Raw genomic sequence first — 72089 nt, forward strand, 5'->3', positions numbered from 1 at the left:
GTTGGTGGCACTAGTATTTTTAGTGTTAATCCCAACCTGGATCATAACTAACTGTATATATCACCCAGCGGATCTGGGACCCCTTGGAGGAATTTGTGCGACACCTACAGTCACCAGCCCAGACATAGTATCAGAGACGCCTCAGAAAAGGAATAAAAGAGCCCTGTCCCATAGTTCACCCTCCTATGACACAACTTTGGTATATTGATGGGAGATTAGGCCCAGGAACTGTATTTATATGTGTGACTATTGGGGATCAGTGGGTTGGAACACGGGAGACAATTGTTAGTACAAACCTACTACTAGCAAGGATAAAAATAGGAAGACACTTATAAGCAGAATGACAACTGTTAAACATGTTCCCGAGCAATTTAGACTGACCATAAGAAATCCTAATCCAAAAGATAGTGGAACTTACGTTTTAGGTATCTGGTGGAGATCAGGGTACACTAGCTTCAGAAAGTCTTTTCAGCTAAGAGATATGTATGGCTCTTCTGAGTTGCCATCACAGGTACAAGAGACGAATCCTTTAAGGCCCCGTGGGCAGACTTTGGGAGAAATAGTAGCAATAGCAGATCCCACTTTTGAGCATACTATGGCCATAGAGACAATGTTCTCTGATGCAAACTTATGGTTATAATGGATGAGGTATAGTTCTAGCTAGCTCACATAACATGTCAGATTCTTATGTCTGTGGAGGAGCTAGGCCGCACCTAGGTACGGTGCCCCTTAACATCCCTGAGAATATAGAAACTTGTTTTACCAATACCTCTAGTAACCATTCTAACTATGAAACATGGAAAAAGGAATATCTCATTATAACTAAAGAGTCTAGGCCCACTGGATCTGTCACCATTTACTCAGGTAGCTACACATGTTATTCCAGACACAGTGGTGGGGGTAGATTTTTAGGAATTTTTACAGAGGGTTATTGCTCCACCTACAGGTCTACTGTTATAGAGAATCAAACAATGTCTTTGAGAGGCATATATTGGATATGTGGAGATATGAAAATTAGGACTAGGCTGCCCAGGAAATGGACAGGAGAATGTACCCTTGCTAAAGCAATAATGCTCCTACACATATTAACTAAAAATGACGAAAACACACATCAGCTTAAAGGGAACACTAGAACTACAGGGAAACAAAAGAGAGGCCCCCATGGGTAGTTTTGACCCACATGTTTATATAGATGCCATAGGTGTTCCAAGAGGGGTCCCAAATGAGTGTAAGGCCCTAGATCAGGTAGCGAATGGATTTGAATCATTGTTTCCCATAGTTACAATTAATAAAAATGTATATTGGATAAATGATATCTATTTTAATCGTTAGAGGTTTGTTAATTACACACGAGATGCCCTCCAGGGAATAGCAGAACAATTAGAGTCCACCTCACAAATGACTTTTCAGAATCGGGTAGCATTAGATATGATGCTTGCAGAGAAAGGAGGTGTCTGTCACATGATAGAGAAAATAGGTACATGCTGCACATACATCCCCATTAATACTGGTCCCAATGGAAAGATCACATTAGATATCCGAAAGCTAGAGAGTTTGTCGGTTGAGCTTAAGAAGAATTCAGGCCTTACCAATCCATGGGATGAGTTTTTCTTGGGATCAGGTATTTTTGGATGGTTAAAGGGATCGCTACCAGCATAGTCTTAGTGGTAGTTTTCATTTTATTTTTGTATGCATTTGTCAAGTGCGCTATGGTATGCTTAGCAAAATGTGTTACACCCACTCCTCATATGTATATGCAATACTTACAGACTAGACGTCATGAAAGGGATATCGCTTTATAAGGAAACATGTTCATGTTTTAAGAACAACTAGAAGCTACCTCTCTGATGACATTCCAGAATATAATGGCTCTGGATATGATCCTTGTGGAAAAAGGTGATAACTGTGTACATATTGAAAAAGTAGATGGATGTTGTACTTACATTCCTGATAGTGCTGGCCCCAGGGGTAAGGTCACTCTGGCCATTAAGAATTTTGGCATTGACAGCCCTTGGGATCAGTATTTCGGGTGATTTAATAGTTGGAAGCAAGCTATGGTATAGCTAGGAATTATTATTCTAATTGGTATCATCATGCTTTGTGTGGTACCCTGCTTTAAGAAAATGCTTAGCAAAGGTATAGACAATTTATTCATGTATAACGGTAATGTTGCAGGACTTGATCAAATCCCCTCTTGAAGTCACATAAAGGTTATGTAAAGCAATATGAGGATAAAAGAAAGAATCTTATCATTTAGGTGGGCAGGGTGGGTCCTTTTTGTATAACAAGGAGCCCAAGGACCAATGTCGCCCACCTCTGTTTTAATTACCAAGGAGACTGTTTGTCCCTTGATGACACCGTAAGCATAATAAGAGAAAATCATTGTAAATAAATTCATAATTTTCAAGAGGGGATTGAAAGAGAATTGAGCAAGAGTTCTTCTTTATTCGTTTAATTGAGCAAGAGTTCATCCATTTTGATATTAGAAGACATTTTGTGAACATTTAAATAATAGTGTGTGTCTCATGATATTTTGCTTAGAACAAGATAGAATTATTATTTAGAACTGTTGTCCTTCATTTGGCTCTTATCTTTTTGCTTCCTGAGAACAATAGCTGTACAGATCCTAGACACACAGCTAGTTTCTGGTGGGAACAAGGCAGAACTAATGCTTCTTGTGTCTACAAAAAGTCACACATGATACAATGTATATTTGTAGGAACATTTCAGGGGGACGTATCTCTATTTTCCTTGTCCTGTTGTTCTGGAAATATTATCATATAAGCTGTGTGAAAATAAACCTTTCGTCAGATGACTTTGAGCAACCGAACGCTGCATGTGTCTCTTTGTTCAGAGTAATCTCTGGGCCCGCTGGGACTTGTGGTGCAACCGGGGCAGGCAATCAGGCCTATACTTCACTGGGAGTGATTTAATGCCAACACTGACCTAGTGTCCTCTTCTTCCATCAAGGACCTTACCATCCGGACAGTTTTCCTGGTAGCCATCACATCGGCTAAAAGGGTCTCTGAGAAAGGTTCCCTCGGTTATAGGGAACCATTTCTAACTTTCTTCCTGAATCGGGTAGTTTTGATACCCATGCTGAATTCAAACCCGAAAGTTACCTCTGTATTTCACGAGAATCAAGAGATTGTTCTCCCTACTCTCTGATCTTCTGATGAGACTAGTCTTCATCCGCTGGATGTAGGTTAATCCTTGAGGATCTATCTTCAAGCGACAACATCGTTCAGGCAGTCAGACAACCTCTTTATTTTATTCCTGGGAAAAAATAGAGGAAAGCGTGCTTCATCCAGAACCATTGCATCATGGATCGTGGCAGCTATCCAACAGGCCTATAGGGCAGAGGGTTTGGCTCCTCCAGAGACGGTGACGGCCCATTCTACAAGGAGTATATCTACGTCCTGGGTGGCCTCGTGGCAAGTGGCTCCAGATGTGATCTGTAGAGCGGCTTCCTGGTCTTCGGTCAACACCTTTATGACCCACTATTGTGTGGAGCCTGCTTCATTATCTTCAGTTAATTTTGGTCTGACTGTTTTGTCTGCTAACAATATGAATTAAAGTTTCTTTGTTAAAGCATTCCCACCCTTGTGGCACGAGCTAGTTATTTCCCACACGTAGGCTGCCATGGAGACTGTCAGGAAAACAGAAAATTCCTATCAGATACTTACCTAATTTTCCTTTACTGATGGTCTCCATGGCAGCCGGAGTTCCCACCCTCTTGTCTTGGATTCAGCTAAAATTTGGAACACTGGCTGTACCGGCAAGCTAAAATTTATAGAGGGGGGTCATATACCATTGGAGAGGAGGCGGGGTTAACCCACACGTAGGCTGCCATGGAGACCATCAGGAAAGGAAAATTACGGTAAGTATCTGATAGGAATTTTCTGTTTTCCTTCTCTCCCCCTCTTCCCCCTTATTTTTTATCAAAATCGGTAGACATATCTTTTTGTATATGTGGAGATTGTACATGCATTCTTTCAGTTTTTTTACTTCTTTACTTCCCTACATTTAAGTACATGTATGAGTCCCCACATGTGCAGGAGAGCCATATATATATTTTCTATCCTATTACTCTTATTCTGATACATTTGTGTCTTATATATCCATAGATATATATTTTTAACTTTTTTATTGCTGTTATTGGTGTAGATACATAATATAATTTAATTCATAAATTCATTTTTTATCTGTAAGTTTTTACTTTTATTTTCATTATGTAGCCACTGAGCTTTTTTGTCTTCTCATTTTTGTGAATTGATTGTGTGGTATGACAATTTGATCCTTTGGCACCTCACCCTAGTGGTACTTATAGCTCAGCACATATCCCTGTATTATGCTTGATGAAGGAGCGCAGCGCTCATACTCAGAAACGCATGGCACTTCAGTGACGTCATTGACCTACGCTGCTTAGCCACCTGCGCCTTATGCCTCGGTCTGAGAATCTATCCACTGTGCGACCGGCTTCCTATTCACAGAGATCAGTGAGGTACTCTCTTCATGGCGCTACTAGCGGACGGACTTCACGTCTACTGACGATCCTCGGGATATCCATATCATAAGATGTGCCTGTTTATATCTGATAGCATGTGAGTTGCCAATCGCATGATTTCAATTAAAAGTGCTTATAATCCTACCCTTAAAAGCGCCTCACCTTCTTGTTTACCTGCAGCTTTGCTGGAATCTGGCTTTGATTCCGATATTGGTGGCAGCTCTCAGTGATTGGACTTTCTAGTGTACATTGTACAAACCGATTCCAAAAAAGTTGAGACACTGTACAAATTGTGAATAAAAACAGAATGCAATAATGTGGAAGTTTCAGATTTCAATATTTTATTTAGAATACAATATAGATGACATATCAAAAGTTTAAACTGAGAAAATGTATCATTTTAAGGGAAAAATAAATTGATTTTAAATTCATGGCATTAACACATCTCAAAAAAGTTGGGACGAGGACATGTTTACCACTGTGTGGCATCCCCTCTTCTTTTTATAATAGTCTGCAAACATCTGGTGACAAGGAGACAAGTTTCTCAAGTTTATGAATAGGAATGTTGTCCCATTCTTGTCTAATACAGGCTTCTAGTTGCTAAACTGTTTTAGGTCTTCTTTGTCACATCTTCCTCTTTATGATGCGCCAAATGTTTTCTATGGGTGAAAGATCTGGACTGCAGGCTGGCCATTTCAGTACCCGGACCCTCCTTCTACACAGCCATGATGTTGTAATTATAAAAGTATATTAGCGTTAATCACCAATAGTATCCGTGCAACGGAAAAATGTAAAATTAATCAACACCCAAAATGAATTATTAAAAGTGAATTAGATATAAGTGCAAACAAATTTATATATATGCATGTATGGATAACATGCATATATAATAGGTGTGATCTACCTAAATGGGAGCTGCAACAGAACCGTGAAAACATAAGGATAAAAGTGAATATACTAATGATGCACTCTAAACAAATATAATAAATGAACCATAAAAAAATTGCAAATATACAATGATAATAAATTAGGCAATGTGCAAACAACCTTCTCTGAGGTTATACAGGAGATATATTGATGACCTCCTGGTCCTCTGGGATGGTTCTGAAGATTCTCTCAGAGGATTCATTGAGAGGCTCAATCATAATGAGTATGGTCTTACTTTTACTGCCACCTGGAGTAGGCAGGAGGTACATTTCTTGGACCTAACTCTAGAAAAACATGGGAATATTATTAACACTAAGACCTTTTTTAAGGACACAGACAAAAACAGTTACATACCCGTAACAAGTTGTCATCATCCTCAATGGTTGGGAGCCATCCTGAAAGGGCAATTTATGTGCATTAGACACAATTGCAAAAAGGATGAAGACTATGTAATCCAGTCTGATTTACTTATTAATAAGTTTGCAGAAAAAGGGTATGATAGATGTGAAATACAAAAAGTAAGAGATAAGGTCAAGAAAATCCCAAGGAAAGATCTGTTAGGGGAAAAACCCAAAAGAGATAATAACAAGGGAGAATTAGCTATACTCACCAATTTTAATCGAAACTATAAACAAGTGGAGGCCATAATATGCAAACATTGGCCTATTCTTCAGAGGGATAGAACTCTCAAATATATACTTCCAGCCAAACCCCATTTTATATACCGAAACGTCCAGAACTTGATACACAATCTAGCTCCCAATGTTGCAGATCCCCCCAGAAAACAGGTTACCTTTTTAGATCATAAAGGATTTTATCCCTGCAAGAGGTGCAAGGTGTGTATAACCACTAGGAATTTTAAGAACTCAATGAAATTTAAATCTCACACTACTGGCCAAATGTACAATATAAAGAAGTTAATTTCTTGCCATTCCACTCACGTGACTTACTTGTTAACATGCCCATGTGGGCTTCAGTACATCAGGACATTAAAAAGGGCTTTCCCAAACACAGCTTATCCAATCATTTTCGGACCCATCATAATCGAGATCCGAGCTGTTTATCTGTTTGTGGCATTGATAAAATAGAGCCCCACTGGAGAGGTGGTAATCTGACTGAGCATATTTCGATGAATGAAACGGAATGGATTTACCGGTTAAATACCTTGCAACCTCTAGGCCTTAATCTAGATATTGATTTAAATTGTTTTATCTCCAATTATTGAATGTATATATTATCGCCTAATTTTTATCCATTATTATATATATTTTAATAAGGGGGTCTCCATTGCACTGCTAAAATTATTTAATTTTAATTGTAGGTCTATATTTATTTATATTTTAAATTTCTATTTATTAATTAATTTAATGTAAATATACAATTAATTAATTTTTATACATACGCTAACACCTTATTATTCCCATATATCTAATTCATAATATTAATTTATCTGCCATGATTTTAAATATTTATTTTTAAATAAGTTTAACATAATTAATAAAATTTATCATTTTTGGAGTAAAATAGCATATTTATTAAATAACCAATTTTTAATGCTGATTTTTTAACGGGTTTAGTTATTTATGTCATAATATTATGAACCTAATGGGTTAATTTTTTCTCATGATGTTTATTTATTCTGGTTCATTATTCCATTATATGGAATGTCTGTTATACTATATATATTGTTTACATGTATTTAATATTCCATTTGTTGTACAGAGCAATTTGTGAAATTCCATATGCTGCCAATCATTTTTTGCTCCGCCAGCACTCTATTTAATATATATAAAGCCTTAGCAGTTTTGCTGCCCGGATGTTCTAAATACGCAAAGTAAGGGCAATATTGTGCTCTCTTGCTATCTTTGCAAGGCTGCATAATTAGTTATTCATTGGTATTCTATTTCCGGAGGGCGTATGTAGTGTTTTGGCGGCGGCTGATTGGATGAGCAAGGAGGTTGATTATTATAAATACTAAGTGGAATGAATGCGATCACATGACCCTTTATGATTACAGCCTACGCGCTGACGAAACGCATCGGGACATTTTGATCGCAATCACGCAATTACGTCACTTCCGGGACCAGGCGGCACGCATACTGGAACGCGGAAGTGGCGTTTGCCTCTGATGTCCACGGCATGTGTCCTATTGAATGCTCGTATTGACCTGATACCATGTAAGTGTATCTATTTGTATCCCAATAAAACCTGTCAAAGCTTACTTCACTATATAAGCCCTTTTGTCATTTAATATGACTTTGAGGAGTACTGAGGTGGCTGAGGAGTATGGAGTTGGCTGTAAAGGTTCATCAGGTGGATACAGGTGGATGTCTCTGTCGGGTGTAGATACTCTTTGGAATTTGAATCTATACCCTGTATACTATCCCTGCTTACACTGACCCCCCTTAATTAAGGGGTCTGTGTTTTTTTGTAAGCATTTGTGCACACCGGGTGGTCCTACTTGGTGAAGGGATTGAAGATCAAGTGTTATTGGATTAGTTATCCCTCAGAGACTCTGTTATCAGCAATTTTGATTGATGGTCTATGGGACTATATTCACTATTATACTTAACTTGGATTATTCACCAATACTTATATTGTGGCATATTTTTTTATGTTTGCACATTGCCTAAATTATTATCACTGTATATTTGCAATTTTTTTATGGTTAATTTATTATATTTGTTTAGAGTGCATCATTAGGTGAGCGCAACCTTTTTTTTACTTTACAGTATATTCACTTTTATGATGTTGTAATTGATGCAGTATGTGGTCTGGCATTGTCATGTTGGAAAACGCAAGGTCTTCCCTGAAAGAGATGACGTCTGGATGGGAGCATATGTTGTTCTAGAACTTGCATATACCTTTCAGCAATGATGTTGCCTTTCTAGATGTGTAAGCTGCCCATGCCACACGCACTCATGCGACCCCATACCATCAGAGATGCAGGCTTCTGAACTAAGCGCTGATAACAACTTGGTTTGTCCTTGTCCTCTTTAGTCCGGATGACATGGCGTCCCAGTTTTCCAAAAAGAAATTAAAATTTTGATTCGTGTGACCACAGAACAGTTTTCCACTTTGCCACAGTCCATTTTAAATGAGCCTTGGCCCAGAGAAAACGCCTGTGCTTCTGGATCATGTTTATATATGGCTTCTTTTTTGGCCTATCGAGTTTTAGATGGCAACGGCGAATGGCATGGTGGATTCATTGTGTTCACCGACAATGTTTTCTGGAAGTATTCCTGAGCTCATGTTGTGATTTCCATTACAGTAGCATTCCTGTATGTAATGCTTTGCCGTCTAAGGGCCCAAAGATCACGGGCATCCAGTATGGTTTTCTGGCCTTGACCTTTACACACAGAGATTGTTCCAGATTCTCTGAATCTTTGGATGATATTATGTACTGTAGATGATGATAACTCCAAACTCTTTAAAATTTTTCTCTGAGAAACTCCTTTCTGATATTGCTCCACTATTTTTTTCCGCAGCATTGGGGGAATTGGTGATCCTCTGCCCATTGTGGGGATTTGCTCTGGTAGGTAGGCTTTGCGGGTGCAGTATAGAGGCAAAACAGATGGTTCTTCAAAGTAAATCAGGAGTGTTTTATTTACACTTCAGGAACACAAAAGTAACAGTCTTTCTTGGTGTTAACTCACACTCAACAAAAAGGAAAACTGACAGTCTTAAAGGCAGGTTTAAGCACAGCAACAAGTCCATTCACCTGTGTCTCTTTGGTGCTGTTCACACACAGCAATGGGTCAGTTCATCTGCTTGTAAGCTTTCCAGCCTCAACACTCACTTCCACAGCCTTCTGGTGCCTGGAGACAAATCTCAAACACCTGTTAGGCTGTCTGCCTTATAAACCCCAGGCAAGACCTGGCCTGGAGCTTGGGGAGCAGCCACCCACCCATACCTTAACTGCTCCCAATAAGAGCCGGCCCGGATTCGGCTTTGCAGCCACACTAAAATAGAAAAATGTCAAACAGCACTAGCTGCTGCTGACACAGAATTACCGGCTCTTATCTCACCGAGGCCAGGAACCTCGGTGACACGTATCTTCCGTCGACCACGGATCCATGTGCCCTGCCACATACCTCCCCCCTTTGTTCAACCCTCAGGGGGTGAACACATGTCATACAGTGTGCGCGAGACAGGGCATCCGCATTTCCCTGTAGGCGGCCTGCCCTGTGTTCCACTGAGAATTTGAAGTTCTGAAGGGACAGGAACCATCTGGTGACCCGAGCATTTCTCTCCTTGGCCTGGCTCATCCATTGGAGAGGGGAATGGTCGGTCACCAGAAGAAATTTCCTCCCCAACAGATAATAGCGAAGAGACTCGAGTGCCCATTTGATAGCCAGGCACTCTCTCTCCACTATACTGTATCGGGTCTCTGCTGTGGTGAGCTTCCGGCTGAGGTACACGACAGGATGTTCCTCCCCATTGACCTCCTGTGATAGTACAGCCCCTAGACCTACTTTCGAGGCATCGGTCTGTACTATAAATCCCTTCTTGAAGTTTGGGGTGACCAAGACTGGGGACCCACATAGTGCCGACTTCAAAGCGGAAAAGGCCTCTTCCGCCTTATCATTCCAGTGAACCATGATGGACTTTCGTCCTTTTAGTAGCCCTGTCAGTGGAGCAGCTAAGGTGGCAAAATGGGGAATGAACCTCATATAATATCCCAGCATTCCCAGGAATGATCTGACCTGCTTAGTGGTGACTGGTCGGGGCCAACTACGTATGGCTTCTATTTTGTTTATTTGGGGTTTGATGACTCCTCGCCCAACCACATACTCCAGGTATTTAGTCTCTTCTAATCCTATTGAACACTTTTTTTGGATTAGCGGTCAGCCCGGCCTTCCTAAGGGCATCCACTACCATCTGCACTTTAGGCAGATGACTTTCCCAATCCCGGCTGTGGATGACGACATCGTCCAGGTAAGCCGAGGCGTACTGACGATGAGGTCGCAACACTATGTCCATTAGTCTTTGGAAGGTGGCAGGGGCGCCATGCAGGCCAAAGGGTAACACCTTATAATGATATAGGCCCTGAGGAGTAACAAAAGCCGTTTTTTCCTTGGCAGACTCCGTTAAGGGTACTTGCCAGTACCCTTTGGTGAGGTCTAGCACTGAAAAATATCGGGCTTGGCCTAATTTCTCAATCAGCTCGTCTACTCGGGGCATAGGGTACGCGTCAAACTTGGAGACCTCGTTTAGCTTACGAAAATCGTTGCAGAACCGCAACGTCCCGTCTGGTTTGGGTACTAAGACTATAGGACTGGCCCACTCACTTTTAGACTCTTCAATAACATCGAGTTTTAACATGAGTTGTACTTCTTCCTCAATAGCATGTCGCCGAGCCTCGGGTACCCGATATGGCTTTACCCGGACCTTGACCCGGGGCTCAGTGACGATATCATGTAGGATTAGAGACGTACGTCCAGGGAGGTCAGAGAACACATCTGTGTTCCGACTAATGAACTCCCTGACTTCCTGGACCTGTTTGGAGGACAGGCTATCTGCAGCTTATACCGAGGTTACTGCTTCACAGGCTTCAAGAGGAGGGGCTGGACCCTTTTCACCTAGAAACCCTGGCTGGGGGCTGTTGTTCTCGGACAAGTCCCTATCTTTCCACGGCTTTAGTAAATTTACGTGGTACACCTGCTCCGGCTTCCGTCGCCCTGGCTGGTGTACTTTGTAATTTACTTCTCCTATCTTTTCGAGCACCTCATAGGGACCTTGCCACCTAGCTAGGAACTTGCTATCTACTGTTGGTACTAGTACCACTACCCGATCACCCGGGTTAAAGTTCCGGACCCTAGCCTGTCGATTGTAGATCCGACTCTGGGCTCGTTGGGCTGCCTCCATGTGTTCCCGGACCAAGGGCATCACCTTTTCCATCCGTTCCTGCATCTGGGTGACATAGTCAACAACACTTTTGTAGGGGGTGGGTTGTTGTTCCCAGGCCTCTTTGGCTATATCCAACAACCCGCGAGGATGCCTACCATATAACAGTTCGAAGGGCGAGAACCCCGTGGAAGCCTGAGGTACTTCTCGCACTGCAAACATCAGATAGGGTAGAAGCAGGTCCCAGTCCTTACCATCCCTGGAAACTACTCTTTTTTTAACATGTTTTTTAATGTTTGGTTAAATCTCTCGACCAGGCCATCCGTCTGGGGATGGTAGACGGATGTACATAATTGTTTTATGTGGAGCAGCTTACAGAGTTCTCTCATAACCTTGGACATAAATGGTGTCCCTTGGTCAGTCAGGAGCTCTTTAGGCAGTCCCACCCGGGAAAACATTTCCATTAACTCCTTAGCTATAAGTTTGGCGGATGTATGTCGCAGGGGTATCGCCTCCGGGTAGCGAGTGGCGTAGTCAAGGATGACTAGAATATGTTGATGACCCCTGGCAGATTTTGGAACAGGGCCGATTAGATCCATAGCGATTCGTTCAAATGGGACCTCAATTATCGGGAGAGGTATCAGGGGACTACGGAAATGGGGCTGGGGGCTAGTTATCTGACAGACCGGACATGACTTACAATACTCTTCTACTTCTCTGAACACACCGGGCCAATAAAACCTCTGTAGTATGCGGTCCTGTGTTTTCTGCCACCCCAAGTGTCCCCCAAGAACATGTTGGTGGGAAAGCTCCATAACAAGCTTGCGGTACGCTGTGGGCACCACCAACTGTTCAACCAGTTCACCCCGGATTTGATTCACTCGATATAACATTTCCTGTTGAACAATAAAACGTGGAAACATCAATTCAGCCCCAGGGTTTTTTGGTTTACCATTAATGATAACAACATTTTCCCAGGCCCTGCTTAGGGACGTATCCCGGTGTTGTGCGGTCCCAAAATTTTCCCCGGAGACATTGAGGTCTTCCAACTCAGGGCCGGATGGCAAGTCCTCCACGTCTCCCACCATTACATTTAGTGGGGTGGTGTCCCCCTCTATCACAGAAGCTGTGGTCACCCCTACCGAGGGCCCTTCGGACTCAGGCTCCCAGGGCTCTGGCCTCATGCTGGAACCAGGCCATTCTGCTAGGGTTGTCCCTGTCTCAGGCTTGTCAGACCCTTTAACCATAGGCCACAGTGCCGGAAAACCTGGAAAGTCCCTTCCGATTATTAGTTCATGTGGCAACTTGGTAGCGACAGCCACCTCATGGGTCCATTTGCCGGCCGCTGTAGACAAAGTTACCAGCGCTGTGGGATAGTCCTTTAAGTCTCCATGAATACATACGACCCCGACTCTGCGGCCGGTATATTCAGCAGGCCGTATTAACGCCATTCTCACCAGGGACACCAGACTTCCTGAGTCCAGCAGAGCCACCGCCAAAGTGTCTCCCACTTCCACCTGACACAGATGGTTACTGTCTATCACCTCACCAGTGCCTGTGGCGCATAGCTTTCGTGCATACAACGAGTGGCGGTGTCCATAGTTAGTCTCCATAGGCTCGTCCTGTTGGGGACACTCAGCCCTCACGTGACCTGGCTCCTGACACCGCCAGCAGACTATTGGGGCCGGGCGTACAGGGAGTACGTCTTGAGTGTGTCTCATTGCCACCAAGCGTTGGGTCTGTGGCGGAGATTTCCGGGGTTTGACTGGCCCCCTCCCCCCTGTACATCCCTGCAAGTTCTTGGTGGCCTCATAGCGCTCCACCAGGTCAACCATATCCAGAGCATTGTCAGGAGAAGCCTGGCCGATCCAGTGCTGGAGGGGATAAGGCAAGGCCCTCCAAAACATGTCAGCCAATAAGCGGTCCAGCATATCAGTGGGCTTTAACAGATCAGGCTGCAGCCATTTTTGCAGTCTGTGCAGTAAATCGTAGTATTGTGGCCTGGCCGGTTCGGCCGCTTTGTAGCCCCACTGATGCACTCGCTGAGCGCGGACTAAGACATTTACGCCCAGTCTCGCCAGGATCTCACCTTTTACGGTCAGGTAGTCGGCAGCTTGGTCATCTGTCAAATCGAAAAACACCTGCTGGGGTCCGGATGCCAGGAACGGAGCGACCACCTCAGCCCACTGGTCACGGGGTAGCTTCTCCCGAACCGCCACTTTTTCAAATATGGCGAGGTACGTCTCGACGTCATCCGTGGGAGCCATCTTGGGTATCGCTGCACGGACCGCTTTCCGGGCATCATGCACTCCCCGAGACACCCCAGACTTTTCCAACGCCAACACATGTTGCAGCAGCCGTTGATTAGTCTCCTGCTGTGCACGCATAGCCTCCTCATGTCTTTTCTGCTGTTGCAGGTTAGTCTCCCGCTGTAGCTCTATGGCCTGCTGTTGTCCTAAACTGGCCTGGGTAAGCTGCCTTATCAATTCCTCCATCTTTTCCTGTGGCTGCAGCTTAGCAGGCTTAATATACGACATGTACAGTCACATTCAGCAGAACAAAAATATTTTGGCGTTTTACGCCAGCCTCACTGCGCATGCCCGCATCCGAGCACCAAATGTGGGGATTTGCTCTGGTAGGTAGGATTTGCGGGTGCAGTATAGAGGCAAAACAGATGGTTCTTCAAAGTAAATCAGGAGTGTTTTATTTACACTTCAGGAACACAAAAGTAACAGTCTTTCTTGGTGTTAACTCACACTCAACAAAAAGGAAAACTGACAGTCTTAAAGGCAGGTTTAAGCACAGCAACAAGTCCATTCACCTGTGTCTCTTTGGTGCTGTTTACACACAGCAATGGGTCAGTTCATCTGCTTGTAAGCTTTCCAGCCTCAACACTCACTTCCACAGCCTTCTGGTGCCTGGAGACAAATCTCAAACACCTGTTAGGCTGTCTGCCTTATAAACCCCAGGCAAGACCTGGCCTGGAGCGTGGGGAGCAGCCACCCACCCATACCTTAACTGCTCCCAATAAGAGCCGGCCCGGATTCGGCTTTGCAGCCACACTAAAGTAGAAAAATGTCAAACAGCACTAGCTGCTGCTGACACAGAATTACCGGCTCTTATCTCACCGAGGCCAGGAACCTCGGTGACACGTATCTTCCGTCGACCACGGATCCATGTGCCCTGCCACACCATCTTGACTTCTGAGAGACACTGCCACTCTGAGAAGCTCTTTTTTTACCCAATCGTGTTGCCAATTGACCTAATAAGTTGCAAATTGGTCCTCCAGCTATTCCTTGTATGTACATTTAACTTTTCCGGCCTCTTATTGCTACCTGTCCGGACTTTTTTGGAATGTGTAGCTCTCATGAAATCCAAAATGAGCCAATATTTGGCATGACATTTCAAAATGTCTCACTTTCAACATTTGATATGTTATCTATATTATATTGTGAATAAAATATAAGTTTATGAGATTTGTAAATTAGTCCATTCCTTTTTTACTCACAACTTGTACAGTGTCCCAACTTTTTTGGATTTGGGTTTGTATATTACATGGACTTTTATGGACCTATGAAAACTGTAGTGCCTTTTTATTGTTTTTTTTTTCATTGGAATTATAGACTGATCATTTCTTTGTCAGTGGGCAAACATATAAAATCAGCAAGGGGATGAAATACTTTTTTCCCTCACTGTATGTGCATTCAATAAATGTCATAAATTCATATCAAAATCCACTGTGTGATAATTCAAGTCTGTTCACGTGAAAAAATGATAAAGTTGATACATTTTTATTAAGTCACAAAAAAAAGCATGTCCAGGGATGAAAAAGTTCTGCCCACCAGATATCACCAAAAGTACAGCAGCACACCCTTATTTTTGACCCCCAATACAGAAGGTCAAACAGCACTTCAGCATCCAACCATTGAACAACTACTCCACTTGAAGGATCACAGACAGCAAGAACAAATTTCACAGATCGAAATCCACATTAGCACATCCAAGGAGAAACAAATCTCACAATAATTAAATACCATCAATAACAGTTATTAAAGTAGAACTATAGGCAACAATTTTTTTCATTTTGGATAGAGTATGGGAGGGTTATAACTCCTGTCAGTTTATTTTTTGCCATCTTTGTACCATTGGGGAGATTTCCCTTCACTCTCTGTCTCATAGCCAAAACAGGAAGTGAGAGGAAATCCCTGCAAATTAAGGGAATCTCTTGAGGGCCCCCAGGTCACCAGAACTAGCCTCCCTATTGGAAGATTTCCCCTCTATTACTTTTCTGGTGATAATCTAAAATGTCGGATTTTCTTTTATTTTCACTTTCAATGATAATGGTAAACAGGACAATTAGAGGGGGTGAGTCTCTGTAACGGGGACACAGACAGCAATAAAAACTGACATGGGTTCTAATTCCTCTCTACTCTATCAACAAAAAAAAACAAGAAATTGTATCATTCTTACAGTAATTTTCCTTTTCTAGTGCCTATTTATAGCAGCACATATGTGAAAGTAGCCCCGTCTACTTCCGCCCACAGGACCAGTGCATAGGTATAAAGTTAACACCCACTCAACAGCCTCTTCCCTGTGCATCGCTAGGAATGAACGTGATGGGTTCAGTATGTTGCCATGGATAGGCACCAGGAAAGGAAAATTAAGGTAAGTATGATAGAATTTTCTGTTTTCCTGGTGCCTACATGGCAGCATACATGTGACAGATTGATAACTAGCTACCAGGGTGGGAAGCTTCAGCAAATCCGATCATAAGAAAGTGAGTAAGACAGCTGCAGTGAGGACTACTAAGCCCATCAGTGGTGCTGAAAGACTGCACCATAATTAAACCTGATTGGCTCCCCTGCCTATTTTGTTGGCGGACATCTCTGCTTACGGTGCCAATGAACACAGGGAAAGTGAGGATAGAGGCCTAGATGGGAGCCTTGCCAATCTGAGAATCCGTAGTCTGCAGCCAAAAGTTCAGGATGTACTCATAGATTTAGTAGGGTGCAGCTTGTCAGTACAGGATAGAATCTGAACCCTAGACCATGAAGTTGGTTGATGGTCTGTTGAATCGACTTGACATGGTGGAGCTAGAAATCAGAGCATCAGTACAGGGTCGATCTTGAAAAACATGAGGAAAGTAAAGGCTGAGAGATTTTTTCATCCTGACCACATCCAACCAAGAAAAAAAACTTTTTGGGGTGAACTGGATGCAGACCAAAGAACCTGCCACTTCTGGCAGGTTCCAGACACTGACAGCTCTTCTGAGGAACATAGCTCAGGCTGCACTGCTGTACCTGGGGCTATTTAGCACCCAATTTTTCACCCCAAAAGATCCACAGAAAGAGCTCCCTGCCTTTACAGAGCATTTAGCATCCCAAGGTCAAGGACTGCACTACAGGAGAGGCTGAACCTGCATGGAAAACCACCAAAGGTGGCAGGTAAGGGTTTCTTCTCGTCACACTGGCTATGAGTTTGGTGAGGACAAAAAAGGGAATGGGCTGCTGTGTGGTTTATAAAGCGGTAGACGGTAGTAAACCGCTGGCTGTAATAGAAAAAAAAAATCTTTCCCTTGCAAAATAATAGTATATTGTACTAGTATGCAGAGATGTCATGCATCGGCTTCCTGATTGGCCAGGAGGAGGATCCCTGTGACAATAGCGAATATTCATTCGCTATTGTCACACAACTGGGTGGGCTCAGGGCGCAGTGCTCTGCGCCCCGGCCCACCCTTTTTTGAAGCCTATTAGAGCCTCTGGCTCTAATCATGTGCTTAAAAAAAAAAAAACATTGAAATCCATGTTTCCGGCGCCCTGCATGTAGATTAGGGGGCCGGACACATGGATAGGGGGGGCGGAGCCCCTGCGCCCCAAATGGACGGGCGGCCACTGCCACAAATACCAAAAGAAAGCTATATAAGATTGTGTACAGGTGATAACAAAAAAGTGAGGGGAAATCCACATTTTTTTTTTTATTTTACAGTTGTTGATGAAATAGAGTTTCAGTAAGAACAATCAGAAGTGTGATTTCCCCTCATTTTGGGAGACTTGCAATCACTTCCTGTCTCCCTCACATGGTTAAAGCAATAGAAACCCTCTAAAGGCTCAAACCTTTCCACTCAAAAAATTAAAAATTAGAGTTGTACTTTAGGTTCGTCAGTCTCATGTCTTGGAGCCAAGTGACACACACAACAGTATATTAAAGCGGAGTTCCAGTCTGGGGGGTGGAATGAAAAAGGCATCAGCTACAAATACTGTGGCTGCTAACTTTTAATATGAGGAAACTTACCTGTCCAGGGACCCTGCAATGTGGGCACCCCAAGCAGATTCGTCCACCGACTTCGGGTGCAGGCGCCGGCATTGCAAATATGGGAAACTGACAGTGAAGCCTTCACTGCCGGTTTCCTACTGCGCACGCGCGGGTTGCGCTGTGCTTTTAAAACGCCATCTTATGGGACACACACAGGTCCCAGAATGCAGCAGGCGGAAGGAGGAGGGGTGGCGATCTTACCAGGAAGTGGTAGCGGGTACCTGCAAAAAACAGGTACCTGCCACCCCCTCCCCCCAAAAAGTTCCAACTGTGGCAGCGGAGGATGTGAACAAGTGGAGCTGTCCCTTTTGGGTGGAGCTCAGCTTTAACCGCTTGCCGACTGCCGCACGACTTTTTACTGCGGCGGTCAGCCCCTCACAGGCAAAGCAACGTAGGGCTACTTCGCTAGCCTGTGAGGGTCTAGGGAGCGAGCACGCGCCCCTGGAGGCACGCTCCCGCTCCCGCGCAGTCATGGACCCCCCTGTGCGTGTGCCTGGCGGACCCGATGTCCGCCGGGCACTCGCGATCGTCCATTACACCGGGAGAAAGGCAGGCGGCTAATGTAAACAAAGCCGCCTGTCATTCTCCCCTGTGTAAGAATGGTGATCATACGGTTCTACTATGTAGGACCGTTGATCACTGTTCTTACACATGAAGCCACAGCCAATCACAGTTAGAATCACGCCCCTAGGGACACACTTAACCCCTCCCTCTCAAAAAAGTTAACCACTTCACTGCCAGTGTCATTTTTACAGTAACAGTGCATATGTATAGCACTGATTACTGTAGTAATGTCACTGATAACCCCAAAAGTGTCAAAAATGTCAGTCAAGGGTCCGATCTGTCCGCCGCAATGTCTCAGTCCCGCAAAAAAAAAATCGCAGCTCGCCGCCATTACTCGTTAAAAAAAAAAAACAACAAAAATGACAAAAATCTTTCCCTTAGTTAGTAAACACAATAACTTTTGCGCAAACCAATCAAAATAGGCTTTTTGCGTTTTTTTTTTACCAAACATGTAGCAGAAAACAAATTGGCCTAAAATGTTAAAAAATGTTGATTTTTACATTTTTTTGGGGGAATTTCATATAAAAAAATGTGAAAAATATTGTTATTTTTGCAAAATTGTCGCTCTTTTTTTGTTTATAGCGCATGATCAAAAAAATCGCACAGGTGATCAAATACCACCAAAAGAAAGCTCTGTTTGTGGGAAAAAAAGGACGTCAAATTCGTTTAGGTACAGCGTCGCACGACCGCGCAATTGTCCGTTAAAGTCACGCAGTGCCGAATCGCAAAATAGGCCCTGGTCAGGAAGGAGGTAAAATTTTCCGGGGCTTAAGTTGTTAAGTTGCTTTGTAAATACTTTTTATCTCAATTTACTTTTCAATTAATAAAGCAATCATTTTTTTTAGAACAGGAAGCAAATCAAGAACACAGAATGAAAAAAAAAAATCTATTTTGATAATTTTTTTTCTCCGGCAGGTTTCTCTCCTGTCCAGGTTACGCCTAGCTAAGTAAGTACAACCTGCGGGACATGTGAAAGGACTACATCTCCCGGCAGCCTTCGCGCCGGGACGTGCTACTCAAGATGGCGGAGACGGCGACGGCTGTGAGTGGTTCGGGCAGCTCCGGAACGGTAATATTCACCTGGGAGACAAACGAATCAAATTGGGAGCGCGGGTTCATCAAGCGTTACGTTTTATTAAAAGATAGGTTCGTGTTTGAGTAGGTTCGGGACTGTTTCATGGCCTTATGGCATGCGGGAGTGATAGGAGGAAAGCAGTCACGTGAGCGGAGGTGTGGTCCGAGCTGGCCCGTGGTCACTCCAGGGGTTTTATAGAGCTTCAAGCTTGTTGTAGGACAACAAAGCAGCAATGGCGTTGTCCATAGCAACGGGTCAGCTGTCAAACTTTCTTCATAGAAAAGCAGACAACTCTCATCAATGTATGTGCATCACTGATTCACTCTCCTCTCCACCAGCTTAATAAATGGGCTTCTCTTCACTAGGAAGCTGAATGCCAAGTAAAGCTGTGAAGGACAGATATTTATTGGCCAATACAAGGCAAAGGCAGACCCCACTAAGCTACGTTAAAGCGGTAGTATACTCCGCTATATGAATTTTACCTACAGGTAAGCCTATAATAAGGCTTACCTGTAGGTACAATTAATATCTCCTAAACCGGCACGCTTTAGGAGATTTTCAACCTGCAGGCAGCTGCTGATGTCTGCGCTCTGAAGGTCCGATGGATCTTGCCGGAAAGTGAAACTCATGACGTCATCGCGGCTCCGGCCACTCGCAGCGCCGGAGCCGCTGAACCAGGAAGAGACGCCGAGGGAGCATGTAAGCTTCCTCAGGGTTGTCCAGGTGACTGTGCCGGGGCTTCGTTCTAAGGTGAGTATTTCATAATGAGCTAGTATGTGATGCATACTAGCTCATTATGCCTTTCTCCTGCAGACTGCATTCACATTGATCCGACTTGGACAGTCGTGGTCCGTCACGCTCCCATTGTGTAGTACAGGAACCGTTCTAATAGGAGCGACACAAGTCGCTCCGACTTAGAAAAAGGGTCCTGTACTACTTCGGGGCGACCTGGAGGCGACTTGCATAGACATTCATTTTATGAAGTCCGTGTAAGTCGCGCCGAAGTCACGCTGCACGTGACTTCACAGGTCGCCCCCTAAGTGCCGGTTCACACTAGGTCGCTCCGACTTAGGGGGGCGACCTGTGAAGTCGCGTGCAGCGCGACTTGCACGGACTTCATAAAATGAATGTCTATGCAAGTCGCCTCCAGGTCACCCTGAAGTAGTACAGGACCCTTTTTCTAAGTCGGAGCGACTTGTGTCGCTCCTATTAGAACGGTTCCTGTACTACACAATGGGAGCGTGATGGACCCAAGTCGGATCAGTGTGAACCGACACTTAGTCGGAGCGACGTAGTGTGAACCGGCACTTAGTGGCAGGAAAAAAAAAAGGAAAACCTTTCCTGGTTCAGGAGTGGGAGGTTGAGGCAGGAAAAAAATGCAGAATACGCATTAGCACGCCTGAGCGCTGGGCGCGTTTAGCACTTAAGCATTTTTTAATTTCAAGGGCCAAAATAAATTATTGATCTAGCCAGTGAAATAATAAATGACCAAAAGTCTGATGCACCTAAATGTATTTGGAAAATGCAGCTTTAGGTGCATTTTTAACTCTGCTTTTCTCTGGAAATAATGCCCAGTGTGCATAAGGCTTTGAAAGTGGTTGTAAAGGCTAACGGCCCTTTCACCGTCTCTGCTCTGTGTGCGTAGACGGACGTACCAGATCCCCGCTGTTCTCCATGGAGGAATCGGATGAGAACTGACCGCCTGTCCATTCTCATCCGATCCGCCAGACGGATGGAAAATAGGATTCCATCCATCCGGATTTGACGGACAGGATTGGATGTCAGCGGACATGTCTCCGCTGATATCGGCTGCCCCATAGAGATGCATGGGGCATCCGCTCAGATCCGCTTGAAAAACTGACAGGCGGATCTGAACGGACCGTATGTGTGAAAGGGGCCTAAGGGTTTTTAAATTTTTTTCTACCTTAAAGGGGAACAATACTCGCCTCAGCAATGTGGCATCTCCGAGCTCCCCGCCTGGCCTCTGACATCTTCAGGCAGCCTGCTTCCTTGTCTTGATTTCCGGCCGCTCTCATTAGCCAGGCGGAGATGACATCAGTTTAGTCAGAGTCAGCAGTGATGAATATGTACAGTGAGCTTTGTGTGCACAGCTTACTGTACAAGGGTGGACAGGCAGGTAAGTATCATTAATGCAGAAGAGAAAAATCATGTCTCTTCTGCATTAGAAATCCTGCCTGTCTGGCAATTTTAAAGCGGTTGTAAAGTTAATTATTATTAATTAAAGCATTATTGAAGAGATGCTAGCATAAAAAAAAATTGCCTGTAGCTCTTTATTATTCAAATGAAATGCAGGTCACGTGACTGTTTTCACAGACCTGCAGGTGGGAGGTTACAGAGCTGGGTAATTGTCATTGCAGGAAGTGATGTAATGCCACCAGGTGTCTGCATTTCTAAGGTGATGAAGCACAATCATACCTGGTTGCATTGTGTCACTTCCCCCTTTCCCCAGCAAAGCCAAAAGCCAGGTGACGTCACTGGCAGTCAGCAGAGGAGGGATGGCCGGGGGGTGGCTTTAACCAGACCACGGATGATACAAGCAGGCTGTGCAAGTGTACAGCTTGCTTGTATCTAAATGCGTGATGGTAGAGGAAGTAAACTGACCATGCTAGTATGGATCGTCTTCCATGCTAGCATGGTCAGTGTCCTCAAGAATAAGTCCAGGCAAAAGCTAACTAACACTAAACCTGCTGTGTGCCACATTCTAAACCTAATCTATCCAACCCTGTTAAGCAAAAATCACTGTACTTACCTATTCAGCAGCTGATCCGGTCCGGTCCCATGCTGAGATGTCAGCGGCGGCTTCAACGTAGAGGTGGGTGCAGGAGAGTCACTTGACAGAGGAAGACCCATAGTAAGTCTATGGATGATGTCAATTCCCATTCATTTCACAGCTGTTGTCAGTCCTCTCCTGCACACAGCTTCCATCACTGGAGACCAGAACTGATCGGGTGCAGAAAAGGTAAGAACATTGATTTTTGCTTTACAGGGCTAGATAGATTAGGTTTAGAATGTGGCACAGAGCAGGTTTAGCATGCGTTAGGTTTTGCCTGGACTTATCTTTTAACAGGATGACAGGACCCGGCATAATAACTGCTAGCACAATTAATATAATGTTATTATTTAACGAAAAAGCAATACATTACAGAGACAGATCCATGGTTTTATTTTTTTAAAGGGTTACAAACACCTAAACTCCTTAGCCTAAAGTTTTACTTTAAGGCATCTTCATCCATATTTCCAAACTTAAAGAATATGTAGACTCAACATTTCATATTTCTGATATGTGCCTGCCGTACCATGTATTTGTATAAGAAAGTATCCTGTTCTCTTTGTATTGCTTCCTTAATGTGAAACCCCTGGTGTTCCTGCCAGGCCTTCTGCTTTCCTATTAAAAACTGACCACACTAAGCAGGAGAGCACACTGTGGTCAGTTCTCCAGCTGTGCTGGGAACTCAGCCTGTTCTCCAATGATCAGACTTGTCCTGATACGTTCCCCCTGCACAGCCTTTCACTGGAAAGCTCAGTATGCTTATTCTTCTCCTCCCCCCGGCTCTTATGCAGCTGAGAACAGAGGGGAAATGAAAAAGGGCAAAAAGTGTTTATAATGTTTTTTTATATCTATACCCAAAATGTTTTGCCTTTAATTTCTATTTTTAACTGAATGGGTTGTTTTACAAGGTGAGGGTTTACATACGCTTTAAGCTGATCCTAATGCCCAGCCGCAGTACAATAACAAATGGATATTCTTAATATTTTATATTATTTATAAGTACCCTTTAGTATGTAATTTTACGCCACTTCCGGGCACGGCCACCTAGGCAATTACGTCACTAGGCCATTCCTGTGGATTCCTGGGATATCGGTGTCCCCTATCCAAGGAGGCACAAGGAAAATATTTCATAATTTATTATAATTGCTTAAATTTTCTTTTTGAAACATATATGAGACAGTATACTAACTACATAAATATATATCCACCATATGGTGGGTACAATAAAAACAACATAGCGACACCTAGACAAAGATTGAAATGTCTCATTCTGAGAAGATACAAGAAATCCCCCAGTGTTGGACCATGCGGTTTGTGTAGAGAACAATCATAGGTGAACAAATTTCAAGCTCTACATGTTTCGAGATAGACCCTTCTTCAGGAGCTCTTCAAACATATGCTCCAATTGGACTCCAAAGAGGAGAGAAAAGGAGGTTGTTAAGGCAGTAGCGGGGGTATGCTGGGATTTTGTAAAATGTTCACTACAGGGATGCTAGGCCAATATTTCCCAAATATCATGAATGTCTTACCCCATGTCTCCCAGAGAAACCAAATAATCATATGTATACAGTAAACCCACCTCCATCGCAGGGGTTACGTTCCGGACCCACCCGCGAAAAGTGAAAATCCGCGAAATAGAAAACCCCTATTAAAATACACTGTAGGCATGTTTTTTTTTAACTGTCACTGTACTTTTAAAAGCATTTTAACGTCTTTAACCACTTTACCCCCGGAGGATTTTGCTGTCTTACGTCCAGGCCACTTTTTGCGATTCGGCGCTGTGCGACTTTAACTGACAATTGCGCGGTCGTGCGACGCCGTACCCAAACGAAATTTACGTCCTTTTTTTTCCACAAACAGAGCTTTCTTTTGGTGGTATTTGATCACCTGTGCAATTTTTACTTTTTGCGCTATAAACAAAAAAATAGCGTTTATTTTGAAAAAATAACAATATTTTTAACATTTTTTTATATGAAATTCCCCCCAAAAAATATGTAAAAATCTAATTTTTTTTTAAATTTTTGGCCAATTTTGTTTTCTGCTACCTATGTTTGGTAAAAAAAATCACAATAAGCGTATTTTGATTGGTTTGCGCAAAAGTTATTGCGTTTACTAACTAAGGGAAAGATTTCTGTCATTTTTGGTGTTTTTTTTTTTTTAACGAGTAATGGTGGCGATCTGCGATTTTTTTTTTTTTTTTTTTTTTTTTTTTTTTTTTTTTTTTTTTTTTGCGGGACTGTGACATTGCGGCGGACCCTTGACTGACATTTTTTACACTTTTGGGGGTACCAGTGACATTACTGCAGTAATCAGTGCTATATATATGCACTGTCACTGTAAAAATGACACTGGCAGGGAAGGGGTTAATTTTATTGGAGAGGGAGGGGTTAATGTATGCCTGGTGCTTACTGACGTGTGGGGGGGGAGGTGACTGAGTGAGTTAGGGACAGATCGGAAGTTCAACTATGCTGAACACTCCGATCTGTCACTCCCTGTCACTTAGGAGATCCGCCTGCTCTGTTTACACAGGCGGGCGGATCTCCAAACTAGATTCCCCGACGATCGGGGAAGAGCGGCGGCTGGCCCGACTCCTGCTGTGAATGAAAACAGCGGGAGCGCGCCTCCTACAGGGGGAGGAGTCCATCGACGTAGGTTTACGTCGCTGGACGATAACAAGCCACTGTGCCGCAGTAGAGGCACAGTGAGCGGTCGTAAAGTGGTTAAACACACTTTCAAAACAATAGAAACTCATTTAAACACATAAAAGATACTGAGAGACAGAGCAAGAGCTATGGAAAACGCAAAAATAATTAATTTTCAATGATTTAATTAGTAAAATAACATTACAGAAAAAAATGCAATATACCAGGACCGCAAAAACTGAACCGCGATAGAGCGGGGGTTTACTGTATAGGATAGATATGCAGGTCAGACACTGATGGCCAATATAATTGGGCAAAATCAGTATCAGACAAACACTAAAAGGTTAGTCTGCTGCAGTGGATCGCAGCTGTAGATAAAACAGCCCAATGACGTTCCAGATAGATATCTGACCAACCAGTTTGCCATCCGAGCGTATAGCCACACATTCCCCGAAGGTGTCCTCTATCCCAGGAGTCTTCGGGTAGCCTAATAGCCTAATCTCGTGGTATTTCTAGACAGCATTTTCTTTGTTGTCAACAGGTTGCTATAACTTCTGCCAATGCTATAGCATATATAAGGTAAGTATAACATATTTGTTTTATTTTTTTTAAAATTGATTTTAGTAACGCTGTAAGCTAACCACAAATGTTACAATCTTGTTGTGCAATTTTCAAAATCTACTACAATCTAGGTAGTGCAAAAGTCTGTCTGATTGGAAAGATTGGGTAAGTCCAAATATTGCATAGTCCTGGTAAATCTAAAGTAGATTGCACAAAGATATATACAGTGTATATGTATGTATGTGTGTGTGTGTGTGTATATATATATATATATATATATATATATATATATATACAGTATTTTACAAAAGAGAGTACACCCCTCAAAATAACTCAACACAGCCATTAATGTCTAAACCACTGGCAACAAAAGTGAGTACACCCCTAATTGAAAATGTCCAAATTGGGCCCAATTAGCCATTTTTTTCTCCCCAGTGTCATGTGTGTTAAATTTGGTGTTATTACTCTCACTTTCTCATACTGATCACTGGAAGTTTAACATGGCACCTCATGGCAAGTGGCAAAGAAGAACTCTCTAAGGATCTGAAAAAAATAATTTTTGCTCTACATAAAGATGGTCTAGGCCAGTGATGGCAAACCTTGGCACCCCAGGTTTTTTTCTAACTACATTTCCCATGATGCTCATGCACTCTGCAGTGTAGCTGAGCATCATGGGAAATGTAGTTCCAAAACATCTGGAGTGCCCAGATTCGCCATCACTGGTCTAGGATACAAGAAGATTGCCATGAGACTGAGCTGCAGCATGGTGGCCAAGATCAAACAGCGGTTTTACAGGACAGGTTCCTCTCAGAACAGGCCTCGCCATGGTTGACCAAAGAAGTTGAGTGCATGTGCTCAGCGTCATATCCAGAGGTTGTCTTTGGGAAATAGACGCATGAGTGCTGTCAGCATTGCTGCAGAGGTGGAAGGGGTGGGGGGGGGGGGGGGGGTGGAAGTCAGCCTGTCAGTGCTCAGACCATACGCCACACATTGCATCAAATTGGTCTGCATGGCAGTCATCCCAGAAGGAAGCCTCTTCTAAAGATGATGCACAAGAAAGCCCGCAAACAGTTTGCTAAAGACAAGCAGACTAAGGACATGGAATACTAGAACCATGTCCTGGGGTCTGATGAGACCAAGATAAACTTATTTGGTTCAGATGGTGTCAAGCGTATGTGGCTTGAAACCATCTGAACTGTATTTGTACTGCAGCTGGGTGTGTGGCAGCAACCGGGTGAGGAGTACAAAGACAAGTGTGTCTTGCCTACATTTAAGCATGGTGTTGGGTGTGTCATGGTATGGGGCTGCATGAGTGCTGCCGGCATCGGGGAGCTACAGTTCACTGAGGGAACCATGAATGCCAACATGTACTGTGACATACTCAATGGCTGTGTGTTGAGTTGTTTTGACAGGACAGCAAATTTACACTGTTATACAAGCTGTACACTCACTACTTTACATTGTAGCAAAGTGTAATTTCTTCAGTGTTGTCACATAAAAAGATATAATAAAATATTTACAAAAATGTGAGAGGTGTACTCACTTTTGTGAGATACTGTGTGTGTGTGTGTGTATATATATATATATATATATATATATATATATATATATATATATATATATATATATATATATATATATATATATATATATATATATTAATATATATGTATATGTCAGGTCAATAAATATTAGGACGTCGACACAATTCTAATATTTTTGGCTCTATAATGGATTTGAAATGAAACAAACAAGATGCGCTTTAACTGCAGCCTTTCAGCTTTAATTTGAGGGTATTTACATCCAAATCAACAGTTTAAAAAGTGGCTGGCACATATACAAGGGACCAAAAGTAATGGGGCAATTGGCTGCTCAGTTGTTCCATGGCCAGGTGTGTGTTATTCCCTCATCCCATTTACAAGGAGCAGATAAAAGGTCCAGAGTTCATTTCAAGTGTGCTATTTGCATTTGGAATCTGTTGCTGTCAACTCTCAATATGAGATCCAAAGAGCTGTCACTATCAGTGAAGCAAGCCATCATTAGGCTGAAAAAACAAAACAAACCCATCAGAGAGATAGCAAAAACATTAGGTGTGGCCAAATCAACTGTTTGGAACATCCTTAAAAAGAAAGAACACGCCGGTGAGCTCAGCGACACCAAAAGACCCGGAAGACCACGGAAAACAACTGTAGTGGATGACCAAATAATTCCTTCCCTGGTGAAGAAAACACCCTTCACAACAGTTGGCCAGATCAAGAACACTCTCCAGGAGGTAGGTGTATGTGTGTCAAAGTCAACAATCAAGAGAAGACTTCCCCAGAGTGAATACAGAGGGTTCACCACAAGATGTAAACCATTGGTGAGCCTCAAAAACAGGAAGGCCAGATTAGAGTTTGCCAAACAACATCTAAAAAAGCCTTCACAGTTCTGGAACAACATCATATGGACAGATGAGACCAAGATCAACTTGTACCAGAGTGATGGGAAGAGAAGAGTATGGAGAAGGAAAGGAACTGCTCATGATCCAAAGCATACCACCTAATCAGTGAAGCATGGTGGTGGTAGTATCATGGCGTGGGCATGTATGGCTGCCAACAGAACTGGTTCTCTTGTATTTATTGATGATTTGACTGCTACCAAAAGCAGCAGGATGAATTCTAAAGTGTTTCAGGCAATATTATCTGCTCATATTCAGCCAAATGCTTTAGAACTCATTGGACGGCGCTTCACAGTGCAGATGGACAATGACCCAAAGCATACTGCGAAAGCAACCAAAGAGTTTTTTTATGGGAAAGAAGTGGAATGTTATGCAATGGCCAAGTCAATCACCTGACCTGAAACCGATTGAGCATGCATTTCACTTGCTGAAGACAAAACTGAAGGGAAAATGCCCCAAAATCAAGCAGGAACTGAAGACAGTTGCAGTAGAGGCCTGGCAGAGCATCACCAGAGATGAAACCCAGCGTCTGGTGATGTCTATGCATTCCAGACTTCAGGCTGTAATTGACTTCAAAGGATTTGCAACCAAGTATTAAAAAGTGAAAGTTTGATTTATGATTGTTACTCTGTCCCATTACTTTTGGTCCCTTAAAAAGTGGGAGGCGCATATACAAACTGTTGTAATTCCTACACAGTTCACCTGATTTGGATGTAAATACCCTCAAATTAAAGCTGAAAGTCTGCAGGTAAAGTACATATTGTTTGTTTCATTTCAAATCCATTGTGGTGCTGTATAGAGCCAAAAAGATTAGAATTGTGTTGATGTCCCAATAGTCCCAATATTTATGGACCAGACTATGTGTGTGTATATGTATGTATATGTATGTATATGTGTGTGTGTGTATATGTATGTATATATATAATACACAGTGCTTTGCAAAAGTATTCGGCCCCCTTGAACTTTTCGACCTTTTGCCAAATTTCAGGCTTCAAACATAAAGATATAAAACTGTAATTTTTTGTGAAGAATCAACAAGTGGGACACAATCATAAAGTGAAACGAAATTTATTGGATATTTCAAACTTTTTTAACAAATATGATTTTGGTTTCATCTGACCAGAGCACCTTCTTCCACATGTTTGATGTGTCTCCCAGGTGGCTTGTGGCAAACTTTAAACGACACTTTTTATGGATATCTTTAAGAAATGGCTTTCTTCTTGCCACTCTTCCATAAAGGCCAGATTTGTGCAGTAAACGACTGATTGTTGTCCTATGGACGGAGTCTCCCACCTCAGCTGTAGATCTCTGTAGTTCATCCAGAGTGAACCTGGATGAGAGATGGGCCTCTTGGCTGCATCTCTGATCAGTCTTCTCCTTGTATGAGCTGAAAGTTTAGAGGGACGACCAGGTCTTCGTAGATTTGCAGTGATCTGATACTCCCATTTCAATATTATCGCTTGCACAGTGCTCCTTGGGATGTTTAAAGCTTGGGAAATCTTTTTGTATCCAAATCCGGCTTTAAACTTCTCCACAACAGTATCTCGGACCTGCCTGGTGTGTTCCTTGTTCTTTATGATGCTCTCTGCGCTTTAAACGGACCTCTGAGACTATCACAGTGCAGGTGCATTTATACGGAGACTTGATTACACACAGATGGATTCTATTTATCATCATTAGTCATTTAGGTCAACATTGGATCATTCAGAGATCCTCACTGAACTTCTGGAGAGAGTTTGCTGCACTGAAAGTAAAGGGGCTGAATAATTTTGCACGCCCAATCTTTCAGTTTTTTATTTGTCAAAGTTTGAAATATCCAATAAATTTCGTTCCACTTCATGATTGTGTCCCACTAGTTGTTGATTCTTCACAAAAAATTACAGTTTTATATCTTTGTTTGAAGCCTGAAATGTGGCAAAAGGTCGCAAAGTTCAAGGGGGCCGAATACTTTCGCAAGGCACTGTGTGTGTATGTATGTATGTGTGTGTGTGTGTGTGTGTGTGTATATATATATATCGGACCAGGGGGGCAACATTAAGATCAGGTATAATAGGGTAAGCAGGATAAGGGCAATGGAATAGGGGTGTGGGGAGTACCATCTACAGCGGAGCAGCTTGCAAATCTCCGGCAAGAGGACAACGACGCCACAATGGTCGGTGAGAAGCCTCTATATATTCCCCGGCCAAGGTGGGTAGACAAAAGGGGGCAGCGAAGGTCCCTACCAGGGGCGTAATAACTCTCCATGTCCACCCACCCACAGTGGCGCCGGGCCCTTAGAGAACCAAAAGCGAAGGGGGGCCAGAACACCCGCCTCGTAGTAGTCCCTAATGGAGACCATACATACCCCCCCAGCCCTCCGGTGGCGAAGTGATCTCGCGAAAGAACATCGCGCTCTTTTACCGTTCCATACGTATCTACCCAAGATAGATTGGGCTGAGCTAAAAAAGGAGTTAGGGACCGGGATCGGGAGAGTTCTGAAGAGGTATAGCAATTGGGGAAGCAGGATCATCTTGAAGGAGGCAAGTCTACCGGACCATGAAAGCTCGGTAATCACCATCGATTTTAGCTTAGGGTTCATTTTATCAAGGAAGGGTACATGGTTAGCTTTAACGGGGTCCCTTGTGGTAGGAGTAAGAGTAATACCCAAGTATTTGACACCAGATGTTGACCATTCATAGGGGAAAGTGGTCATCAATTTGTTCTTCACTTTAGACGGGACACCAATGGCCAATATGTTGGATTTTGAGGCATTGACTTTGTAATACGAAATTTTGTTAGACGCATCAAGTACAGATTGAACAGAAGCCAGGGAACGATCCACGTCAGACAACCATAAAATATCGTCAGCGAACAGGCTGATCTTATGGACCTTACGATTTTATATTTATACCCGAGATTCCAGGGCATGTTCTGCTATATATCACCAGGGGTTCGATCAGAAGATCGAAAATCAGTGGGGAAAGGGGGCACCCCTGGCATGTACCGTTTGTGATTGGAAAGGAATCGGACAGGACCCCCGAGGCAAGCACCCGCGCACTAGGACTCGTGTATAGCGCCATCATAGCGGAGTAAATGTGACCCTGGAATCCAAAGGTAGACAGCGTCTTGGCCAAGTAATCCCTATGGATCCTTTGGAATCCTTCTCTGCGTCCAACGCGAGAAGCAGAGAAGGCGTTCCTGCAGACTCCGCCGCATAGATGACATTGAGGAGGCGTCGAGTAGCATCGCCGGCCTGGCGCTTTTTAATAAAACCTGACTGGTCTGGGTGGATCAGGGAAGGCATAATGTTTGTCAGGCGCGTTGCAATGGTTTTGGCGTAGATCTTTAAATCGCAATTCAACAGCGAAATGGGCCGGAAATTCCGAGGGGAGACGGGATCCTTCCCTGGCTTAGGCAATGTTACAATGGTCGCGCTCAACATTTCTGTGGGGAAGGACGAAGAGGCAGCATTAAAAAGTGTAACCATATAGGGGGCCAGAATAGATGAAAAGGTCCTATAATATTCCCTTTAAAAGCCATCCGGTCCAGGGGATTTGTTATTAGGTAGGGACGATATAGTTTGGAGAATCTCAGTAGTGGTAAAGGGAGCGTTTTAACGCATCTAGTTCATCTTTAAACTCCGCAGCAATGGCGCGGGGGTGTTGGATGTGCTGTTTGGAAACGGTGGATGAGGTATGGGATTTTAGTTTTGTGACGTATTCCCTTCAATCGTCCTGCTAACATTTTGCCGGTCTTGTTGCCGGAAATGTAATACAGCATTTTCAACCGTCTATTGGCCAGTTCAAATCTATCCAACAGAAGGGTTCTCAGATCCAACCGTTTCTGAGAAACCTTGTGTCGATTCAGGGAAGAAGGGTGAAGCATATTCATAGATTCTAATCTCCGAATGTCTGCTGTAAGCTCATCTAGTTGTTTAAGCCGCTGCCTCTTTGCCCTAGCCCCCATCTTGACAAGGGTACCTCTAAGTACCGCCTTGTGGGCATTCCACAAACGGAAGGGGTCCGCAATAGAGGGAGCATTGTCTTGAAAATAGTTATGTAAGTCTTTTGTCAACTCAACAACATTCGCCTGGTTTTGGAGTAAGTTTGCGTTCAGACGCCAAGTGGAGGAGCCTGAAACTGAAAAAGAGTCCTCCAGTGTAAGCTTAACAGAAGCGTGATCCGACCATGTTATGGTGTTAATGTCCACTGCAGAAGTCCTCAGTAACAGGTCACGCTCTAGCAAAAAAAAGATCAATCCTGCTGTAACAATTGTGCGGTGATGGAAAAAAAAACTATAGTCCCTTTCGGAGTCATGGAGACAGCGCCACCCATCGAATAGGTCACTATGATCAATAAATGGCTGTAAGGCTGGCTGTTTCTGTTTGGGGGTGTAAGAGGAGTCCATAGAGGGGTTGGGCGTTAAATTGAAATCACCACAAAATAGCATTGGTCCCTTTTTTAACCTTGCGCACCCGTTTCAGTAACTTGGTTAGGAATGACCGTTGGCCCGTGTTGGGGGCATAAGTGTTAACTATCGTCAATGTTGTGGAGTTGAGCTCACATACCAGAACATGATAGCGGCCCCGGGGATCCTTAACTTCTTGTATTAGGGAGAATGCTACCGTGTCTCTAATGGTGGTCATTACTCCTCGCTTTTTGGAGTCGGCACTCGCCATGAAAATGAACGGGAATTGTCGGTGCGCACATCCTGGGGGATTCATTGCAAGAAAATGCGTTTCCTGTACCGCCAGGATGTCACAGCCATGCTCCAAGGCCTCCTACCATAAGGATCTACGCTTTGCAGGGTGATTTAGACCCTTGGCATTAATGGTAAGAAAGTGTATCCCCATGGTGGAAAGTGAAGAATGAACATCGTTAAAGCAGAAATAAAGAAAATGCGCCTTACATATGACGTTTTCAGGGTACGCTGATCTCCATGACAGGGTTCCTGGCTACATCTCAGGTGCTGTAGCAAGCATGACCTTAAATGAAAATAAAAGGAGAAAAAGAGAAAAACAACATAGGAAGGGAAAACAACGTACAGTCGCTCAGGAGAGCCCAACAGGGACTCAGAGAGGCAACAACGTGATGCGGCATTGGTACCGCTCAAAAGGAGGCAAAAGTTCAGCAAAAACATACTGGAAAGTGTCCGAAGGGAATATACTCAACTCTGCAAAGCCCACGGAGGTGGTGTTATCCCCTTTCATTATTTGTGGGAGCGAGAATTCTTAGTGGTCACTAGACGCCACTCAGGGTTCCCGTTGCGGTGTCCCTTGTCCGGAGGATCACCCTCTCCAGATTCCGGAAGTATACGCCATTGCTGAAGCAGAGAGATTCCTTTTTCAAAGGCGTCAATCACATGAGTCGCACTAGCGTGCGTGACTATTAGTCGCGCAGGGTATCCCCATCGGTAAACTATCTTGTGATTTCTCAGTGGTTTGGTGATAGTGTTGAGGGCCCTACGTTTCTGTAAAGTGCATTGCGATAGATCCGCAAAAAACTGGAGGTGTGCATATTGTGGGGACAGAGATCCAAGGTCTTGGGATGCCCTCATTAGTCTGCCCTTCACATGAAAGAAGTGCAAACGGAGGATGACATCACGGGGTACCTTGTTGGGCAAATATGACGATTTAGGCAGGCGGTGAATACGATCAATGGTCACGTTTAAGTCTGTAGCATCAGGTAAGATGGCTTTGAAGAGTAGAGTGGCGTATTCTCTCAGGTCCTCCTGATGCACATTCTCAGGGACCCCTCTGATTTTAAAATTGGTACGCCTGGACCGATCTTCAATGTCCGCCAGTTTAGCCCTGACTCTGTCCTTATCCTCCTCATTATGGTCATGGGCATCCACTAGGTCGTTAATTGTGGTGACAAAATCCCCCATTTTGGTTTCTACATGCCCAACTCTGGTAGTGACTGCTTGAAGATCAGTGTTAAATCTGTGCATGTATCAGGCCAAGTCAGATTGCAGGGAGCTGCGCAGTGACACTAGCATGTCTTTAAGGACTGATTCTTTAACAGGCCTCGCTGGCTGGAAACTCCTCTATAGTGTCAGGAAGCTCCCTGATGTCCTCTCCCAGGAACCCCATAGGGCTCACCTCGGCTTCAGAGTTGCGGTCATTCAGACGAAACCTTGCCTTTTCTGGGCTGCCCGACTGCGGTATGGAGCTGAAGGCAAGAGGCAGTCCGGGCTCTGCAGGACGGGAGGCAGCTGGGGAGAATTGTGGGGAGTTGGAGGCTTCTGGCGCGGAGGAGCCAGCGCCATCTTGCCTCTCCCCTGGAGCTTGTGGCATGAAGAAGGCTGTGAGCTTTTGCGGCCGCTGTTCGTCCTTCCGCTTCCTCGTCATGATCCCTCAGTTTCAGGGAAGCAGATAGCTTGGTCGGTGGTGAGAAAACGGGTCAGGGGAAGCCGTATGTGCCGCTTCGTCTCCGTGGCTGTGAGGAGCAGAGGATTCACGCGGCCATCTTCTTTCCCGGCCAGACACGCCCCCTCAAAAAATATTTTAAGCAACATACCGCATGGATTCATGAAAGACAGAAGTTGTCAAACAAACCTGATTTCTTTTTATGAGGAGGCAAGTAAAACTTGGATAGAGGGGTGGCTGTGAACGTAGTATACTTGGATTTTGCTGAAAGTGTTTGACGCCGATCCCTACACACAGCTAATGTGTAAAGTCTACAGGCTTGGAAGGATCCGTTTGTAAATGGATAATAAACTGGCTAAAATATAGAATTCAGAGAGTAGTGGTTAATGATTCGTACTGTGAATGGTCTAAGGTTATCAGTGGTGTACCCCAAGGTTCAGTGTTGGGTCCCTTACTTTTTAATATCTTTTATAAATGATATAGGGTTTGGGGTTAAAAGTACCATTGCAGTCTTTGCAGATGACACCAAGCTATGCAGGGGAATAACTTCCTTACAGGATGTCTCCAATTTACATGCTGACCTCAATGCACTGTTTCATTGGGCAACTATGTGGCAAATGAGGTTTAATGTTGATAAATGTAAAGGTATGCACTTGGAGGGCTAAGAATATGCATGCATCATACATACTAGGGGGAGTACAATTGGGAGAATCCATAGCGGAGAAGGATCTGTGTGTTCTGGTAGATCCTAAGCTTAATAATAGCATGCATTGCCAAGCTGCGGTTTCCAAAGCAAGCAAAGTCCTTTCTTGTATTAACAGAGGCATGGACTCCAGAGAGAGAGATATAATTTTGCCCCTTTACAAATCATTATTAAGACCTCATCTGATATATGCAGTTCAGTTTTGGGCACCAGTTCTAAAAAAGAATATGGGGGAACTGCAGAAAGTGCAGAGAAGGGCAACCAAACTGATAAGAGGCATGGAGGAGCTCCGCTATAAGGTGAGATTGGAGGAACCAAATTTATTCTCTCTTGAGAAGAGGAGATTAAGGGGGGATATGTTTAACATGTATAAATACATAAGGGGTTCAAATAGTGAACTTGGTGTTGAGTTATTCACTTTAAGGTCATCACCAAGGACAAGGGGGCACTGTTTACATCTCTAGGAAAATACATTTTGTCTCCAAATACGGAAAGGGTTCTTTACAGTAAGAGCTGTGAAAAGGTGCAATAAACTCCCTTCAGAGGTGGTTCTGGCCAGCTCAGTAGATCATGTTAAAGGCCTGGATTCTTTCCTAGGTATACATAATATAACTGGGTACTAATTTTTTATAGGTAAAGTTGATCCAGGAAATATCTGATTGCCTCTCAGGGGTTCAAGAAGGAATTTTTTCCCCTGCTGTATCAAATTGGGATCATGCTTTGCTGGGGTTTTTTGCCTTCCTCTGGATCAACTGCGGGTATAGTATTGTGTATATGGGATTGTATGGTTGTGTTTTCTTTACTGTTTTTTTTATTGGTTGAGCCAGATGGACTTGTGTCTTTTTTTTCAACCTGACTAACTATGTAACTATGTCAGTATCAGAAAATATGCCCAAAAAGCATGGTTTGGAATCCAATGTCTCCGGTGAGCCAATCTAGTAATGGAGGAACTGGACGACTTGCGCCCAGAACCCATGGATGCGAGGACATTGCCAGAGGAGGTGCCCAAATGTGCCAATAGATATTAAACATTTAGAGCATGTGGGGCTATGGGAAGGATCGAGTTTGGCCAGCCCACCCGGTGTTAAATATGCTCTATGCACAATATAGACTTGTATGAGTTGGGGTAATTATCATGTCATAGAAAATGGATATGAGTTTACGTGAATCACATCCAAAACATCTAGGGAGAGTAATACAGGGTAATTGCCTGCGAATTGTGAGTGTAATGCGTGTGGTACTTGGAAGAAGCGAAATAACATATAATTCGGGAGAGTAAATTCTGTTTTTAATTGTTCAAACGTTTTAATGTTACCATTGTCTAAAACGTGAGACAGCAAAAATACTCCCCTAGAAATCCAGATTGTGGGATTCGGAATAAGGTAAGAGCCTATTATACCATAACAGCGTGTGACTGTGTAATCTAGGACAGTTTATTGTGAATATAACCAGGTCCCAAATCCACTTATGCTGAAACAGTAGGCCAGTGCAGGCCAGGAACACAGGAGAGCCACCCAAGCCCCGTAGTATATCACAGAACGGATGTGGGACCTGTGAGTCTGCAGGACAACAAACCAAGGAGAGATATCTATGTTAGTCATATTTTTCAATGTGGTAGAAGTGTGAAAGCTGTGCCGCCAGGTAATAAGATCCGAAGTCTGGAACAGCAAGACCTCTCAGAGCAGTAGGCTTTTGGAGAGTTTTCCACGATAATTTATGTCTGTTAGCCCCCATACATAAAAGATTGTACTAGGGTATCTATGGTTTTAAAGTATCTAAATAGAATATATACAGGGGAGTGCCAGATTTTGGGCAATAGTATAATTTTTACCTGACCCAACCGGTCCATCACTCCCACCAGTAATCTAGCCCATGTCTGTGTTTTACATTTAATCAGTTGAAGGCGAGGCTCCACGTTCAGCTGGATAAAATCTGCTATGGATCTAGATACTTGAATTCCTAGATGTTAAAAAGTACTGACCAGGGACAGTGTAGCCTGTTCTACCGATGGAGATAATACATCTATAGGAAGGATTTGGGATTTATCCCTGTTTACTTTAACTCCCGAAAACTTGCCAAAGTTCTCTGCAGGGCTGTTAGTAAGGAGGGGCCAGAGTGAGCTAAATATAAAATCCTATTGTCAGCATAGAGCCCCACCTTCTCCACCAAAGATCCAGAGCACTATTTATGTATACCAGGATGATTCCTTAGTGACATTGTCAAGGGCTCGACCGCCGAAGTGTACAGTAAGGGCAAGATAGGGTAACCCTCCTCCTGGGAGACTGCTGGGAAAAGCTAACCTTAGATGTATAAACTTCACTAAAGAAGGCTGCAAATTCCCTAGTAATTGCTTCGAGGTCCATAGGATCACCTGTCATGACAGAGTTTAATGTGATAACAACCGGTGGTCTGAAATCCAAATGGGCCAAATAGGCCAGCAGTTTACCTGGGCGCTCTCCATGCTCAAAGATTTTTTGCCTACTGAAGAACAGTTTGTGACTGGCCCTCTCATAACACATCTGGTCAACCACTCTGGTATGAAGTTTCAATCTTGCCAATAATGCCGGTGAAGGTGAGTTCACATATTGTTCCTCCAGAGTGGTTAACTGAGTGGTGGCCTGGAGATAGGTAAATTTTAAGGATCTTTTAAATCTAGAAATATGTTCCATGAGCAATAATTGGGCATGTTTTTTGAATGCTTCCCAAACCACTAATGGAGTAGCTGTGTCAGAATTGGATTCAAAGAAAAGCTTGGCATGTTGAGTTCGACATGCAGTACTGCCTGTCAAATGTGCCCATTGAAGTCAATGGGGCTGGGCCACAACCATGTGCCACATGCAGCTATGGTAGTTCAGTGTAAAATCACCATTGGGTTGGAAAAAATTCCCCATGAGATAAAAAAAAAGAGGCGTGCAGGAGGGAGCAGTATCGCCATTTTGAACGCCTGTAAGGTGACTTTCAGCCACAGTTTTCAAAGCGATCCCACACAGATAGCTTTTTAGAGGGTGTTAAAGTAAGCTGCCCATGTGAAAGAGACCTTACCTCTTATTTGCCAGGATAAAATTCCCATGCTCCAAGAGTCCACCCTTAGACCAGTCTTCGACCAGTGTGTCCGATAATTTCCCACTTCTAAAGTTACATATTTAATTGGACACTTGATATAGGCTAACATGACATGAAGCAGATGGCCCTGGCTCGGGACTTTATGAATGAGGCATTTCCTGGTGTACATAAATTTAATTTTATGACTTCCTGTGGTAGCACACCTGCTGGCCTAATCTTGAAGCAGACTGTGTGCGTCTATTGAGACACACACACACACACAGCGTGGCTCAGCTTTGGCCCCCGGTCCCTCTCACAGCATTTTATTGACAGCAGCAGGTGCCAATGCTGCTGTGTCTGAGCCTGTGAGTGGGGGGAGAGCACCAGCGCTGCTGCAGATAGGCACAGCACTGGATCTATACAGGACTTGGATAGATATTTAGGGAAGGGGGTTTGGGAACAACAGCTAGTGGAATGATTTTTACTTTAATGCAGGTAATGCATTAAGGTTAAAAAAAACAAAAAACCTTTTAGCTTTAGAACCACCTTCATTTGGAGACATTATTGACAGGACATTTTAAGCTGATCTTCCTTTTTTTTCTTTTTTTTTTTTTAAACACAATGGGAGAGATTTACTAAAACCGGAGAGTGCAAAATCTGGATAGAAACCAATCAGCTTCCAGGTTTTATTGTTAAAGCCTGACTGAACAAGCTGAAGTTAGAAACGAATTGGCTACCATGCACAGCTGCACCTGATTCTGAGTGCTCCAGTTTTAGTAAATATCCCCCAAAGCATACATATATATATAACCGTTTGCCAATAATATTGCAGCCTGTATATTCGCTAAAATGTCACAAATACTTTACATAAAATACTTAGTTGTAACAATCTCTGGCTGCCTGCTTTTTTTTTTTTTTTTTTTATGGACGCTGTTTTTAAAATATATTTGGCATTACTTTACATGATTATCATTTAAGATGAATCGCACTGTTTTTCAATATTTTAGGTAAGTTTTAATTTGAAGATAATTTTTTTTTCTTCTCAGCGATCCTGTGGCCGCGGTACCTCTACACCTGCAGATAACTACTTGCTTGCTCGAAGGCGAACCCTTCAAGTAGTCGTGAGTTCTTTGCTCACAGAAGCTGGTTTTGAAAGTTCAGAAAAAGCAGCTGTGGAAACAATGACTGAGATGCTACAGAGTTGTGAGTATGATTCAAGGGTTTTAGAAATGCATCAAAAGAAGAGTCAATATGGCTCCTATTTTCCAGTGATGCATGGAGCATCATGGACTCCTTGTTCAACTGTTATGAGAGAAATGTGATACTTTGGGAAGTCATTTTCTATGTATACTTCCAGAGCTCTGCGTGTAACATGTTGCAGTACATTCTTTATTCTCATTTGCTTTGCATAGAATATACAATACTTAATTTGTGTGGTTCTGTGATTCAATGTTTAGGGAATCTAAGGCTAGGTTCACATTAGTGTGAGCTGAGGGAAGGGATGTAATTGCACACCTTTCAGCATCCGCAGAAAAAAATGTGATGCAGTTTAGGAGACGTGTGGTGGTACCACTAATCCTAATGGCATCCCCACCCACTGGAGACTGCTCTGCACTACATGGTTTCCCTGCAGCCACGTCTTAAAAGGTGCAAGAACGTTTTCCCTGCACTTTCAGTAGGTACAGCAGCCCATTCAAATGAAAAAGCTGCTGTGCCCAAGCAAATGCGGCTGTGGGGAAAACATGTAGATGTGAATCAGGCCTAAGACCATCTTGTAGAAACCGAACAACGTAAAGCAGTTTGGGTATTTTAAAAAGCCAGAACTAAATTCTGTCAATCAACATTAAAGTGTAACTAAAGGCAAATTTTTTCTGGCTCTTCATCTGTCCTGTCTGCTGTCACGGATTTGGGTTTCCGAGGAAGCCTTCAAGCTTGCTCTACAGATCAGGTAGTCCCTGTTGTAATGCTTCACCCTGCTTAGGTGACTGGAGTGGTTTTGACTCCCAGTTCTTGAGGCATTCTACTTTCTGGAGCACCTCCATCTTGGGGATTACCATCTGGTGCCTTGGAAGAAATGGTTCCTTCTAGCTTGGGTGCTCTCACCTTTACTAAGTTTTCTTCTTCGGACTTCGTAGGACACACTCTAGGTTTTACAGTGCTTTTACCCCTGGGACAAAACGGGAGTGTCCCCCTTGCAACAGGGGATTTGCCTGGCCCCTGTGCTTGATGATGTGAAAATCAACAGCCTCACTCAAGCTGTCCTTCCTAAGGACATTGCCTTGGAAAGAGTGGAGGAGAGGTTTTGAGGTGTACCTCAGATCATTACTGGAAGGCTCAGTGCCCCCTGGATTGTCCGCAGGTCGAGTAGCTTCCTGCTACAGATAACTTAGGCCCTTTCCACACGTGGTGGACTCTGTTGGAGTCCATCTACTTAGCGGGAATCTGTCAGCTGATCCCAACTGAGCAGGTTGAAGACTGGCCCATGTCCGCTCCGTTTATCCAGAAGTGAGAACAAACATAGTCCGCTCTCGTCTATGGACGGTCGGATGTAAATGGACCACCTATCTACATCGGATTCGCCAGATGCATGGGGAAAAGATCCCCATCCGTCTGTTCTTAGCGGATAGAATCAGATCGGATGTCAGCAGGTGTACACGGATACATGTCCGTTTTTAAACCTGCAGCTTCATAGGGAAAGACTGGAGGGTCCAGTTGTATCCGCCCGAAAAACTGACAGGCAAACCCCGATCGTTTCACTAGTATGAAAGGGGCCTTACTGCTGGGGGCAGAGTATGTCCAGAGAATCTTTAACCTGAGAACTGGTCCTCCTTCTTTTGGCTAATTTTTTTAATGTATACCTGACAAAAATTAAATTTATTTAAAAGAAAAAGAAGAATGGGCAACATCCAAAGCAAGTTAAAGAAAAATATCTTTAGGCATAAGAGATTGTCAAACCAGCACATCTTTCATAATAATACTGATTTAATGATTCAATTTCCACAGATCTGACAGAGATTGGACGCAGTGCCAAATCATTCTGTGAACACACAGCACGTACGCAGCCTACTTTACCAGATGTAGTTGTCACCCTTATAGAAATGGGTAAGTGGTGCTGAGTAATTCTTAAAATAATAATAATAATATATTAATAATAATATATAAATCTAACTATATAATTGTGATTTGTACTTCTACTAACAAAGTGAATATTCCCAGGTTTTAATGTGGACACGTTGCCTGCATATGCCAAGCGTTCCCAAAGGATGGTGATAACCGCACGTAAGTTTTTATGTAATTTTTTGGAGTGCATCCATGTTTCTATATCATTCAGAATAAGAAGGCTTAAATATCAACATTTTATTGTTTTGTAAGTTTTCATTTTGAAACATAAATGTTTCCTGGGGCATTGTTTCGTCTGCAACAGCTCACTGTCATCCTCCCTAGATGAGCTTGCCCTTCTCACTACACGCAGAATCAGACCCCGACCCTTACAACCCTGGCAAACAGACGACACCAGAAGTCTCAGGAAACACAGCCATGATCTTGAGTGTCTGTGGCAGAAGACCGAGTCCCAGTGTCAGGTCACCTGTGGCCAGGTGACAACTGCACCCTGTTGGAGGCAGGGGTGCACTGCAAGGTAGTGAACCCAATAGCTGACTGCTGCGGATGGACAAAAACGTGAGCCCAAGATTCCCCAGGGCGCGGAGTCTAAGACCCAGCAGGTGTTCACCAGAGCCTCTAGTGCTGAGGATGGACTTCGCTGCAGCTGGGCCCAGGTCGCGGCCCCTGGGGTCCCCCGGATCACGCTCCGTAGGGAGAGAGGGGAAGCAGCCACTCAGGACACAAGGAATAGTGAAGGGTAAGCCAAGGTTGGGGCAAGGCAGAGGAGGGTAACCAAGGGACAGGCCAAAGGTCAGGGTTACAGGCATACAGGAATAGTCAGAGACGAGCCAAGGTCGGTACACAGAAAGGTAGATGAAGCACACGGCATAGAGGAACACAAACTAACAAACACTGTTGAACAGCAAAGCAGACATGCAGTGCACTGGTTAATATAGACTTCCTGGAATGGCCTGGGGTGGAGCCAAACATGGAGGAGAGATGATAAAAAGCAGCCAGAAGGAGAGTCTGGCCTCTAATGCAGACATGAGGAGAAGGTAAGCTGCCAGACACTATTGCATGTCCATGACACCCAGAAAGACTTCAACCAATATAGATCTGCCCTCCTAAAATACTATTCCTGCCGTCACACTGCCAAAGCTATTTTATCACGCTCATTAACACATTATCATCCAGCCTCTGTCAACTTCTCTGACTTTAAAGGCCCGTACACACGTAGCGATTGTCGGACGTAAATATTCGGCCACCGTCCGATCGGCCGATTGTCGGCTTGTTAGTATGATGCTTCCGACAACCGACTGCGACTTTTCGGCCGAACAGAATCTGATGTGCATGCTTTAAAATTTTTGTTGGCCAACACCAGAACGGCCGATTGTTCCTCAGTCAGTACAGAATTCGGCCGACAAACAGCAGATGAGCAAGACTGGGCATGCTCAGAGAAGAAAAAACACACGGAAAGTTAACCATCACATGACATCACTTCTGCAGTCGGTTGTTGTTGGCCGACAAAATTCGTGTGCAGTCTTTAGCACTTTTCAACCTACACGACAGCACCGGACAAAAGACGGCCGATCGTTCGGCCGACAATCGGTGCGTGTGTACGGGCCTTAACACTACTCTGTCTTCCACTGCCTCCACGCTCTTACTCACTCACTGCCCAGGAAATCGCTAATCACTTCCAAAATAAGATTGATACAATTTCGTGAGGAGATCTCCAATGTGCATAAACTTCCCCCACTCAACACCCCCTCAACACTTATGTCCACAGGTACAATCATTTCTTCCCTCATTCAACCCTGCTAGTATTAACAAGGTTGTTGAACTATTTTCGAACACCCATCTAACCACCTGCCCCCTGGATCCTGCTCCCTCGCAAATGCTACGCCACACTCTCTAACTTACATTTTCAATCTCCCCCTCTCTTCTGGAATCTTCCCCAACTCTCTAAAACATGCGCTAGTCACCCCTATCCTTATAAAGCTCTCGTTGGAAATGTAAAGATGAAATCAGGGCGGCTAAAATAGAACACGAGAGACATATAGCGGAGGAGAGCAAAAAGAACCCCAAGAAGTTCTTTAAGTATATAAACAGTAAGAAAGCCAGGCCAGAGCACATTGGCCCCATAAAAGATGATAAAGGAAAAATGGCCACTGAGGACAGAGAAAAGGCGGAAGTGTTAAATAATTTCTTTTCTTCAGTCTTCACAAAGGAATCGGGGGGCTACACGAAACCCGCTTGTAAGGCCAAACTAAATAATACACCTCAGGAAGTGCCGCCATGGCTAACAGAGGATAGACTTAGAGCTAAACTAGAGAAACTTAACATAAATAAATCCCCGGGACCGGATGGCTTGCACCCGAGGGTTCTTAATGAGCTCAGCCAGGTGATTGCCAGACCATTATTCTTGATCTTTAAGGATAGTTTACAGACGGGTATGGTGCCAGCTGATTGGAAAAAAGCCAACGTGGTACCAATATTTAAAAAGGGGCCGAGATATATCCCGGGTAACTATAGGCCGGTCAGCCTAACATCAGTAGTCTGCAAAATTTTGGAGGGGATGATAAGGGACCACATACAAGAATACAAGACTTTAGTAATGAAAATGGTATTATAAGTAGAAATCAGCATGGATTCATGAAAAATCGTTCGTGCCAAACCAATCTGTTAACCTTCTACGATGAAGTGAGCTGCCACCTAGATAAAGGTAAGCCTGTGGATGTGGTGTATCTGGACTTCGCAAAGGCCTTTGACACCGTTCCTCACAAACGCTTACTGTACAAACTAAGGAAGGTAGGTATGGATCATAAGGTGAGTACCTGGATAGAGACCTGGCTCCAGGGGAGAGTCCAGAGGGTGGTGATTAATGGGGAGTACTCGGATTGGGCGGGTGTGGAAAGTGGGGTCCCCCAGGGTTCTGTCCTGGGACCAATCCTGTTTAATTTATTCATAAATGATCTAGAGGAGGGGATATCTAGTACAATCTCAGTATTTGCAGATGATACTAAATTAGGCATGCCAATATCTTCTATGCAGGATGTGGAAATCTTGCAAGCAGACCTGAACAAAATAACGGGGTGGGCAACCACATGGCAGATGAGGTTTAATGTAGAAAAATGTAAAGTAATGCACTTGGGTGCCAGAAACCAGAAAGCAAGCTATTCACTAGGGGGTGAACCTCTGGGTGAGTCTAGGATGGAAAAGGACTTGGGGGTACTGGTAGACAACAGGCTTGGCAGTGGCATGCAATGCCAAGCCGCCGCAAGCAAAGCCAACAGAATACTGGGATGTATAAAAAGGGGGATTCACTCCAGAAATAAAGAGATTATTCTCCCGCTCTACAAGACTCTGGTCCGGCCACATCTGGAGTATGCTGTCCAGTTCTGGGCACCGGTCCGCAGGAAGGATGTGCTGGAACTGGAGAAAGTCCAGAGGAGGGCAACAAAAATAATTAGGGGAATGGAGGACATCGGCTATGAGGAAAGACTACAAGCACTGAACCTATTCTCTCTGGAGAAGAGACGATTGAGGGGGGATATGATATCAATGTACAAATACTGTACTGGCGACCCTAGCATAAGGAACAAACTATTCAGAGAAAGGGAATACAATAAGACACGTGGCCACTCACTAAAACTTGAGGAAAGGCGGTTTAACCTTAAAGTGCGTAAGGGGTTCTTCACTGTAAGAGCGGTAAGGATGTGGAATTCTCTTCCACAAGCAGTCGTATCAGCGGGGAGCATAGATAGTTTCAAAAAACTATTAGATGTACACCTTAAAGACCACAACATACAGGGGTACACAATGTACGGTTAAAAGCAAACACACACGCATCATGGGTTGAACTGGATGGACTTGTGTCTTTTTTCAACCTCACTAACTATGTAACTATGTAACTATGTTGGACCCCACCAATCTTAACAACCTACGTCCCATCTCCTTACCCTCCTCCTTCTCCAAACTCCTTGAAAGACTTGTCTACAACCGACTGAGCGACCATCTGACTATAAACAGATTTCTTGATCCCCTTCAGTCTGGATTTTGCCCTCAACACTCCACCCATACTGCTCTCCTTAAAGTCACAAACGACCTACTAACAGCAAAAACCAACGGACACTATTCTGTACTACTTTTCCTGGACCTCTCTGCTGCCTTTGATATTGTGGACCACCCCCTCCTCCTCAAAAAAGTCTACTCCTTTGGTCTCTGACTGTACTCTTCGCTGGTTCTTGTCCTACCTATCCCACTGCTCCTTCAGTGTCACAACACTACTTCCTCCTCTTCCTTTCCCTGTCAGTGTCCCCCAAGGTTCTGTTCTTGGACCTCTCCTTTCCTCAATCTACACCTCTGCCCTGGGTCAGTTGTTTGCCTCCAATGGCTTTCAATTTCATCTCTATGCTGAGGACACCCAAATCTACCTCTCCACCCCCCAACTCATGCCATCTGTCTCCTCACGCATCACCAACTTACTAACAGACATATCAGCCTGGATTTCACATCACTTCCTCAAACTCTACCTATCCAAAACAGAGCTCATGATTTTTACTCCCCTACGTGCCACTTCCCCTGATTTCTCTGTCAAGATCAACGGCACAACTATCAACCCGTACCCCCATGCCAAGGTCTTGGGTCTAATCCTGGACTCTGAACTATTCTTTCGGCCTCACATCCAAACGCTGTCCAAAGCTTGTCGTCTCAACCTCTGCAACATCTCCAAGATACACTCCTTCCTAACCAATGTCACCACAAAGGTTCTAATCCACTCTCTGGTCATCTCTCGCCTCAACTACATCTACAACCTGGAAAGGAGCTTGGACTTTACCCATCAGGCGCTGGCAGGGGTAAGCATAGAGGAGGGAGGAATGGAGGAGACGCAAGCAGCAGAGGTACGCAGCTGGGTGACTGTTAGGAATGTTAGGGGGAGGAGTGTCAGGGAGGCCAGTCCTGATTTGATAGACCCCAACATGTTTGCCGAGTTGCAGGTTGAGGGGGATATCAACTCAGGGGTGGCAGTGCTGGAGCATGCGCCCTCCCCCAGCTGCCAGGGGGGGGGTCGGCTCCAGGAAGAAGGGGGGCCGTAACTCAGGAAAGGTTAGAAAGGTTGTGGTAGTGGGGGACTCAATTATCAAGAGGACAGAGAGGGCAATCTGTAAAAAAGATCTCGTGAACCGAACAGTATGTTGTTTACCGGGCGCCCGCGTTCGGCATATCGCAGATCTGGCAGACAGATTGTTGTGCGGGGCTGGGGATGACCCAGCGGTCATGGTGCATGTGGGCACTAATGACAAAGTTAAAGGTAGGTGGAGGATCCTTAAGAACGATTTCAGGGACTTAGGTAATAGATTGAGGAAAAGGACCTCCAAGGTGGTTTTCTCTGAAATACTGCCTGTACCTCGAGCCACACAGGGGAGGCAGAAGGAGATTAGGGAACTTAACAAGTGGCTGAGGAACTGGTGTAGGAAGGAGGGGTTTGGGTTCCTGGAGAACTGGGCTGACTTCTCAGTCGGCTACCGGCTCTTTAGTAAGGATGGGCTGCACCTTAATGGGGGCGGTACAGCTCTTTTGGGGAGAAAGATGGCCACCAAGTTGGAGGAGCTTTTAAACTAGGAGACGGGGGGGAGGGCTCAGAAGTAGAGTCAGTTAGGAGGGAGCAAAGGACTGAAGGCAGCTGTAGGGTCAGCAGCGACAGTAGGTCCACAACGTCTATTGGTAGGTCTGTGCGGGAGAACCGCAGACCAAACCGGAATAAACATAACCAATCACGTTTAACTTCCGTAAAACTAAGAGGGGTATATGCTAATGCCAGGAGCCTAGCTAATAAAATGGATGAGTTGGAAATGTTAGTACATGAGGAGGACATAGACCTAGTGGGAATAACGGAGACTTGGTTCGACCCCTCACATGACTGGCTGGCAAATATCCAAGGGTATTCAGTGTACCGGAAGGACAGGGTAGGAAAAAGAGGGGGAGGGGTATGTCTATACGTCAAGAATAATGTAAGGGTGATGGAGAGGAGTGACATTACGGAAGGGATGAGTATGGAGTTAGAATCCGTGTGGGTAGAACTCCATAGGGAAGGAGAAAAGGGAAAAGTAATTGTGGGGGTTTGCTATAGGCCACCTAAACATGGGGAGGAGGTAGAGCTGGAATTTTTAGCACTTTTGGGTAAAGTGGCAAAGCTAGGATCAGTCATCATATTGGGGGACTTCAATTATCCCGACATTGACTGGGGAGAGGGGACTACACACTCACATAAGGGCCGTCAATTCACGGAAACCTTACAGGATAATTACATGTCACAGTTGGTGGATTCCCCTACCAGAGAAAACACAATCCTGGATCTATTGATCACTAATGACCCAGACCTAATCTCGGAGGTAGGAGTCCAGGACAACCTGGGCTCTAGCGATCACAGGATGATCACATTTAGCGTAAATAACAATATAGCAAGGCAAGTGGGGAACATAAGAACCCTTAACTTCAGAAGGGCAAACTTTCCAAAATTGTACTTGTTGATGGAAAGGGTAAACTGGGACCAAACCCTGGGATCACTGACCACAGAGGAAAAATGGGAATGGTTTAGGAACATATTAAGCAAAGGCATCTTGCAGTGCATTCCTATGGGAAATAAATTTAGAAGGGACAAAGCCAAACCTGGCTGGCTAAACCGGAGCGTTAAAAAACTTATTAGGGGAAAAAAATTGGCCTTCAGGAAATATAAATCAGAGGGCACAGTATTGGCTTTCGACCAATACAAGGAGGCAAATAGGAAGTGTAAACACAAAATCAAGATGGCTAAAATAGACTTTGAGAGACAAATAGCGGAGGATAGCAAAAAAAACCCAAAGAAATTCTTTAAGTATATCAACAGCAAAAAAACTAGGGCAGAGCATATTGCACACATAATTAACAATGATGGGAGGATGGTTACAGAGGACACTGAAAAAGCAACCGTACTGAATGCCTTTTTCTCATCAGTCTTTACACAGGAATCGGAGGGGTACACTGACCATGACTGTATAGTTAGTAGTAATACACAGGACTTGCCACTATGGCTAACAGAGGGGGAAATCAGGGAAAGGCTGGATAAACTCAACACAAACAAATCACCAGGCCCGGATGGCGTACATCCGAGAGTACTCAAGGAACTCAGTAAGGTTATATCCAGACCACTGTTCCTGATCTTTGCGGACAGTATTAGGACAGGAGATGTACCAGGGGAGTGGAGGAAAGCTAACGTGATTCCGATATTCAAAAAGGGTCAGAGGCATATACCGGGAAACTATAGGCCTGTCAGTCTGACATCAGTAGTATGTAAACTTCTGGAGGGGATGATAAGGGACTATATCGTAGAGTTTGCTAAGAACAACAGCATCATCAGTAGTAACCAGCACGGGTTTACAAATGGGCGTTCTTGTCAAACCAATCTCTTAACATTCTACGAGGAGGTGAGCTGTGAGCTAGATAGGGGCAGACCAGTGGATGTGGTGTACCTAGATTTTGCTAAGGCGTTTGATACAGTTCCCCATAAACGCTTAATTTATAAAATAAGGTCTGCAGGTATCGACAGCAGGGTTTGCTCTTGGATACGGAACTGGCTAAAAGGGCGTATCCAAAGGGTGGTAATAAACAGCACATACTCAGACTGGTCTGAGGTAGTAAGCGGGGTCCCCCAAGGCTCAGTCCTAGGACCAACTTTGTTCAATTTATTCATAAACAGCATTGAGGACAGGATCAGTAGTTCAATATCAGTTTTTGCAGATGACACAAAATTAGGCAGGACAATAACAGCACAGCATGAAGCAGATATCCTACAGAATGACCTGGACAAAATAACGGAGTGGGCAAAGACATGGCAAATGAGGTTTAACGTGGAGAAATGTAAGGTTTTACACTTGGGGACTAGAAACATAAAAGCACAATACACGTTAGGAGGGGAACCCTTGGGAGAATCAAAAATGGAGAAGGATCTGGGAGTCTTGGTTGATGATAGACTAGGCAACAGCATGCAATGTCAAGCGGCAGCTGCCAAGGCTAGCAGAATATTAGCATGCATAAAGAAAGGGATGTATTCCAGAGATAAAACTATAATCCTTCCACTTTATAAAACTCTGGTCCGACCTCATCTGGAGTATTCGGTCCAGTTCTGGTCACCAGTCCTCAGAAGGGATGTGTTGGAGCTGGAGAGAGTCCAGAGAAGGGCAACTAAACTAATTAGGGGATTGGAGGACCTTGATTATGAGGAGCGTCTGCAATCGCTTGATTTATTCTCCCTGGAGAAGAGACGCCTGAGGGGGGACATGATAGCAATTTTTAAATATCTAAATGGGGATCTAGGCTTAGAAAAAAAGCTGTTCAGTCGAAGGAATTGCATGAGAACTCGGGGGCATACAATGCGATTAGAGGAGAAGCGTTTTAACCTCAGGCAACGTGGGGGGTTCTTTACTGTTAGGGCTACAAGATTGTGGAATTCTCTACCACATGAGGTGGTTTCTGCGGGTAGTATGGTGGCTTTCAAAAGACTCTTAGACGTACATCTCAAGGATCAGAACATTCAGGGGTATGCAAGATGATTACAGCCACACACATCTACACAGGTTGAACTGGATGGACTTTTGTCTTTATTCAACCTCACCAACTATGTAACTATGTAACTACTGCAATTCCCTCCATATTGGCTTAGATTATATGAATAATTAGAGCCCACGCTAGGTGAATAAAAGTGACTGAAATATATGTGAATAAACAATGCAGCTGCTGTTCACCAAGTAAAAACTCTACCAAAAAGAAACACAGCGCTTGCAAATTACATAAATGGTTAATAAAAAAAATATAAATAATTGAAAGTGCACTACTGCTTAAATTTAAAATATTGAGTGCAATACTTATAAGGTGCTAGTAGTGCTAAAAAAGTCCAATATATTGTGCAATACAGTAAGAAGGTGCTGGTGATACTGTAAAAAAGTGCTGAGGTGCTCCAAAACAATAACCAGTGCCAAGTGTCTCAATCCCCTTCTGGGACCCTACTCACCAGAAGCGATGGACCCTCTCTTTAGGGTCAAAAAAAGCTTGCTCCCTGTTGTTGCGACCCCTTATGGATGGTTACTCTGGGCAACAAAGGCGATAAATCCTCTCGCTGGGGATCAAACAGACCTAGGACCAGTGTGTATCCACAAGAGTCTTCTCCAAACTGGCACTCTCTTACTGCGGGCCCTTATAAATAGTATCCCTGGGCAGCTCCAAAGAAATGAACAATCCACATAGTGAAGCCCGTAAAATCAGTATTTTATTCCCACAACAAATATTACTTACAGTGTATTAAAAATATAGCTGCGTATATAGAAAGAACAGTCCCGCTGTACACTGCAGGTTGGTTCTGGGAACGCCGCTTTACCTCTAAATAGGCTTTCCCCCCTTCAGTCCATCATGAATGCTGCTGCCATGCTCATCCACCTTATAAACCGCTCGGTGTCTGCTACCCCTCTCTGCCAATCCCTACAATGGCTGCCACTCAACCAACAAATTAAATTCAAGATACTAACAGTAACTTACAAAGCCATCCACAACCTGGCCCCCAGCTGCATCACTAACCTGGTCTCAAAATACCAACCAAATCATCCTCTCCGACCCTCCCAAGACCTCCTGCTCTCTAGCTCCCTTGTCACCTCATCCCATGCTTTCCTCCAGGTTTTCTTCCGAGCCTCTCCCATCCTCTGGAATGCTCTACCCCAATCTGTCCAACTATCTCCTCCTTTGTCTACTTCAAGACAATCCCTGAAAACTCAGAGAAGCCTATCTGGCCCCCACCTAACAACTGTACATTTATTTTCTCCCACAGTTCTTACCTCCTTTTTTTTTTATCTCTTAACCCTCCTTATTGGACTGTAAGCTCTAACGAGCAGGGCCCCCTGATTTCTACTGTATTAAAGTGTATTGTATTTGTACCGTCTACCCTCAAATTGTAAAGCGCTGTGTAAACTGTCAGCGCTATATAAATCTTGTATTATAATAATAATAATTGTTTTAACATTAATATGATAACATTTGAAGCATTTCAGTATTCCGTTAGATTGCTCGTAAAAATCAGTGGCAGTATTGCTGTTGCCATTTGTATTTTGATTAAACTGATCATCCTTTTATTTCCACCAACATTTATAATTAATTTGAGAATAGTTAGTATTTTTTGAATATTTACATGTTTGTGTTTTTAATAAGCTCCCAAAGAACCACAGGCAGCCTTCTGAAGAATCCTGTTTGAAAAACTTGCATTACTTTCAATACAACATACAAGGCAATGTTTACCCTTCCCTTTTTTTTTTTTTCTTTTTACTTTTACTGCATTGTCTAATGGAGTCTTCACGTGATTTCTGGTGAGGAGACATGCTGCTTTTTTCCACACCTCTCCATTGTATTGTTGTGTGAATGGGGTACATAGTAAACAATCGTTTTTTTTGTGCCCTTGCGGAGACTTATGTTGATTAGGTGAAGAAAAATGCAAGTGTTTGTATACTCAAGATTTTCTTTTTAGTTTTGGATAGAATAGGGAAAGGTTAAAGCCTCTACCTCCTATCAGTCTATTTTTGTGCAGTCTGTGCCCCATTGGAAACATTTTCCTAGACTTCCTGTCCTGGAGATGCAACAGAAAGAGAGAGAGAGAGAAATACGCTCCTAGACAGTTGTTACAGCTGACAAAGGTCCTCCGTTAAAGATTTCCCCATTCTTGCTGTTCTGTTGACTACTCAAAATGTTGGATTTTTTTTTTTACTTTCACTCCTGGTGACATTGGGCATCAGGACAAATAGAATGGGTATATCTGCCTGAAGGTGATACAGACCTAAATGAAAACATGAAAGGAGTTCTGACCGCTCACCACTTTATCCTAAACTAAAATAAAAGATGACCAGTTGCTCATGCATTGTTTTTTTATTTGCAGCCCCTGTGACAAATCATCCTGTTGCCCCAAAAGCTTTAAGTGCAGGGCAGAACAAGCCACATCCCGCACACATTCCAGGTCACCTCCCAGAATTCCCGGATCCCCACACTTACATCAAGACGCCGGTAGGAGCATAAATAACATTTATTATTCTTTATTAATTACAAGCCAGTATAGCACAGCACTGTTTATTGGATAAATCACATAAATATGACACGAGGAGAAGAGGGCCCATCAAAATGAACATGCACTATTCAAAGGTGGGTTTTGAGGAACTGTTTAAACCTATCCTAGGTTAAGTGAGTGTCGTATGACATATAAAAGAATTGCAAGGAACAATGGCTGCTCAATAGAAAAATTGCAGTTCAAACCAGAACTGAGGTGAGGGCACAGACATTGCATTCGTATTTTGAAGGCAAAGCATGGGAACCCGAATTTCAGTTTCTCTGGAATCCAGTAAAGAAACTGGCCGAGAGGACCTCCAGAAAGAGTGGTTTTAGGTGTAAATAAGTCCTGCAGGGAAATTAATGATAGGTTGTAGGGATAAAGGTCTTTGTGGAAGACCAGGCATGAGGGATTATAATGGTATGCACTTTAGAGTTATGACGGTATGGCATTTAAAGATGTTGTGCAAGTGGCAGGAATGGATGGTCTTCTGAATGTGTGGAAAAATGAAAGAGGAAGTAAACTTCCATCTTTAAGTTTTACCTTTTAGGTAAGCCTATATTAAGTAGTGATCGACCGATATAGTTATTTAAATGCCGATACCGATATTTTGGTCATCGGATATCGGTATGTAAAAATTTTTTTTATTTGTTTTTATTTTTTTCTAAAGGTACTCTTGTGGAGGTATCTGGGGGTCTAAAAGACCCCAAACCCCTCCTCTGCACCGAAAAACAGTTTTGAATGCTGTCAGTTTTTTTAATTCGGCGCAGAGTACCCGGAAGTGATGTCATGACATCACTTCCGTTTTTTTTTACATGGAGACGCTGTACACCGGGTCTTCAGCAGCGGAGGCGGTGGAGGTAGGATGCCCGGGTCTCCCAGTGGGACGGGAGACCCGGGCGAGCCATGGAAGGCGGCGGGAGGGGGGGGGGACATCCCTTCCCGCTCCTTGTAATGACAGCCGAGCGGCTTCTCAGCCGCATCGGTTGTCATTACAAGTCAGCCGACCGTCGGCTATGGACGCCGGAACCGGGGTGATGCCTCTAGCTTCAGGCATCACCCCGGTATAAGCACTTTTCCTAAATATCGGCAATATCGGTAAATCCAAAAGCCGATTCCGATATATCGAGCAAAGTGCATATCGGCCGATAATCGGTCGATCCCTAATATTAAGGCTTACTTATAAGGTAGTGTAAATATCTCCTAAACATGCACCGTTTAGGAGATATTTACTGTGCTAGCAGCCAGTTACATCACTAGTGCATGCGCTCTGAATGAACGGCCACTTGTTCCATTTCTTCAGAGCAATGTGCCGTCACTGGCGGGAGCGATGTCCTCGTGGCTCCAGCCAGTCACAGAGCCGGAACCGCGAGCCTGAAAGGAAGACTGGGTATAGATGGACACCGTCTCCAGTGATGACATACTAGCACATTATGTTTTTTGCCTTGCAGATAAGGGGGAAAAAAGTGCAGCGGTTTACAACCGCTTTAATGGGGCCAGGCAGAAAGCTAGGGATAGTTCAAATGACAGTATTATTTACAGTACCTCTTTGGCATCCACATAGAGATGTCGAAGCATCTAGGTATGCTTGTTAGGACAGAAGTGGCCCATACTTTAGTCTAATTGTATAACCTGTGTTAGATTTACCAACAACTATGTAGTATAAGGGCCTGTATGACTGGATGAAAAAACTTGTTGGTTTTTTATGTGGTCATTTTGCTATACAGATGTTGGTACATCTAAAGATGATAGAGATTGCTCAGTCATTTTGTAAGATATGTGGTCATCTAAAGGGAGATGAGGGTAAACAGGTTTTGGGTGTTGTCTGCATACTGATGGTATTGAATGGCATAGAAATAGATAAGTGTGGTTTAGGTAGAGAAAAGTATTGAGTGAAGGGTATAGTAGATAAGGGACTATTGAAGCAGACCATGGAGGATTATATATGTATGAGGGCACAATTCCCAAAACTCATTGTTTGGCACTGCCAGGTGGTGACTATCCGAAACAAAAAGAAATGCTTTTTTAGGTCAGCTTTCGTTTTGAGGATATAGTGAGACACTTTTTGTTGGGTTTCAGTTGTGAGTATGCGCGGTGAAGAGGTCAAGAAATGAGTTAGGTGTGACAAAAAGGATCAGGTTAGCCTGTTAGAGAAGAGCAAGTCAAGCAGTTTGGATACACATAGGAGAACAGAAATGAGACTGTAGATATAGATACAGAATAGAAAAGTATTAATTTAAATTTTATTCTTCTATTTCTACTGTTCAATGTTTGTCTATGTTAAACAAGAGATTTGTTAGTGTGTTAATTGTATAACAAAATAGAATATATACGTATTGATAATGATTGTTAATAATTTGTGATTTCTGGGAGAAATGTGAAAAATTACTTAAAGCAGAGCTCTAGGGTTAACTCAGACAAACATGAAATACAGATGTGAACTGCCCTATTTGCCAAAGAATTTGTAATTTTGCCCAGCCCTTTTATGATTCATACACCTTTGCCAGACAAAACAGCTAGGAGACGACACCACTTCCCTTTCAAATGTTTTTTTAGGGCCAATTCACACTGCAGTGACGGACATTTTACCACATGGTTAAACGTCTGTCACCAGAGGGACACATAGGACACCATTGTTTTCTTTGTGTCCCAGTCACACTGCAATGCAGCCTAGTGCTGCATTTTATCGCAGCGCACTGGCCCCAATCGCAGAGCAATGTCAGGGAGCGCATTGTGCTGCCGAATTAAGTGTACGTTTTGTATACTTCAAATAAAGATTTATAAAAAAAAAGGGGGACGGTGCAGTGAGCTGGCGCTGAATCACTCCAGCTGCTCTGTGATTTGACTGAGGACCAGTGTGAATTTGCCCTTATTGTTTTTAAGCTGTATGTAAACCTTAAATCTAATTTATAAATATGTTAGGCATCATGCCTCACTGTACATGGTTTTTCGAAGCAAATTATTTTATTGTAAATCTGTTGCAAAGTTTTTAACCTGGAGATCCTGCCAAAAACAGAGCTTCCTTTTGCAAGTTTGCAACAACACCAAACTATTGCCTCTCAACTAGCAGCATAAGGGCCAACTTAAAGCAGAGTTCTGGCCAAAAAATTTTTGGGGATAAAAATACCCCTAGGACAGTCAGGGCTAGTGCATTTAAGCAACGATAGCCTCTGAACTGTCCCCTGCTTAGTGTACCTGTAAGAAGAAAAACTTACCTTGAAAATTTCTTGTCCAGTGCTGCCATCTGCGGTGTGGTCAGCTGAAGCTGTAGCGTCCCTCTTCGTGTCCCTCTTCCTGGATGTCGGAGTCCCAGAATGCCATGCTCGTCACTTCCGGGGCAGGCGTGTCATCCCGCAGCTGGTTCTGCGCATGCCCAGAAGCTGTTCTAATTATTTTAGCAGGGAATGACGTGCCTGCGCCGGAAGTGACGAGGGACACCGGTGCAGGCGCATTGACTCCTGGGATTAATGACGCTCATCTCCCAGGAGTCAATTCAATGGAGGAAGTGACGTCGGGGCCTGCGGCTGCATAAGGACAAAGAGGAAAGAAGGCAAGTTAATTTTCATTAAAAATAAGGTAAGTGAAACAAAAAAAACATTATAATTATCCAATTCTTTTTGATTCTTTTTCTGGTTTTTTTAATCTGACTGTGTAAAGTGAAAAAATAGGGTGGAACTCCGCTTTAAGGAGCACTCGCAGCAGGTTTACAATGCTGCTGCTAATTGTTAGGCAATGGCTTAGCATTGTCAGCCTACAGGGGAAAGTGGGCTTCTGGGATCTCCTTGAGGTGTCGGAATTAGAGATGCTGTTGCAGGCTATAATGTTGGAGGCAGTTCCATTGAAGGGAGACTGCCCATGGGAGACATAGAAGAAAAGTTTACAGTCTTTTACTCTTACTGCAGACCTGCAGAGAACCAGTGGGAGATTACCAGGTCCTTCGAGAGAAGGCAGCATCTCAACGTAGAGATGTGGAAAGAGCACTAACGCGATTTATGGCGAAGACCGGCGAAACCCAGAGTCTTTTCAAGGATGACACCAGCATTTTCCCACGTAAGACAGCAATTTTATTTAAAGTGCTGTGTAAGCCAACCAGCTCTTTGTATTTTTGTAATAATTGCTTTTCATTTATTTTACTTGCTCGCTGATTATATGCTTTCAAGGAAATAACCATTATTATAATTTCCTTCCTTGCCAGTGATTGCTGCTCGCCCTTTGTCCATCCCATATTTGAATGCCCTTCTCCCATCAGAATTAGAGCTGCAGCAAGTAGAAGAGACTGATTCTTCTGAACAAGATGACCAGACTGATACAGAAAACCTTTCTATGCATTTACAGGCGGTATTGTATTTAAGGATCTTATTTGTGGCTTTCTTGAATATATCTTTCTTTTGCTTTCCTTGATGCCATAGATTTCTGTTTTAGTTTCCATTATACAGGTAGTTGCCTAAATTCAGCATCTAGAGCAGAGATACGTATGATGAATGTATGCTTCAATGTGGAAGATTCTCACCAGTACAGGGTTGTTTTTGGACTCTTAAGTTTGTTAGTGGTAGCAGAGTGTTGTTAGCCTTCAACAAAGGCAGACGTTTTTAGATTCAGGTTGATGCCATGTATTGGCCAACTAAATAGAATGTAATGCAAGCTTTTGAAGTGGAGGTAGATTAAGAGGACCACAGGTGGGACACAGGTTTCCTTTTTGAGTCTGTTTGTAATTCAGAAGTTTGGTTTTAGGTATAGCGACTGCATTTCTTATCTGAATGTCGATTGTTGCGGGCTTGTATACTTGCTTTAGGGGCTGTCAGAATGCTGGGAGAGATTCCCCTCCTATTTTGCAGACAGCCTCAAACCTAAACCACCTTATTGTGTGGAGCTCGCAGAACAAGTCATAAGTGCATATCCCCATGCTATAGCAGAAAAGGTATGAGACTGTCCTGCGCACACACATAAATGCCATCTGTTCTGTAATCTCCTCTGCTGTGTGTGAACACTGAAACGCTCAGCTCTGAGCATTTCTGGGTTCAGCGCTGTCAAAATCCCATCTGAAAACCTGCCACACAGCAGATCAAGCATAGCCTGTGCTTGATTAGCTGGAGTAGAGGTCAGGGAACACATTTTGGGTCCAAAAGACCCTTGATGTCTCTATAGGGAGAATCCGTCACTTTTCCAATTCTGTCACAAATTATGAGGCTTATTGGCTCCCTTTTAATAGCAAAAAAAGTGAAGTGCAAAAAAAATTGTGTTTTTAAATTTAAAATAAAATAAAAATTAAAAAAAAATGAAAAGCACCCACATCGCCTGCCTTACACATACGAATAAGAATGCAAAGGTATGTGTAAGCACACACATGTATGTAAACTATTGCACCACAAATGTTGTATATCCTTGCGCGTGCCAAAATGAGAGCAATGATTCTAGGTCCCTTATTTATGGTCAACTCAAAACTGATGAGCTGTAAAGGCATTTAAAGCGTCGCACATTGATCATTTTAAATACAATCATTTTTCACCCTTTCGCAGGCGTATACATTTTTGAGGTTTGACGAATTTGGTAACTATTTACTCAACACTGCCACCTGTTTTATTTTGTACAAACAAATGGGGATTAAATTGTGTTTGTGTGTACTAAAATACACTTTAGCATTTTTTTTGTCCTGAAAATATAGAATTGATATACAGTTTTGCAAAGATCATACATCTCTTTATTCTACAGGGCTTCTGCCATCAGAAAATATGTAATGTGCTGGGGGGGGGGGGGGGGGTTTAAGTAGTTTTATAGCCAAAAATGCAGGTTTTAATGTGTGTGAAAAATAAAAAAACAATTGCTGCAGATGGGAACTGGTTAAATAGACATTGTTACCTTGCCCAATTGTGACAGTGTCTTTGTAGAGATGCCCCTCAGACCCACTGATGCCTCCTTTCTCTGTCAGAGTTGGTACTAAAATCTCCAGTGTCAGATACTAGGGGGAGCAGTGACGACACATTATATTTTTAAAAAATGCTTCCAAAAGATAGCCATGTCTGTCAACACACAAAGATGTTTAACCGCTTCCGATCACCCAACGTACATATACTGTGGCAGGGTAGCCCTTCAGCGGGAAATCACATACCTGTACGTCATTTTGATTTCCGGGTCTGGGACACGCATGCACACAGTGGGAGCCAATCAGTGGGTCCAGCAGACTTGATGTTCGTCGGTACCCGGCGATTGTTCCCAAGCGAGACAGAACAGCGGTCTGCCTATGTAAGTAAACAAGGCAGATCACTGTTCTGTCAGATGGGAAGATGGAGATCCTGTGTTTCTGCGAAGCAGGAACACAGATCTTTTTCTTCCCTCAGTCAAATCACCCCCCACAAAGTTAGCAAGCACTCCCAGGGAACCTATTTAACCCTTTTATCGTCCCTGATGTTAACCCCTTCCCTGCCAGTGTCATTAGTACAGTGACAGTGCATTTTTTTAGCACTGATCACTGTATTGGTGTCACTGGTTCCCAAAAAGTGTCACTCAGTGTCAGATTTGTCCGCTACAAGGTCGCAGTCCCACTAAAATTGCTGATCAGAAAAAATTGCTGAAAGAAAAAAGAATTCCCTAAAATATATCCCATAGTTTGTAGATGCTGTAACGTTTGTGCAAACCAATCAATATACTGGTATGGTATTGGTACTGGTATTTTTTTTCCCAAAAACATGTAGCAGAATACATATTGGCCTAAACTGATGAAGAAATTTGATTTTTTTTTTTTTCATTTTTTTTTATTTGATAGGTTTTATAGCAAAAAGTAAAACATTTATTTTTTTTAAAATTGTTGATTTTTTTTTGTTTATAGCGCAAAAAATAAAAAATGCAGTTGTGATCAAATACCACCAAAAGAAAGCTCTGTTTGTGGGGAAAAAAAGGACATCAATTTATTTTGGTACAGCATTGCTTGACTGCGCAATTGGCCACATCGCAGTGTTGCATCGCAAAAAATGGCATGGCCATGAAGGGGGTGAACCTTCTGGAGCTGAAGTGGTTAATGTTCTTGTCCATACTTGCATATGCCACATAATTTGCTTCACGTTATTTTTCTTCCTTTCTCTTTTTGTGAAATTTAATTTTCAAATTGTGTTAATTTCTAAATTGATCATTTTTAAATTAGTTTAATGTGTTTAATTTTTTTTTTCTATCTTAATAGGATGATCCTGGAGAAGAGAAGGAAAATTCATCGGTTCTTCAGCACAGCTCACTGAAAGGTGGTGAAGAAACCTTGATTGATAATCCCTATTTACGACCTGTGAAAAAGCCAAAGCTGAGGCGAAAAAAATGACTCTCCTGTGGTCAAGGGGAATGCTAGAAATCAGGGCATGCTTTACACACAGTCTATGTGATGTGACACTGGAAGGATATAATGTTGTTTTCCTCAGAATTTCTCAATACCTTTAACATGGCTGGTTGGGCTGCTCACATTGATTAAAGACATGTCATGGACCGTTGGGATGTTGTTGAAGTATTAAGATGCCTTTGCAGCAAACAAATCCCAGTGAAAGGCTAAAAATCCAATTGCCCAGCTTCACTTAGGACTGACCCCAGCACTGTATTTTTGTTTATGAAGAGTCTGGCTGGTGTCCAAAGAAGCAATGTCTATCAAATTCCAAAAAAAAAAAAGGCACAGTATTCAATGTGTCAGTTTTCATAATTTTAAAAGCTTTCTGTGTTACTTTAATATGAGCTTTTTTGCAGAATTGTAAAAAAAGGGTATTAAATTGGCCAATTTAAAAAGACCATATCATGTGGTAACATTTTATAATTCAAACACATAACTGTAAATAAGAGAAGAAGTAATGACATAGTGATGGTCAGAAGAAGGAAGCAGTGAGAGCTGTGGGGGTCACTGGGGATAGACACTCATGGAAGTGTCAGTTTTCACGTTGTAGGTTAACAATTTGCTACAACTGAGTAGTGTGGGGGCAGAAAAGTTAAGTGTATCCTCTTCTTTGCAGGTATGTGTTTCGATGAAAAAAAATGTATAATGTGACAAGGTCTCTTTAATGTAGTGTAATGAGGCCATTTTTTTTTTTTTTTTTTAAGAGAAGCCACGAAGAAACTAATTTGTAAAAAATAAAAACATCCTCAAGATAAAAATATTCTTGTTTTTCTACTCAGCCCAATTTCTTCCTCTGATCCTAAAGCATATATCAATCCTAACAATGAACTTGTCTTATTTGCTAATTTTTGCTCTATTATATACTTTTCAAAATTGTTTTTATTTTTATCTGAGAAGTGCATAAAAATATACGTTGACTTTTATAGAAAATCACAGCTGTATTGTGTCCTGTTCACTCTTCCTGTGTTTGGAACCTAATTGGCCCTCTCACTTCTAATTTTGGACTACAGAATAATTACTCCCTACAGTGAGGGGAAAAAATAATTGAATACCTTGCTGATCTTGTACTTTTGCTCACGGACAAAGAAATCATCAGTCTATAAATCTAACCACTTTCCGACTGCCGCACGACTATTTACTGCGGCAGTCAGCCCCTACTGGGCAAAGCGACGTAGTACTACGTCGCTCACCCACGAGCCTCTAGGGGGCGAGCGTGCGCCCGCCCCCGCTCATTCACTAACATCCCCGCGCGAGTGACCGGCGGCTCCGATGTCCGCCGGCCACTCGCAATCTCCCGCTGGAGAGAGAGAAAGGCAGGCGGCTGATGTAAACAAAGCCGTCTGTCATTCTCCCTGAAGTAACTGCAGAGACTGTACGATCCTGCTATGTAGGATCGTATGTCTCTGTGGTTACATCACTAGCCATGCCCCCCCCCCCCACAGTTAGAATCACGCCCCTAGGGATACATTTAACCCTCTGTTTACAAATAAAGTTAACCCCTTCCCTGCCAGTGTCATTTTTACAGTAACAGTGCATGTTTATAGCACTGATTACTGTAGTAATGTCACTGGTACCCCCAAAAGTGTAAAAAATGTCAGTCAAGGGTCCGATCTGTCCGCCGCAATGTTGCAGTCCTGCAAAAAAAAATCACAGATCGCCGCCATTACTAGTTAAAAAAAAAAAACAATAAAAATGACATAAATCTTTCCCGTAGTTAGTAAACGCAATAACTTTTGCGCAAACCAATTAAAATACGCTTATTGCGATATTTTTGGTGAAAAAAAAAAAAAAATGTAGCAGAAAACAAATTGGCCTAAAATGTTAAAAAATTTTGAGGTTTTTTTTGGGGAATTTCATATAAAAAAATGTGAAAAATATTGTTATTTTTTCAAAATGGTCGCTCTTTTTTTGTTTAAAGCGCAAAAAGTAAAAATCGCACAGGTGATCAAATACCACCAAAAGAAAGCTCTGTGTGTGGGACAAGATGTCAATTTCATTTAGGTACAGCGTCGCACGACTGCGCAATTGTCGGTTAAAGTCACGCAGTGCCGAATCGCAAAATAGGCCCTGGTCTTTGAGCAGCCAAATCCTCCAGGGCTTAAGTGGTTAATGGTGGGTTAATTTTAAAAGTGAGACGCAGAAAAAAAATAAATCCAGAAAAACGCATTTCAAAAAAGTTATAAATTGATCTGCATTTTAATGAGTGAAATAAGTATTTGATCCCCTATCAATCAGCAAGATTTCTGGCTCCGAGGTGTCTTCTTAAAGAGAGTGCTCCTAATCTCAGCTTGTTACCTGTATAGAAGACACCTGTCCACAGAAGCAATTAATCAATCAGATTCCAATCTCTCCACCATGGCCAAGAACAAAGAGCTGTCCAAGAATGTCAGGGGAAAGATTGTAGAACTACACAAGGCTGGAATGGGATACAAGACCATCGCCAAGCAGCTTGGTGAGAGGGTGACAACAGTTGGTGCGATTATTCGCAAATAGGAGAAACACAAAATAACTGTCAATCTCCCTCAGTTTGGGGCTCCATGCAAGGGTCATGGTATGTTGGGGAGAGGAGGAGGAATTAAGGGCAAGGCAATCTTGTGTGTTGTCAATCCACACAGGAAATTAGGAGCAAAGTGCATTTCTGTCAGATTATTATTTTTTTTTCTTTGGAATGGCAGTTTAAAAAGTCGTGGCAGTGAAAAGGTTAAAGGCTTAGGCAGGCCATAGAATGTGTTATTTTCCTTACAAACATGTTATACCTGCTCTGTTGCAGTGGATTTGCCTGGATCCTCCTCAGGTCCCTCTTCTGTGATTCTGATCCCTCCCTCCTGTTGAGTGCCCCCACAGCAAGCAGCTTGCTATGGGGGCACCTGAGCCGAGTCGCAGCACCCTGTGTCCATTCAGACACGGAACCCTGACCCCGCCCGCCCCCTCTATCTCCTGATTGGCTAGCCGACTTTGATTGACTGCAGCAGCAGCCAATAGGGAGGGAGAATCTGGGATGGGTCAGACACTCGTGGACATCGCTGGATAGAGAGGGACCTCAGTTAAGTGTTAGGGGGGCTGCTGTTCACAGAAGGTTTTTCTAACCTTTAACTCTAACTTAAAGTGGAGTTCCACCCATTTTTGGAACTTTAGATCTATGTAATCTCCTCTAAAATGGCTTTTACCAATGGAAACTTTTTTTTTAGTAAATACCTTAATTTCTGCTTTATTCCTCCTCTCCTCACTTCCGGGTCCGATCGGCGATGACGTCATTCAGCGATTCGCAGTGTCTTCTGGGATGTATTCTATTCCAGAAATCTCACAGTAGCTGAGCTGTACTGAGCCGTGCCTGCCCCGCCTCCGCCCCGCCTCCTCTCATTGAGTTGTATTGTATGAATGTATTAAGGCTGTTCTCTGCCCCGCCTCCTCTCATTGAGTTGTATTGTATGCAATGTATCAAGGCCGTTCTCTGCCCCTCCTCCGCCTCGAGGCGGGGCAGAGAACGGCCTTAATACATTCATACAATACAACTCAATGAGAGGAGGCGGGGCGGAGGAGGGGCAGAGAAGGGCCTTAATACATTCATACAATACAACTCAATGAGAGGAGGTGAGGCGGGGCAGAGAATGGCCTTAATACATTCATACAATACAACTCAATGAGAGGAGGCGGGGCGGAGGAGGGGCAGAGAAGGGCCTTTATACATTCATACAATACAACTCAATGAGAGGAGGTGGGGCGGAGGCGGGGCAGAGAACGGCCTTAATACATTCATACAATACAACTCAATGAGAGGAGGCGGGGCAGGCACGGCTCAGTACAGCTCAGCTACTGCGAGATTTCTGGAATAGAATACATCCCAGCAGACACTGCGAATCGCCGAATGACGTCATCGCCGATCGGACCCGGAAGTGAGGAGAGGAGGAATAAAGCAGAAATTAAGGTATTTACTAGCAAAAAAAAAGTTTCCATTGGTAAAAGCCGTTTTAAAGGGGATTACATAGATCTATGTATTCCAACCTATTAAAAATGGGTGGAACTCCGCTTTAAAGAGGAAAAAATGTCATATATTTGCTGAAAAACAATTGTGCACTTATTATTTTTTTTGCATAGGAGCCTGCAAAGCATTGGACCCATGATCAGTGGATCGCAGGTGCATAGTCAAGCCCCTGCAGACTCTTCCTCCTGTTCCCTGTTCTTACCAAGGTTTGTTTTTTTAGTTGGAGAACTGGATAAAGTATCAATGGGGATCTGTGGGGTACCATTTGCACCATGTTACACGTAACATCCTAAATACCGTATATGTAAAATATAACCCAGTGCAAAAGATGGAGTTAACCTTTATGTATAATGTCAGTGGCCGCTTGGGTTTGTATTAAAACTGGCTGCTTTCGCATTTGTTTACGCTTTTGCTGCTGCTGACTTTCTAGAAGAAATGATTCTAGAGGAAGTCATCCCTACGACTTGCTCAGAAATGTGCATCCCTCCCTTTCCCCCATCAGGAGTTCAGCTGATATTCTCCAGGAAAAAGTGCAGCACTTCCTGATTTAGAGCTGTCAATCTCTAGTTGCTCTGCTTGGTTAAGAAGCTAATCATGCACAGTCTGTGCTTCATTTGCTTCAACAAGGTTCAAGGGTGACCCTAGGAGTCTAATAGACTTCTGATATCTCCTTGAAGAGAACCTGTAACTACAAGGGGCTTAACAGGATAATTTGGTGTTTTTTTTGCCATTTCATGGGCGTGTGGAATTTGAGGCTTAGCAAATTTAATATTTACTCAATGCATCCTTGTCTATTATATTTTATCCAAAAAGTACACTTTATATTTTGTTTGTGTGCACTAAAAGTAATTTGAGTTTTTTTTTCTTTTTTTTTTACAATAAACAATAGCGCAATTTTTGTGTAACATAAAAAAATTGCAACAGCCACCATTTTATATGATAAGGTCTCTGCTTTCAGAAAATATACCAGAAAATAGTTTTTTTATACTTACCGTAATTTTTCTTTCTGAGCCAATCCTCATGTCCGCATACTGTGGGTCAGCTCTGCCTGTTGACCCATAGTAGGACCGCCTGCACAACACAATAGTTTGAACCTTATTATCCACTCACACTGTTCTCTAACTAGACTTGCTGCAGGACAGCAGAAAGGGAAATTTATACTAAAATGAGTATTGGCCAGAAAAGGAAAATAATGATTTCCTGCCCTCCTCATGTCCAGATACTACATGATGTAGATAACAATATCATAAAAAAGGTGGGAAACAAATGTCTAGCAGCCACAAATTTATTGATAAAGAAAACAAGTTAATTCCAAAGAATTAGATGCTTATGCTGGCCATACACCTATAGATTTTTGAACGAGAATATTCGTACCAAAATTCTTTGTACATTCGATGAGTGTTATTTGAAAGTTTCACTTGCTTTTAACATTTGAATTGAAAATCAATAGAATTTCTGAACAAAAACCGCTTACACACTCTAACAATTCGATTGATCAAGAAAAGTTTTCTATTCTTCAAATTTTCACATCCATGTGGTTGAAAATGAGTGGCGATTTAATCCCACTAATGATTCAGAAAATCAAACGTTCTTAAAATGAAAATTTTCTAACAAAAATCTATATGTGTATTTGTGTATGGCCAACATTAGATGCAGAACAGCCAACCCAAAAAGTAGAGACGCTCTGGATGACTTATCCAAAAGATAGTGGGTAGAAGTTCATTAACGTTTATTGCATGCAATATGTTTTTCTTTTTGTTTGTTTTGTTTCTTTTACAAAATATTGCATACAATTTTGTGTCAATTCATTAGATTTAAAAATACCACATTTCTGTTTAAGACCACAAATGCAGTAATTGCCTCTGGTAAACATTGCAAAACAGATGTGGTATTGTGTTAGTCAATTCACAAAAAGAAAAAAACTCTACCACTAAAGGAAGATTCTATCTTGAATGCTTTGACTTTTTCAGTAGCACAACCGTGAACACCGCCCCACCAGTGCATTTCCGAATTATGGTTGGTATGGACAGCTGAGGATGTCAGAGACTGCGGCTAAAAGGATTGATGTTGGCTGCCACTGCGCACTGGAAACATTTCCACCAGTCATGGAGGTTGAGGCCCTATGCGATATTGGCCTTTTTGAGTCCTATTCCTGGTTGTAAAAACAAATTGTGCTTCCTAAACTCAGTGAGCTAAAATGAATACCCATTTGGAATGTATCCACATAATATCTAAATAAACAACCGCTGACAACCGACAACCGAATGAAAAAGGGGTGCTGCCTTCTATTAAGTGCAGCACTCACAAAGAAAATTATATTTTAAATATAGCTGCACTGTCCATTTAGGGCACTTTTACACTGGTACACTTCAAAACTGCCACTAAAACGCCTATGTGTTGATGGAGTGTTTTTGCTGTGCTTTTGCAGAGTTTGCGGTGCAGTTTTTTAAGGACACAACCTGCACCAAAAAGGCTTAGTGGGAGCATTTTTTAAGCTGTTCCCATTCATTTCAACGGTACATTTTTTTTGCAGGATTTTTTTTCACCTCCATGGAAGCTCACCACCCCAGTGGGAACACATTCATTGATTTTAAAGGTAAGCATCTGGGCTTCTTTTTTTTAAAACGCAAAAGCACTTGAAAAGTTCCTCAGTGTGAAAGGGATTTGCATCAGGATCTGCTGGCACTTGGGGTTCACCTTATAAGTTTGTGGCACAGGACTGTTTTATTAATATATTATATTTGTATTGTGGACTATTTACTACACTATTCAGTTTGTGCACTTGGATTGCTATAGAATATTTGTGTTTCAAGCTGTGTGATATTGTATAAAGAATAGGGCGGCAAAGTGATGTAGTGGTTAGCACTTTCACCTAGCAGCAAGAGGGTCGCTGGTTCGAATCCCAACCACGACACTACCTGCCTGGAGTTTGCATGTTCTCCCTGTGCCTCCGTGGGTTTCCTCCGGGTACTCCGGTTTCCTCCCACACTCCAAAGACATGCTGGTAGGTAAATTGGATCCTGTATAAAATTGGCCCTACTGTGTATGTATGTGAGTTAGGAACCTTAGATTGTAAGCTCCTTGAGGGCAGGGACTGATGTGAATGTGCAATGTATATGTAAAGTGCTGCGTAAATTGACAGCGCTATATAAATACCTGAAATAATAATAAGTTCTCTTCATTCATTGACGGACACAGCTTCAGATCTTCATAACCATTGGGTTTTACTGCCCCCTACAGGAGTAGGACACTAGGCAGATAAAAAGTCTGGCTAGACCCATGGGCAGTCCCAGGGGGTAAACTCCCTCTCTCTGCTATAGGCACTGCCAAAACAGAGATCCGAGCCACTAGGGGAGCCTAGTCCAGAGTAAGGACCTAGTTCCTTGCTGGGATGTTTGGTCCTGGCACTTTATTTTTTTTTTTTTTTAGATAGAATTTTTTTTTTCCTGAATTTTTCCTGTGAGATCTACAATCAACTGCTAGGCTGGGCGACAGGCTGGATAATCTAGGTCCAGCGGTCACCCCAGTCTAGCCAGCAAATGTGTGCAAACCTCAGCTCTGCGCTAGGTCGGCTGCCACATAGAACCACTGGACGGGGGCTGGCCTGCGAGTTAAACGCATCGCGAGGTCGCATACGACTAGGTCTCGGCCAGAGTCGCATCGTTCCTCCTGGTCGACAGCCCCTGGTTTCCATGGAGAGGGGTTCTGTCGGGAGCGGTGCCTGCCTGGTTCCTGGTATGGTGAGTAGCTGTCCCCCCTCTCCCCCTGGAGGGTTTTGGAGTGGAGGTGGGCCCCTCCTTGGGGCGGTCGCCCCCCCCCTTGTATTCTGTTTCCCATACTACCCCCCTCCACATATGTTGGGGCTTTTCGGGTGGTCTGTTCCACATCCTGGGGTGGGGGCAGGGTGCTATGCGGGCCGGGGGGTGCGCCACCAGCGACCAGATGATCGAATGTGCGGGGGGGGGGGGTTGTACCTGGTGGGGGCTCCTTCCAGAGTCCCCCGTCCTGCCTGGGTCTGTCATTGAGGCCTGGGTCCCTGTAAGCCTTGTGGTGCCACCATTATGTTGTAGTCTGTGTGTTTCTATGTCCGGCAACTATTTTGTGGTGGTTTGCCTTTGAAAATAGTGGCGATCATGACAGTGAAGCCCTGTGGGAGGCTTTTCATCCCTTGGTGCTGACTCCTGGATCCTTTCACTCCCTGATCGCCACACGAGGAGAGCAGACTATCCTTGTGGCTGCAGGTGCCTGTTTCTGCTGGGTGGTGAGTCTGGTGGGGTTCTCTCCCTCTCTGCTGAGGATCGTTTGGTGCTTGTGCCTGCCGACCGGGTGGTGCTGCCAGTGCGGTGGGGTTGTCCCTTGCAGTGTTTTATACTTTTTGTGGGGTCCCCCTGGTGACCATTGGAGTCTTTGGAGCACATCTCCCCACCTGATACCCTCTCACAGGCTGCAGAGCCCCCCGGGTCTCAACCTTCCATCGATGCACTAACGGCGGTCTTGGAGTCCTATGTGTCCTGGGTGCAGGTGGTCTTTGGGTGACGGGCTAGCAAAAAGTGCCCCCCCCCCATCTTCCCCTCCCTCATCTGTCTCATCAGATCCTGAATCTGATTTGTCCGCCGCGGACGTGTGTAACCTATTTTGACAGAATTGTCGATAAAGCGTCCCTGTGGGGTCCCTAAGCGCTTTACTAGGCGTTAGCTCTATGAGGAGTTCCATCCTAAGAAGTGAACTGTTATGGTGGGGATTTCTCCCTCTCTGCTGAGGATCGCTTGGTGCTTGTGCCTGGCAACTAGGTGGTGGACCCTCCGGTTTCCAGATTGCACAAGGCAGCCAAAATTCCGGTTGAAGAGTCCCCGTCTTTAAGGATCTGGCTGACAGGAAGGCGGAGGCTGTGGCCTGCAATATGTACACTCTGGCTGGTTCGGCACTGAGACCGATACTCACCATTGCCCTGGTTTTCGCAAACTCTGACCAAGTGGGCTAAGCTTTTATGCCGTGACCTGGAGGGAGAACAGCTCTGCCCTGCCTTTGCTGAGCTGGTGGACCAGCTGGTCCAGGGGATGCAGTTTATCTGTGATGCCTCTTTGGATGCGGCTCCCCTAGTCGCTTGGCTCTCTGTTTTGGCAGTGGTCCTTCGATGTGTCTTTAAGCTCAAATGCTGATCTGTGGACCAGACTTCTAAAAAGACCTTGACTGATCTTCCCTTTCAAGATCGCCTGTTTGGAGCTACCCTGGATGACATCATAAAAGGTCTCATAGGGGATAAGAGTACCTTCCTTCCGCAGCCTACTAAGGGCAGGGAACCTCGTTCTAGACGTGGGCCTTCCTTTTGGGCTCACAAGGACTGACAAGGGTTTGAAGCCTTTCAGGGCCTCCTCTGGAGGATCCAAACGAACCTAGTCTGGCAAGCCGAGAGAAGGTGCCCCTTCACCCGTATCGGGGGTGGGGGGACGTCTTCGCTGGTTTACGGACCTGTGAACTTCCCTGGTGCAAGACAAGTGGGTCCACAAAGTCATTCGGTCTGGCTACAAGATCGAGTTTCGCTCTTGTCCCCTGGCAACGTTCTTTCCTTCCAACTTGCCCCTGCCCCCAGACCACTTACAGGGTCTGTTTGGGGCAGTACAAGACCTGTTACATCAAGCAGTGATTGTCACGGTTCCAACTTCGGAACATTTTCAGGTTTTTTACTCAAACCTGTTTACAGTTCCCAGGAAGGAAAGCAAAGGGTGTCTAATCCTGGACCTCCAGGTGCCGAACTGCTATGTGCGGGTGCAGAAGTTCAGAATAGAGTCCATTCGCATGGTGGTGGCATCCCTGCATCAGGGGGATTCCCTCGCCTCTATCGACATCAAGGATGCTTACCTTCACATTCCAAAGAGGGCCAGTCACCAGCGCTTCCTCTGCCGTGGGAGAGGAGCATTATCAGTTTGTGGCATTACCCTTTGGTCTCAGCTCTGCTCCTCGGGTCTTCACAAGAGTGTTCGCCCCGGTGCTAGCATTGTTACGCCAATGGGGGATCGCGGTACTGGGCTACTTGGACGATCTCCTTCTGCTCTGGTTGAAAACCTGGAGATCACAATATGAACTCTGTGGGAGTTCGGCTGGATTCTGAATTTTCAGAAGTCTGCCCTGGTTCCATCCACAAGCTGGACTATCTGGGCCTGACTCTGGACTTGGCCTTAGCCAGAGTGCTCCTTCCTCTGGATAAACTCCAGAAATTGCAGACTGCAATTTGTCTCCTGCTGTCCAACAGATAGTTATCTCTCCCGACTTGCATGCGGGTGCTGGGCCTGATGGTCTCTACCTTCGAGGCAGTTCTGTTTGCACAGTTCTATATGAGGTCCCTGCAAAGGGCGATTCTGACCAAATGGGAAATGGGTGGCTTCGTTCTCCGGCGCTTCGGCTGGGCAAATCCTTCCTCCCCTTGTATTGGACCATGGTCACCACGGATGCCAGCCTGTCCGGCTGGGGAGGCGTCCTCGGCAAGCATTCTGCTCAGGGGACCTGGACGCTGGAAAAGTCCAGACTACCGTTCAATGTCTTGGAACACCGATCGATCAGACTGTGTCTGGACTATTGGACAGCTGTGGCTTATGTCACCAAGGTGGCACAGGCAGTGTCCTAGTGACTCTGGAGCTAGCCAGTATTCTAAGGTGGGCAGAGAGGTTTTTTTTCCAGCCCTCTCCGCTGTACACATTCCTAGGGTGGAAAACTGGCAGGCAGATTACCTCAGTCGGCAGATGTTGGACCAAGGTGAGTGGTCCTTTCTTCCAGAGGTGTTTCATCAGTTGTGTCTCCAGTGGGGCACTCCCAAGGTGGATCTGTTGGCGTCTCAGCTTAACAGAAAGGTGCAGAGGTTTGTGGCTCGGTCAAGGGATCCTCTGGCGGATGCCACAGATGTGCTGGTGGCCCTGTAGGGTCAGTATCGTTGGATTTACGCCTTCCCTCCTGCTTCTACGCATGATCCAGGCAGAAGGAATTCCGGTCATCTTGGTGGCTCGGAACTGGCCTTCCCGGGCTTGGTACGCCGATCTGGTGCGGTTGGTCGCTAACGTTCCTTGGCAGCTTCCTGTCGGGGAGGATCTGCTGTCCCAAGGACCGATCTTCCATCCTGCTTTACAGTCGCTGGCTTTGACGGCTTGGCTGTTGAACGCCAGGTGCTGAAGGTTAGAGGTTTAGTCGGGGATTCCTACACTGTTAAAAGCTAGGAAATCTACTTCTAGGATGATCTACCATCGTACGTAGAAGACCTACGTTGCGTGGTGTGAGTCTCTTGGAGTTCATTCTCGCTCCTTCTCGTGGCTCAGATCTTGACCTTTGTTCAGTGGGGGGGGGGGATTGAACAGAAATTGGCCTTGAGTACCATCAAGAGGCAGGCGTCGGCTTTGGCAGTCTTCATCCAATGACCTTTAGCCACACACTCCCTGGTGCGTACCTTTCTTCAGGGTGTCTGACATTTTGGTTCCTCCATTGCGAACTCCGTTGTTGCCTTGGTACCTCAATTTGGTGCTTTTGGTCCTCCAGAAGCCTCCCTTTCAGAATTTTCGGGAGATTCCCCTGCTTACGCTGTCCCAGAAGGTGCTTTTTTCTGGTGGCTATCACCTCTGCATGCAGGGTGCCGGAACTGGTGGTGTTATCCTGTCGGTCACCTTACCTGGTGATTCACAGAGATAAGGTGGTTCTTCGCCCCTGTTTGTCGTTCCTTCCAAAGGTTGTCTCTGATTTTCATCTGAGTGAAGACATTGTGTTGCCCTCCCTGTGTACCAGGCCTAAACATTTAAAGGAAATTTCCTTGCATGCCTTGGATGTGGTTTGGGCAATTAGGGTGTACCTGGCAGCTACGGAATCTTTCAGGAATTAAGACTCTCTTTGTGCTCACAGATGAGCCTTGTAAAGGGTTGTCTGCTTCCTCTGCGACCATTTCCACATGTATCAGACAGGCAGTGATTCAGGCCTATTCCATCAAGGGGCAGGTTCCTCCTTTCCCTGTTAAGGTGCACTCTACTCGGGCGCTTAGTGCCTCTTTGGCTTTCTGTCACCTTGGCATCAGTGACGCAGGTTTGCAAGACAGCCACTTGGTCGTCAGTGCATATTTTCACAAAATTTTATGTTACTTGTTTTGGTTGAGCTCCTGTTGCCTGGTTGGCTACTGTTTAGCCTTGGGAATTATTTTTGCTGTTCCCACCCCTCGTGTTTAACATTGCTTTGGGACGTCTCAATGGTTATGAAGATCTGAAGCTGTGTCCATCAATAAACGAAAGATAAAATGGGATTTTTTACTTATCATAAAATCCATTTCTCCGATGTTCATAAAATCCATTTCTCTGATTTTCATCGACGGACACAGCACCGGGGTCTCTGTGGAGTTGTAATTCTTCTGACACTACTTGTAACTAAACTGAGTGCCTTTAGCATAGAGGGGGAGTATACCCCCTGGAACTGCCAATGGGTGTAGCCAGTTTTTTTTTTTTTCTGCCTAGTGTATTATTTCTGTAGGGGGCAGTATAACCCAACCATTATAAAGATCTGAAGCTGTGTCCGTCAAAGAACATCAAAGAAATGGATATTATGGGAAGTCAAAAATCCCATTTTTTTTTGTGTCATTTTAAATGATTTGTTTTAAAGGGACAGCACACCTCTATTTATCTTAATAAACCTGGGTACACCACTCCTCTACAGCCGTTTTCTCTTTTTCTTGCATAGCTTCCTTTAAGCATGCTTCATAAACCAGTTTAGAAGAGAAAGCTGGGGCAACGTCTATCTAGCATATTTCTTTATTCT

General features: G+C 43.8%; 1 protein-coding gene across 1 annotated transcript; it reads left to right on the plus strand.

The window, feature by feature from the left end:
- The first annotated feature begins 19158 nt into the window (after positions 1 to 19158).
- Positions 19159 to 60032, plus strand: TAF8 (TATA-box binding protein associated factor 8). The gene is made up of 8 exons (XM_082244368.1): positions 19159 to 19226; positions 38801 to 38957; positions 40758 to 40856; positions 40971 to 41033; positions 51805 to 51929; positions 55872 to 56019; positions 56165 to 56307; positions 59141 to 60032. Exons 1-8 carry the CDS (start codon positions 19179 to 19181, stop codon positions 59270 to 59272), a joined length of 915 nt encoding a protein of 304 aa, XP_082100494.1. The 5' UTR covers positions 19159 to 19178; the 3' UTR covers positions 59273 to 60032.
- The last annotated feature ends 12057 nt before the right edge of the window (positions 60033 to 72089 follow it).

The sequence above is a fragment of the Pelophylax lessonae genome (assembly GCF_965119305.1).
Source record: "Pelophylax lessonae genome assembly, chromosome: 2".
Classification (NCBI taxonomy): Eukaryota; Metazoa; Chordata; class Amphibia; order Anura; family Ranidae; genus Pelophylax; species Pelophylax lessonae.

What these genes read in the sequence shown, in the direction of transcription:
- TAF8 (XM_082244368.1), top strand. Translation starts at nt 19,179, where the DNA reads ATGGCGGAGACGGCGACGGCTGTGAGTGGTTCGGGCAGCTCCGGAACG. An exon ending in TGTCACCCTTATAGAAATGG is followed by an intron (nt 40,857 to 40,970) that starts GTAAGTGGTGCT and finishes GAATATTCCCAG; the next exon opens with GTTTTAATGTGGACACGTTG. An exon ending in ACACTTACATCAAGACGCCG is followed by an intron (nt 51,930 to 55,871) that starts GTAGGAGCATAA and finishes CTCTTACTGCAG; the next exon opens with ACCTGCAGAGAACCAGTGGG.